This window comes from Anopheles merus, chromosome 2R (assembly GCF_017562075.2).
Source record: "Anopheles merus strain MAF chromosome 2R, AmerM5.1, whole genome shotgun sequence".
NCBI lineage: Eukaryota > Metazoa > Arthropoda > Insecta > Diptera > Culicidae > Anopheles > Anopheles merus.
The window spans coordinates 53,301,673-53,357,783 of record NC_054082.1 but is presented as its reverse complement, the minus strand read 5'-3'; the positions used below and the strand labels follow the sequence as shown (position 1 = coordinate 53,357,783).

At 44.4% G+C, this 56,111-nt stretch overlaps 2 protein-coding genes across 2 annotated transcripts; one reads left to right on the top strand and one right to left on the bottom strand.

Moving 5' to 3' along the window:
* Nucleotides 1-351: 351 nt before the first annotated feature.
* LOC121600319 lies at nucleotides 352-1,372 on the bottom strand. The gene is made up of 3 exons (XM_041928797.1): nucleotides 1,360-1,372; nucleotides 665-1,013; nucleotides 352-592 (listed from the first exon to the last, which is right to left on the bottom strand). Exons 1-3 carry the CDS (start codon nucleotides 1,370-1,372, stop codon nucleotides 352-354), a joined length of 603 nt encoding a protein of 200 aa, XP_041784731.1.
* A 22,199-nt stretch (nucleotides 1,373-23,571) lies between these two features.
* LOC121603512 (uncharacterized protein ZK757.2) lies at nucleotides 23,572-54,862 on the top strand. Its single transcript, XM_041932350.1, has 4 exons — nucleotides 23,572-25,240; nucleotides 29,486-29,596; nucleotides 34,281-34,505; nucleotides 52,200-54,862. The coding sequence occupies exons 1-4, from the start codon at nucleotides 25,180-25,182 to the stop codon at nucleotides 53,105-53,107; spliced, it is 1,305 nt and encodes a 434-aa protein (XP_041788284.1). The 5' UTR covers nucleotides 23,572-25,179; the 3' UTR covers nucleotides 53,108-54,862.
* Nucleotides 54,863-56,111: the final 1,249 nt, after the last annotated feature.

The following is a 56,111-nucleotide window of genomic DNA, read 5'->3' as shown; positions in this document are numbered from 1 at the left end:
GCTTCGCTTTGCTCAATAAGCTCAGTGCCGAGGTAAGAGAAGGAAAAGGTTTGAAAAATACAGTATCCAAATGCGACAAATGTTGTTAGCAGCAAAATAAAGTCATCGATGGGCTAAAACAAAGAGGTTCAATAAGAAAAGATTACTGAACAACATATAATTGCAACTTACCAAACACAAAACAACCATCGACAGGCATAGGGCAAATATGGTCGATACATAAAGCAAAAGCATATGTCCGCTAAGAATTTCCTCCAGTGTCCCAGCCGATCTGATACAAAAAAAAAAACACTTCACCGTAGCATCTGGAGGATTTTGCGATTTGATTTTATTGTCTACCTCAAGACAGAATCATGTAAGTGGAGATTTTTCAAACTCTACTGTCCATGTTCCTTCATTCCGTTTTCGATCTGAAAGCTCGTTGGCCAGAATTTGCAGAATTCGAAACATACAGGATGTGGCATACACAAGATTCCATATGAAGCTTTCAACGAAAACCAAAGCTAAGCTATGCCACTCCAGCAGTACATTTAGTCCTAAATTCACCGGCAACCAAACCCAAAAGTTTGTACGCAGGCCGGGGATAAAATACCTGCAAAACAAATGTATCACAATTTCATATTACAGTGTTTCACTAATTTCAGTTTTATTTGCCATTGCATACTTCGCCTCAATCGGTGTTGAAAGCGGCATGTCGTAGGAGCCCGTCACGGCATATTTAACCACTATGAACAACATTCGGAATATACCGTACCATGCACAGTTGAAATTTACTACGTAACTGTAGTATTTGGTAAGGTTATGGGTCGATTTCGTTACGTGTCTCAATATTCCTTGAATTTCGGGGCTCGGGTTGGTCATAACCGAGCTAAACGCAAGTTGCAGATCGTAGAACAGCTTCTCCCAGCGTTGATAATGTATTACGTAGAAGTACAACTTGAAGAAGGCAATAAAGTACAATATTTGCTCGTTGATCGCTTTAATCAGTCGTGTGATATTGTCCTGCGAGCTCACTATGAACAGCCAGTTTGGGATAAGCCACACCAAAAGATACAAGATAACTGCCAGTAAACCAATAACTGAAATCCTTTGCCCCGGCGATTTGTTCAAAAACGAACTATTTTCAATAGCTTTATGCTGAGGTTTATTAAGGGAAATACACCTTCCTTGCTGCTAGGCTTCATTTTGAGTTAATAAACACAAACTGTGTCACTGTAAACTAAACACAAATGAGTGTTTTTAAGACACTGATTCCCTTTTATATTGCTGATAATTAGTGCTGTTGTAGTTATTAAGACATCATCTATCATTTACCAGGTAACGCCCTGTCTCCTAGAGCATAACTAACGATGGACCTACATTTTTTCAACATTATAGTTGTGTGTCCCTATGCGTTATGCTGCATTACGAGCCTGCTTACCAGGTGTTATCCGATACGGATAGCGTATTTATGCATTACTTAAACAAGTTCATCTTGAACGTACTGCTCTCTAGGTTTCCATCATTTTACCCTACATCGTCAATTTTTTTATATTTTGTTTGTATATAGTTTGATTTCAAAAACATATTGCATTTCACGTTCCGACCCTTTCTCCCAATGCTGATTGTACGTTCCTCAATGTTTGAGTCCATACTTATCACTACAACACACAACGAAATGCAATAATTATAAGGTAAGGCTTCACATGTTAATAAACGTTTTAAACGGTAGTGCAAGTTTGTTTATTTAATAACGAACTACAAAGATGATTAGTCCTTGTTGAATGTTTATTATCTTGATAGTTGTTGGTTTGACTCATCATTCCTTAAAAGAAATAACCAGAGCAAGATTTATTATCAGTTTCCATAATAATTGCCGCACAACGAAACGTATAAGTCATTTATAACTTAACTCTTGCTAATGTTTAACAGTTAACAGAATGTTACCAGTTCAAACAAAGAGTGAATGCACAATTTTTAAATTAAAATAATTTAATTAGACTAAAATGATGAAAGACAATGGTTTCAGCTGTTTAAATACTCGTACTTAAGCGTTATTTGATGTTTAACTTTGTTAAAAGTTTAAATAAATATTAATTTTATTATTCTTAGTTTTTTTAATTGATTTTTGCCCTATGTATTCAACAATCTGCTTCCAAATAATGAATTAGACTATCACTAAGCTTTTGGGTTGATTCCCAAGGAAACAATTTTATTTTCTGAAATTGTTTGGATTTGTCCCACAATTTTCAAAGCGTTTAAATAATCTGTTTTAATAATCATGGAACGTTATCAATAAATCTTGGGATCTTGAGAAACAATCATTGAATACGTGGGATGAATTCAATCCCATTCAGGCAATGTGCATAATACCTTGAGAAACCATGGATGAATGAAACAAATTGAAAAGTTATCAACATAATTTTTTTTGGCAATAAAAGGTCTAGATTTTTTTATTAAAGAGAGATTCAAACTGACTCATTCTAATGTCCATGTTTGTAACATTGTTATAATTATACTAGCAAAGTTTTTTACTTGGCTGCCCTATTATCCTGGAAATAGATCGTAATGTGTACAATTTCCTTCATCAGAAATTATTAGCAGGACTTTGTCAAGTGAGCTTCTTCAAATACACTTGTTTAAAACCTCTGCAGTAGCGTCAAATTTAAAAAAGCTCCTTGCTAAATTAAATATATAAATATAATATAAAATAATTTCTATATCAAAAGAATCGTTGGGAATGGTCAATGGCATGAGTTTGAAGCTCATCAGTAAACCAGTAATTTTATTTAAATTTGAAAAAAAAATAATAGAGTGTATCTTAATGTTGAGTATTATGATGGCTAAACGAGCGTGTAATATGATTTATTGAAAGCATTTTTTACATTGACAAGCTGTATCTAACCATAACCTGTCGAAACTGTGATAAAACATCGTAGTGTATACTATCAGGCGCTCCGCAATATCTAACGATGATGATTATTTAGAGTATTTAATTGAACTACTAAAATTCATAGCAAAACATGCACTCGTTCACAATGATGTTGTGCTATTGTGATGTGGCACGCACTGCTTGGATTAAAAAAGTTAGTTCGCAATGTCGTCCAGAAATTGGGACATTAATGCAAATATAGTGTACGCCTGTTTCATTACCTACGAAATTTCAAAACAGTTAACTGATAGAAACTTTAGTTAATAACATATAGGGTTCACGCCTTACCTGGGTAAAGGAGTCACGTGTTACAACGAACAACTTTGCTGCAGTCAATCTTACCGGCTTCTTTGCTCGCATCAGTACGAAGCTAAGATCTTTTTGTACTTTTACATCCTCCTCATACCATTTGCTATTGAAAATTCCATCCGCTACTGCTTTGCTTTGCTCTATGAGTTCAGTGCCGAGATAGGAGAAGGAAAACATTTGAAACATACAGTAGCCAAATGCGACAAACGTTGTTAACAGCAGATAAACATCTTCGATGGCCTAACATAAATGCAGGGGTTAAAATGAACTTCTGCTAGTAACATAACACAGCAACTTACCAAGGTCAACACTACCATTCCAAGACATATAGCCAAAATTGTTGAAACATAAAGTAATAATATCTGACCGCTCAAAATTTCTTCCAGTGTCCTAGCCGATCTGTTACAAAAACACAGCACTACAGCTGATCAAAACATTCAAACAAAATTCATTTAATACCTGAGCACAGAATCATGCAGAGCTATGAATGTTTTAAGTTTGATGTTCCATTCTTTTTTATCCCGACTTCGATCTAAAAGCTCGGTGGCTTGGATTTGCAAGATTCGAAACATACAGGATGTGGCATACACAAGATTCCATGTGAAGCATTCAATGCTAATTACAGCAAGGCTATGACACTGCAGCACCACATTTTGGGCTAAATTAAAAGGCAACCAAACCCAAAAGTTTGTACGAAAACCGGGGATAAAATAGCTGCAAGACAAGCAGAATTGAATTCTAAATTAAAGTTTTAGGACAATCTTCAAATTAATACTCACTTTCCTTCGATCGGTGTTGAGAGCGGTACGTCGTACGAGCCCGTCACGGCATATTTAACCACTATGAACAACATTGGAAATAAGCCGTACGCAGCACCGTTGAAGCTTACTATAGAGCAATAGTATTTGGTGAGCTTATGGGTCGATTTCGTTACGTGTCCCAATATGGTTTGAATCTCGAGACTGGGATTGTTCACAACGGCGCTGAACGAACGTTGCAGATCGTAAAATAACTGCTCCCAACAACGAAAATGAATTGCATAGAAGCTAAATTTCAAAAACACTATAGAAAACACTATCTGTTCGTTGATCGCCTTCATCAAACGCTTGATATTGTCCTGCGAGCTTACTATAAACAACCAGCTAGGGATAAGCCACATTATTGGGAACACGGCAATCAATAGCGTACCGAATGTCGAAATTCTTTGCCCAGGTAATTCATTCCACAATCGGATAAATTGTAACAGCTTTGTGGAAATTTGAATTAGAGGAAATTTATCTTTCTGACTGTTACTATCCATTGATAATCCAAATTTACAAACTGGTTCACTGTGTACTGACCACAAAAGAGTGTTTCTGCGACTAATGAGTATTTCATTTTTATATCGCAGCCAATTAGCGAAAATATCGGTACATCATTCGTCTACCAATACTTTCTTGTAAATAATCGATCGATGTAGCTATATATTCTCATCGCCTGTAGCTATGCAAGTTGCATTCTTTTAAGGCATAATTTTAGATATGAAGCTCCCTTTACTTTCTTCCAACAATCCATAATTGGCCAAATTCTTATGACACGTGTTTTAATTGGATGATTTTGTTGTCTACTCACTGCGTGGCTTCAGGCAAAATTGCTCCAGATGTTATTGCTGTGTTCAATCGAATCTGTAACAAAGTATCACAACTGCATCACCAGGAATATATCAAGTACTACGCCAGCTATACGTCAATGCAAGACCCTGAGAACCTTCCTTCTTTTTTCTTTTCATTCCCTTAAGAATAGCCTAATTGGACGTATAACTAACCAGTCATTCTAACAGCTGATGAATATTACATTTTTTCCAATCAAATAAATACCATTAGCTGAAACCAGGGGTCAGCAAAGTATGTCGTGGTGTAAAGGGATTGAATTGGTACATGGTTGAGGTTTATTGTGAAAAATTGAATCGTTTTCAAGCATTGATAAGGAAAATATAAATTACGACTACTGAATTACCTACTGTAATGGTAATTTACGCTCTGTGTTTTAGTAATAAGTGGACTACGAAGCATAAAATATGCATATTTATACTTACTTAGTATTTTCTATCTTGGCTTTTGTATCCAAATGATAGATAATACTTGGTCTACCCTGCTTTCAATGCAATCAATTGACAGTAGCCATAAAAAAATACACGCAAAAAATATCCTCTAGATTAACATAATCAATTTCGATGATCTGATCAGTAAGGATATTCAAATAAGTTCTTTCTGTAACTAATATGCCTATGATATTGATATGGTTGATTAAGGGACGGGCCGGTCTCAACTCAACTCGAGCCTAGTCTACTCATAAGACTAAACAACATGCCTGTCATGAGTTCAGGCCCAGAATAGACAGTGCCGCCATACGTAGGGCTGACTATCTTGCTATGGTAATGAATGAGTCTCTGCAAGACAAGCCCACTAGTGATACTAGCAGGCTTTAAACAATGAAGATTGTAGTGCTTAAAAATTAAAAAAGGAGAATACAATTTTTAAGATATTGATTTTTTGCGATCCCGTGGTACAATCTTTTTAGGCCATCCACAAGGACAGAGGAGACGTTTTAGTCCCAAATTGATGTTATAATAGTCCAAGGAGGTGTCGGCATTTAAGACCGGGATAACGGATTAACAGACGAAGACGCGAGACCGTTAGCGGTTACGGACACTCCTGAGGCTGGTCAAGAACGCAAAGCGGTTGAAGCACCGGATAAGTAAGTAAAAAGTGGTATAGTGTTTAACTCTCCCGACTTAACAACAGGTCCGCCGTGGGATCAAGTCTGGCTATGGTAAGAAAGGATAGCTATTCGGCTGCGTGGCACTAAGTCTCGAAAGCATGTATAGGCTAGGATGATCACGTAGGTCGTTACATCAAGAAGAAAAATAAGCAGAAGCTCAAGCTGTTTAAGATTTTTGAATCTCTTGAGATATCTTTTGAGATTTATGAATCCCTTGAGATTCATGAATCCCTTAATCTTTTTACAAGAGATTTAAATTCATTCTCAGACAATCTAGAATCTAGATAATGTGCTAATAAACCTTTAACTGTGAGCAGCTTGACGACTAAATAAATTACAAACGGTGTAAGATAAAAAGCGGATTATTATTTCCTATGTTTACTTATGCTTGACTAATGCCCCACCAAGAAGGTGTTCGACAGCGATCTCCAGTTCGGGGCAGGGGAACATAGCGCATTCGATCGCTGGATCACCGAGATGAAGCGAGATCTGTCGAAGATCGGGTGTCTGCATGCATGGGAGGCTGCAGCCAGGGACCGAGCATCCTGGAGTATGATTTTCACCCAAGTGCAGTACCAAGTATAGCAGGAGTCTTCATCGTTTACAGTATTTTCATAATGCATAAAAATATTCTTTCCAATAATCACGGGTTTTACATCTGATGAAATAGAAGAACTACTTGCGACGATTCTTACTCAGTACCTTACTACATTTTCCAAAACAATTTTGTTCTTTACCTCCAAACGTCCCTATGATAATACCACACCTTGGTATGTAAGCCGCAAACTAAAGCATTCTAGCATCAGTAATGCCATGGTGTCACGTTAGCATTATATTTATGGCTATGAACATCGAAAATATTAACAATTAATGACATTAGAGTTGTTTGTGGCGACAAGTGAATCTACCTCCCGCCGTGTCTGCTTCATAAGGGAACCCACCCACAATGAGCGCCATATCTACTGAGAAGCAACACTACTAAATGCGCATTTTGTTTACCACCTATTGGAGAACGTCGTACGGACGGGGCAAGACTTGGCGTGCAATGGACGTCACAATGTTGTTGATCTCTGTCAGAGATATCTCAACGAGATCATAACTTACGGATTAATACCATTCAGGTCCACCAAGCGATATTTGATCTTCCTTCTCTTTTGAGTCACACCAACCAAGGCAACCAAAAATAAATACTTGCTCTAGATTGCCAGACGATCGCACCGGCGACCAGATAAACTATGCGAGTCATTTCACCCACCTTCCACCGTTTGCTTCCACAGTTATTGCGCTGCGTTGTCTCTTAAAACTCTTATCGACGACTATCGTTCGTATCTTTACCAACAAACATTATCAGCTGCACTCACAGCGGCACTCCATGCCTACAACGCCATGACGCAAGCCTTAGCAAATAGGTGCCATCGAACCACGTGTACAATGACCAAACGCAGTTTGGCGGATCATTCGGCACCCACCGTACGCCGGTTGTGAACAGCCATCGAAGGCAGCATATTAGACATGCTATTTTAGCTTATCGAAAATAGTTTCACTTGATAGCGAACCATTCTGCAAGGGTGGAAAAATGCGACTCATAAGCAGGTGACTAAATACCATGAAATACATGGTGCCGTGAGTCAGTGCGCGATTGCGAATGGAAATCTAGAACGCCGTTCAGATCGGCCACCGGCTCGACGACCTTCGCTGCCGATGCCGTGACGACCTTTCGCGTCATGAATGAGTTTTTCCTAATTGCAAACACCGTGCATGACACCCTGGAACCAATTAACCGTATGACACAGACGGTACAGTACCCGTTCGCAGTTGTGAGTCACCTGCGGGACCCGATTCCAGTCGAGCGAGATCACTCCATGATGCACCTGCTGTGCATGAGGCAAACAAAAAAAACATTCTTGCTTGATCGCATCTTATAAATATTTACCCGTAGGTTTGCGCCTGTTGTTTTGGATTTTACAGGCTTCATCACTCCTCTGTATAATCGCAGCTAATTGTTTTTGTAGACGATGGCCGTAGGTCCCGCCTGTAGGCGTTCATTGGTTCGTTGGCTAGCGGGATGATCGTCATCATGAGCATGATAACAGAATAACATCATCAGTCTGGAACTGAATTCTGGTGACTGTTGGCAGGTTTAGATGGCTAGGTTTACGGATCACACGTTTTGCGAACAAATGTTAAACACCCAAATCGAACGTGTACATACAGCTCCCCCTCAGATGCATCTGTTGGATTTCCTGTAGAATAAGTGATTCATGGAATGAGTTCTGATGAATACACGTGTGTTTGTGATGAAGGCGCTATGATTTTACTCAATGATCATTCTTTCAAAGTAATACCGTTTTTCTACATTCTTATAAAAATCATTGTTATCTTAAATTATGTATATTAAGTACCTATAGTCAAACAGTAAGGTTGTTGAACGTTTTAACGCTTCTGTCTTGGTATTATTAGTATGCTTCTACTCCGTCATAACAAAAGATCTAGATGGGGAACAATCCCATCTGGATTTATAAAAGCCATGATGCAAATAATTTCAGAATTTTTGCGACTCAACCCTTAACAGCACTTGCAGCAATGAAGGCCTTTTGAAAAGATCATCTTTGTTAATTTCAGACAAAATACCTTTAAACCTTGGGTATGCGCTCCATGACAAACAACATTCAATCGGTACCAGTTGTTTCCATGTTGGCAGAACTCTAAAGCTGATCGGCAATAAAGGCAGCAACGCAGCATAATTCGTTTTACTGCTAATGAGCAAATTCATTTTACTGCAATTTTTATTGCATAATTAATGGTGTATGGCGATCGGGTTGCTGTAAATCATAAAGCCGGGACTCAGGTAGTACAAAGTGAATCTCAAAAGAGTGAGTATGAAAACAGTGTGTCGAATGCAGGGTTTGTGTTTTGTATTTTTATATGAATCTACAGTAAGTGAATGTATGATTGGAATCCAAATAGAATTAGCTCTCTTCTACGCTGATTGAACTTACTAAATATAATGGATAGCATCTAGTCTCTATTTGAACATGTAGTTTATTGCATTAACTCAGCGCTTTATAAACGTTCTACAGATATTAGAGGTAAAATAAAATTAATGAAAATTAGTTCTACATTCTACAGTTTATACTTCACTGTTGAAGGTGAATGCTTCAAATATACGAATAATGACAGCACTGTAAAATAATGATTTATTCGCTACTCATTTACACATGCATTCAAGCTTAGACCTTTTCCTTAATGAAAGGAAGACAACTCTACGAACAGTCTTAAGGATAACCCGATCGCGTACAGCAACAATACAGGGTTTTCAATGATATTATTGACATTTTCAGCGACTTGTTGATTCGTTCGAGCATATAATTGACTCTTTCAGCGAGACATAGAATTGTTCGGAAATGAGCGTTGACATGTTCGGTTATACAGTAGAGCTATCACTTTCGTACCAGAAGGTAGACAAACGGTTTTCAAAAAATATGTTTGTTTCAACTAATTCTTGTATTAAACAGCTTGGGGAATAATTATTTGCTACGTTTAGGACATTTCATAATGAAAAATTAAACGCCGCGGCACAGGGTGTAAACAAAACAAATGATAGCACTACAGAATCGCCGAACATGTCAACGCTTGCTTCCGTACAATTCAATATCTCGCTGAAAGAGTCAATTATATGCTCGAACGAATCAACAACTCACCGAACATGTCAATGTAATCCTCGAAAACCCTGTAATCTGTTTTTGTCTCTCACCTCTTCAAAACCATGTCCTTGTTTTTTTGATCGATTTCAAGCTTATGAGCGAGCTTAAGTTAATTTTTTTTTATTTTCCTCCACACCACATGGCTACATAAGCAGAGCTCAAAGTTTTTTTGTCTGTTCTGATTCAAAATCCACTTGAGACCCGTACTCAATTAACCGAACGACCATTTCAAAAAAGGTAAAATCCCATTAAAGTGTACAACAATAGACACATCGAAGATGAGAGACTTGGAGGATGTTTGCGTACGGTAATTCCCGGACCAACGGTCAGCAAAACGAGAATTCCAAATTTTATGGTCACAGCCAACAACGACCAGCATGGCTGATTCACCATCATTTCAGATGATAGTATTGGAAGAAGATCGTAAGCGCATTTTCCATGGTCCTATCACACATGAAAAATGTGCACAACACCTTCGGCCCCGAAAGTGACACGCATGATTCACGCTTTTCGCTTCTATGATAGTATGTTTCCGCGTATTTCGCAGCAAGGATTGTTTGATCGTTGCCTACTTGATTGGTGAGATACAAAAGAGAAGCTTTCCATCCATCTGCCACTAGATAAAACCACTCTTTTGTGTCGTCCCTCCCCCCAATAACTCAACCTATGGAGGAGAGTTGCGCCAAGCGATTGGAGATAAAGATTTCCTTATTGCAACCCACTCGAGCCTCCCCGCGACGAGATGATCTTCACCAGTGGACACCGTATTTAATCGTGCATTATACCGCCGGGATCGTTGCTCTCGAAATTGCTTCCGTCGTCCCGTGGTGATACCACACTATTCGCCGGGCCCATACGCACCCCTCTTACGGAAGGTAATGTAGGGCTCGTCACAGAAAGCCGTGCAAACCGGTCCTGGCAAAGCGTCCTTGGCGCTTGGAGCCGTTTGTTCAAACGCACTCCAGCACTTCCGCGAAAAGGTCATTTGAGCCTGAGCTAGTTGGTTGGCCAGACCTGAGTCATCGTGCGGAGACTTCTTACTTATCGCCAATTCCTTCGCCGTACGCACACCCTTTTTTCGTACCATTCTCCATCATGCCACCCTCTGCTGTGTGAATGTGTGTGTATGACACGTTCATGGTCATCTGTGGACTCGATGGAACCGATCGCTTGCTATTAGGAAGCACAATTCGAATCGCAAAGCAGGCGCCTGCCTGTCGGTAGGGAAGGTGCGCAGCAAGGTGTGCACTTTTTATGCTACAAGCGTTGGATCATTTGCGTGTTGCGCACCTTCTTCCGTGCCAACTATGGGAAGTTGAGTAGTATGGCTGACAATATTAGTGTATTTGTGTGGCAATATAATGGCCTATGGTGGGAGATATATTTTCATCTCCACTTGTGTTAAATGTAAAATTCAATAACCATTTTATACCAAATTAAGCGTGATTTATTTTTTTAATATTCATTAGTTATTTGATTCAGTTTCCGGGCGGTTTCGTCGTTGAATCGCACGACAAAATAACATGCTAGTCGTGGGCTCAAGCCTCATATGGGTCGTCTCCCCATAGCAAAGGCTGACAATCCAGCTGCATGGTTCTGAAAAAATCTCTAAAATCTGTATATGCCGGCATGTCCATGTAAAATATGTATGCCAAATAGAAGAAGAATAAGCCATTTGAATCAACAATATAATAACCCAAGTAAATAAATAATATAACTCGTTAAAGTGTTAATAAAAACCTTTGATTAATCAAAATAATTTATCTCAGGGGACTTTTTACTGATAACTAGAATTAGTTTGGAGTACCTGCACGAAAAAATGGCAAAACAAGGACGTGTTTTAATTTATCCCAAGGTGCATTAAAGAGATCAGGTGGTGGAATCTAGAATCAAAGTGTATGTAGACCAGATGGTCTCATAGCCTGTTTTTATGACCAAATTTGAACGACACTTTATAAAAGGATGGGTGAAAACTTTTGCTCAAACTGGCTTTTTACTGGCTCAAACGAATACACAAAACACTTTTAAAATCTTCATTCGGAAGCAGGAGGGATAAAAATCAGCCTTCTAAATTCATACATCTTGGGATAAGCCCACCTGTATGTTATACCGTCTTAGATAGCTGCTCGAAAACTGCTATACAATACAAACAGCTGATAGGCTGAAATTTCAGCCTACGATCTTAAAAGGGAAAAGGGGTCACAGAAAGTATTTATGATCAACGATTGTTTTAATTGTGACTAAACATCGTACAAACATTTTATAAATTGCTTACAACTACCTCAGTCATTTTTTGTTTCACATAGAAGTCCGAACCGATTCCATGTAAAGAAACAATCATTTTATGATACCGTACTGAAAATAAAGTTCAAGTTAATGAAATCTTTAAATTGCAGTTGTAAACACACAATTTTCCCGTTTATATTTGTCTCACTAATACTCCCTTCCAGACACATTCGACAACTTCTTTTCAACATTCCAACACACTGAGCCATCGGTGACACGATCCAGTAGCAGTTCGTTCTGAGTCACTGCTGAAAAGATCAAAGAAATTACTGACGTGCCATGGGCGAGAGCACAGGGGATGCATTACTAATGAGCTTGGCGGAAGTTATGCGTACAGCTCATCGTTTTTAACACATAAACCTTTATCTTTACGCCTGTCTAGTTCGTTCCGTATCAGGATGTTTGATGATGCCATTTTCGACAGCCAACCGTGTACAGGTGGCCAGGGCATGTGATGGGTTTGTGATTTAAACCGGACCGTCAATCTTTGCCATTCGGTGGACCGAGTGGCCACACAATTTACTACTCTCTTTCTTTTTATAGGCTACTAACTCCTTTTCCGCGAATTGGTAACGGCTTAACAAATGCTAGGATTACTTTAAATCCTACTCACTGCCGAGATCAATAAAATTCTGTCACACAAGTACGCTCGAACGTTACCGGGCGGCGTGTTGTGGTTGCGGTACGCATTGACACCTTTCGTTTCTTAATTTGTGCTCAGCCGGACATCAGACAGTGGTAGTTCTAGCGAGCGGGCATTAGTGGTAACAGCTGTAGAATGTTTCAGCAGAGAGGGGGTGGCAAGAGGGGGGTAATTTGCTCTTCTTTTCTGGGTGATTTCTGTTTCCTTCCTTTATGTAAATGTCGTCAGAAAAGCGATTAAATGAGGAAGGGGTGCTTTGAGGTGTGTTAAAATTAGCAAACCGTACCAAACCACCACCCATCGTGTCACCACCCGTTGGGGAGTGAGTGTGAGTGTGTGATTAACGCGCGATCGTCGTCGGTGACAGGTGCGGAACTTGACACAACCCATTGTTGTCATACCGGCCGGACAGGAACATTCGTCTTGGACTACTTCACAGCAAACATCGTATGCATGCTTGCCAGGGCAGACAAGATCTTTGCAACAGTCTACACCTTAAACGCTACAGGATGACAAACAAAGCAAACGAAATAAACAAACGTCACTCTGACGCTCTGCTTTCGAACGATTGTACAACGATCGTCAAAGATCCAGTCCGTGCTGACCTGAATATCCATTAGTCCAAGCGCCACGCCGGTTAGTCATCGATGTAACCCCCGGTGCACATCGAACATTGTACCCGAGTGCAACGCATACGGTAATGCCGGGCCACGAAACTGGCGCGACCCTTCGGTGACCCGTAAAAGGTGCATCGCTCCGTGATTTACCTCCTCCACAGGTGAATTAGTCATAACAACGCACCCAAGTAACCAGGATCGCCGACTCGATCACGATCGGCGTCGAACAGGTGCGAACATTTTACCGCGTTCGGCAAATGTCCCAATTTTGGCTTCGAATGGCTGTGCTGTCAGCATGCGCAGTATGTTTACGTGTTCGCCGTTGTACTTGTCATGTTAAAACCGGGTAAACGTAGGGTAAACGGATTACTCTACTGAACGCGTTTACACCTAGAACATCGTAAGACAAATGTGACTCACTCCTACTACTGTTCTGTGGCTATGGTTAGCTTGAGCAAATAAAATATATTCTTATCTTTTATTGTTTTCTCTAACATTGCAGAGGATAGTTAACGTAAACAGTTACTTGTAATAATATGCGCAGTTCGATGACGATTCGTGTCCTATCCCAACACAGAGTTTCAACCACGTCACAGCAATCGTGATGAATGGTTATCTCCAGTCTTACAGGAACCAAACGGTCCCGTGCTGAAACAAGCTCCATCCAGTCATTAAGGGAATAGCCTGAGTAAACTAAACAATGATCTAACTATGATCTCAACTTAAATGCACCCGAACTAAGCACACTAACAAAGAATTGAGCGTTCGTGCTAATCCGCCACAAACGGGCGTGCTTTGGGCATTGATCGGCATCTTTGAAATAAGATTGAATCATGATGGAATCACTTGCAATTCTATCCAATTACAACAATTATTTCCATAACCTCATCGGGTATGCCCGGCAAGCTGCCTCAGATGGCAGCAAAATCGGATGCAAGAATACTAAAAATACAGAAGTAATTAACTTTACTGACGCCGATACACTCCATCCTTGGGTCGAGCCGCACCAGCAGCCACACGTCACAAGGGGCGGTGACTCACATGCAAACCAACAAAGAATAATCCTTGAGCGCGTTGACGATCGCTTCGCAATCGTCGCTCGTGCAGTTAAATATGTACCTTTCGAGGGTGGTTTCACGCTCGAAGACTGAAACGAAGACAACAGGACGACTGCTGGGAGCAAACGAAAATAAAGCAAATAAATTCCGCCTGACAGATAATGAGACACGGGCTATGAGTAATGAGCAGCAGGATGATCTAATACTGACCGCGTTGTTCCCTTCCCCGATTGTCCGACCCTTTTGGTAGACCCTTTTGGGAACAATTGAATGATCGTGGCCGTTGTTTACACCCTTTGGATGGCATTTGCTATTGAGTCGCTTTTGATATAGTCCACTTTTGCCCAACTGTGTCAACCCAACTGCCTGCAGCTCCTGGCAGAAGGGTTTGACTTAGCCGCGTGCACCGTCGAACGATCTGCACGCTCGTTTTCCTGTATGCTCCGTGATCGTGTGTCGCGTGTGCTGGAATCACGGTGACGGGCAAATGCTTGTAGCTCAGGACTCCACCTTTTTGGGGCTTGGCAAATATCCGCACCAATTCCGATACCTGATTAACTCTTCTGTGGAAACTGCTAATGAATGTACATAACATTTGAAACTAGTTTGATACTAATTTTTGAATTTGAATTTTGTTTGAATCCAAAAACCTAACATGTGTCTTTATTGTTGTAAAAAACAGATATAAAAAAACACATAACAATCTATTAATCATGAATTATTTAGTGTTATTAAACAATTTCCAACCAAAACTCTCGATGCGTTTTACCGAAGGGTTAAGCGGCCAACGGTTAGCGATGAAATACGTCCGACCGTGAAAGGTGTCAAGCAACAAACCGACGAAAACGTGCATGATTCACACGCTTTGTCCTTCTAGTTGCGTACATCTCCCACTCTCGGCGACTGTGGGCCGTTTGCGCAAGACGAAATTCTTTCGACTGACCGGCGAACGGCAGTAAATCCTCCGTCCGACTGTATGGCTGGGAGCGGGCAATGGACGTGTTACTCCAACGGCCATTCGGTTCGGTGCTAATCAATCATGAAGCACAGAAAACGCCAAAGGCAGCTGATGCACGATGCCGGCACCGATGCCGGATCGATCTTTCGATGCTTTTGCGTGCGTTTATTTTCAATCCCACAAACAACCAGCAACAGAAACAAAAGCATAGGTGCTTTGGGCCGAGATGTCTGAGTGGTTCGCACCGATGCTACAACGCAGCTCATGCGCATCGAACCGAAATGGAAAGCAAACGAACGGCCACCCTCTTCCCTCACAATGAGTCATGGCTCGGGATGGCGCATGGTCGGGCCCCGGTTAAATCTGTGCCGATCTGTCTACGGCTCTACGACTCTGCTCGCTTGCACTCAGTCTTCCGGCCCGGCAGATCAACAGAGGCGGAAGGTCGTTGTTTACCGCTGAAGTCGGGAGGCAGTTAAACACAAGAAGCACGAGAGCTCACAGAACCATTTCCATAAACAGACACGGAATGGCGGCACATGGTATGTTTCACCTTCAAGTGTAGCACCTCAAGGATGCTTGCAGACAGTTGTGCCCGTTGCCGGTACTCATGTCTATACTTTCACTTCATGAGGATGCAGCAACACTCGGTGTTCGGTGTTGTAGAGTCGGCATTACCGTGACTGGTTTACCATTGCGCTGAAACCAGGAAGCCAAACAGTTGGAAGCATACGATCAACATAACAAAACGGAGTATTGTGAATGCAGTATGTGTGTATGATTGCTTTTTACGCAAATATGGCGAATGATATAATTGCTTTAATTATTTTTGCACTAAATATTAAATTTATTTCTTTTAATCCCATTTTTTAAGAAATCACACTCCACTGCTATTTTAACTATATTTAAAAATAAATTTGAACAATTAAAAGACAATGAAAAATATCTAGATAAAGATAAATGTCAACTGGGTACGTGTGAAAAATCGTTAAATGAATGATTTTAAAGGCCATATTCCTTTCAACTGCTTTTAGAACAAGCGCTAGTTTGTTGCCTAGTTAGTTCAGCAACTTGGATCAAAAAAATATAAATATCAATTTCCTGAAAGGTAATGTGTTGGAAGATTTCGTGTATCTTAAGTTATCTAGGTATAACAACCCCATTCTGAAAATAAAGTTATCAAGATAAAACTTTTGCCTATTCTGTCCACAAGTAAAATGGGACTAGTAAGAAAACGCAACGTAAAATGGAGTTTAATTTTTCTATGTTTAATATTAATCATTCAATCCTGTTAACTGAAACATTATACGGCCTGATCGTACCGCATGCTTTTCGCATGCATGCGCTTGTCTTTGCTTTGCTAACCAATAATTCGTAAGGTTCATTTTTACCGTGAATCACAACGATATCAAATCAAACTACCGCAATGCAAGAGCACGCCCCTTTTTTCACTCTAAACAGAAACATTTCAAACATCAAAGCAAATCGAACGCATAAACAAATCGACATTAACGCCTTTCCACCGAAATGTCAAATGTTGCCAGACATTTTCACACCGCACGTTCGAAGGGCCATACTGAACGGCTCAGCGCTAGCACGCCCAGCCCACCCAACCGTGGCAAATCATTCTTCTCAATGAATCAGATCCACATTTGTCGGCTGTGAACTATGGGTTCGAAGGCATTTACAACACCACCCGGTAAAGTCGTATGCCACTGGCACTGCCACTGTTTTCCGTCCGCCACCATACGCATTCCGTTGCGTCTGTTCAGAACCGATGTCTCTCGTCAGCCTTTCCGGTGATTAGTAACAGCTGAGTCATAGGAGAAAGATGCACATTAGCGTTTGTTCCGTTGTGTCTGCCAGGCGGAAGTACGTCGAAGCATTCCAGAACCTAGGAATCACACGATCAAGAACATATCGCGATCGTCTCTTCTAGCATTCGTTCATCATGTTACAAACAATTGCGTCATATCTGGCGAGCGACGACTAACATAGAAAGCATTTCCCGATTTTTTAACCAACCAACGATGGCCACAAAGTGTGGGGTCATAAATTTACTACGGCACAGCAGAACAGCGTCATCGCGCTCCCACAGCCGAAACCATATGACCCCCTTTTAAGGAAACGTTTCCCGGCCACCCAAGGTCCCACCGAGTGTGGTCAAGTAAACAAAGTAAAACGGCGCAATACGTATGACTCTGACTTGCCAGCATCGGGAAGAGATACATTCCGAACATCACTAGAATCGGTCTGTTCTTTGTCACCAACAATCGTCGCTTTTAGTGAATCACGAAGCCAACACGGACCAAGTGCACCAGTGCTATGAATAATCCTTGGTTTTCTCCTTGATTTTATTAATCCCCTACCGACCCCTGATGTGTGCTTCCGGTAAAAAAGAGATCTCCGTCAGTGGTACCTTTTCGAAAAGAAAACCCTTTTACGCATCGTTTCTTTCTCCCTTCGATAGGTTCAATAAATCCTCCCGGCTGTTACTTTGCGATGCTGGCAGTCTAGAATTTATTGACAAATTTGTAAAGCACACACTTCAATCGATCACATAGATGGTTAGTTGCCAATGAGACTGCTCTTGTACCCGTTAGTCATCCGAGGTTCATCGTAGCCGGTAGCCGGGGCATCTCATATGACATCATCTGTGAAGTATTTCGAAGCCGAAATGCGTCTCGTCCAAAACTTTTATTGCTCTCCGATGGCGAGAAAAGCCGTGTGTGCGATTACGGCTGGTGGGTCGAAAGACGGTAAAGCCGGATCATCAACCCGTAAACGGTTCTTGCGCAGACTATCTAAAGTAGCTTCGGATTACCCAGATCCTCGACCAAGTATGGATACACGTGATGCTAAAACCAAATAAACCGAACTTTGATGACGACATTAGAACCCATGTCCTGTGTGTTATGTAAGTAAGAGCTACCAGTTACAATGGTAGATTCTACAAATGTTTGTAATGGAATTCATGTAATTGAAATGTTTGTAATGGACTTAATAAGTATTATTTAGCAATATAAGAAACACATACAAACACATAGTCAGTGAATAGGACGGATCGAATATGTCTATCCATTGGAAAAAATCTATCCATTTGAAATATTGAAATATTCCAGCATTTTACTAAATTAATGAATAAAACACTGAAATACTAAACATAAATCTCTACGCTCACTATTCTACCAAGATGCAAGAGCTTAAACCATTCATGTATTTTGAGATTTCGCGTAAGACCAGATTTTGCCCCACAGCAAGACCATTTTACCCCGCACAATACATTTTCACGACTTTTGACGTTGATTTTTTAAATTCATTTTAAACATACATATTTGTAATTATGTGCATTAATTCTGATTGTTTTTTCATAAATAAGACGTTGAAGTATCGATTGCCGTCAAAATAACAGTGTAAAATGGTTTAACCAATAAGGTACAGATCAAAATCCTTAACAGGTACATTTTGCTCTGCTTTCCCCCTATAAATGTAATAACAATTAAGTAAGGATAAAAAAACATAACAGTATAATTCCAAAGAATGAAAAGTTTATCAAAATTTGCTTTAATTTCATTACAATTTCATTACATTTCACTAACCGCACGAGAAAAATCGTGCAACATAGCAAAACTAAACTAAACAAAATTAGTTATTGTTTGAATACTGAATCCAAACATAGAGCTAGAGCTAGCGATATCATATCGAGCATGCTTCCTCAATTGGAGAGCTTGTAGCTCCTGGCCAAGGCAGCTTTTTACCATCCCATGCCGTCCCAACACTAAACGTTTGCTAGCAGCAAGAAAAGATTGCGGTCCAACTGACTGACTGGTGATTTTTTGTCTTCCATCTTGTGTAAAAATTTACCACTTTTTACCCATTCCTGTTCGTTTCGCTTTCTTTGTTAAGTATCATGAGTCATGCACAGACAAGGATCATGCCGCCGAAGAACGGATAGCACCTTGCGACGGTTAGGATCCCCTAATTGTCCTGAAGTGTTGAAATATACCGCACGAAAAGGTAGCGACATAGGAAAAGTAATACATGTCTTTTCCCAAAAAGGCGTATTCGGCAGGCAGCGACTATCACAGGTAAGGGATGGCGCTTTTAATTTCTAGGAAAAAGGATCATCATTCCAGGGTAGCGACGATGTGAAATGTACCTATAATCAAAAAGAGGCAAAGGTATTGTTAATGTGAAGACGCGAACAAATTTTGATTAGTAAACATCCTTGTTTTTCTCAGCCGGAATCTACACAACGATTTGCGCAAACGGTTGCACTTTAAACATCACAAAACTACCATTTCATCGTTGCGAAAGATAACGTCACGTATGAATCTTACAACGCGCCACAAACCACAAGCAATCGAAAGGCACAGGTGAAGTCATCGATTTAAAAGAACTTTCCACCGGGCATGATAAGAGAATGAAATGTTTTATTTTTATCATTCGCCTCGAACGTTTGAGGCGGCTTTTGATAACACCGCATTTCCTCCGTTCTCCGATAAGCTAGGTGGCTTATGTGCTCCTTTGCGAGAAGGTTAATTTATCTTACATTAATTGGCACACAGGTCGCTAAATGCTCCAACCCGATAGCGCAAAGCCAATCAAGGTCCGGCTATTAATAGCCGTGTTCCGTATTGAGCAAATTATGAGTTAGAAATGACATTTACCGTGTAGGAACGAAAATAAATGCAAGACGTGTATTGCGGAGTGATCATGTGCACAACCAGTTTTAATCAGTCAATCTCAAGCTACTTTATGAACACGCTGTCTGTTTCCGATGCACCCGGTTTTGTGCCTTAGAAAAATTTGGCAGGCACGTAAATAAATTAATTACGTACTATTCAAAGAACCATCAAATTGCGAAACTCCGCATGTTTCCGAACCCACAGTACTCGAGTAGTGAGTATCGCGGGAACGGACTATACTGAACGGGTTCAAACAAGCAAAGTATCTGTACGAAGCGGAACAAGTACATGCAATGTCATCGACGTTAGCTGAGCGCAGGTAAACATATCTAACTGCTTTTCCGCTACTGCGTGAGCCTCTGGACGGAAACAATGACATTGCATTGTTGATTGGACGAGTGAGAGAATTGTTCGGAACTGCTGACGTTATTGCATATGGCGATCGATATGCAATTTGTCGTCCATTGACTCCGTGCGTATAATGTGCTGGCATTGAAATGGTTAAATTATCATCAGAATTACTATCGTTAATGTTATGAACGCAACGATGCATTTGGTGTACGTTATATACGAAGTGCAATTGAAGTGAAATGATTCACTTCCTGCTTTGTTTATAATCTTTAAAATTTGTTACCACTTGTGTTTTTTTTTATAATACCGAGGCCATCGGCCAATCGGATTCAAAATAACACTGGATTTGTGTTTTTTTTTTGCTTCTTAGAACACGCATAGATTGTGTGTAGTATCATTAAATCATTAAAACACGAAACATACATTACAAGTAAATGTAAATAAATATCAATGATTGCAAGTTGTGACAAAAAATCTAGTAAATCCACTCACATGTTAAGATATTGTTACAACAACAAGTATTCGATATTGATCTGTTTCATTTCACCATCAACCATTAAGCATAAGGATACTAAAATATAAAGCAAATTATAAACTAGCCGAATAAGTAACAGACGCTCACCACGATGCTGCACGATGGTGATGAAATTGTAATACATTACTGGTCAAAACGGAAAAGGAAGGTTGCAATATTGCTGCACCGCCAACCATTTCACATTTGACGAGCCTCCGTCGTCAAATCGAGAGTGAATTCGGCTCGATTGTCAGACTTGCCTCAGCGATGAATCATACGAACCGGGCACGGCAGAATCGGGTAGCGTTACAGATAGTTGATAATGCAATGACCTGCCACGAACCGCAGCTCAGCTAAGCTATGGCCTCGCTGGATGAGAAACGATATTGCCCACCCCCGACCGTGGTAGCTGCGTGCGTGTGCAGCGAAGTGTTGAATGGACTTGAATGAAACCAGAAGCTTCAATGAAGCTAATTGCAACCTAACGTGTCGGTTTATTACGGTTTCTGCTTGCGTCAGCAGATTATAGTCGTTCAATTACATTTAGGTTGGTAGTTTTGTGCTGCTCGTGGCGAGCAGAGTTGGATTGTAGGAAACACAAAACGCTACTCACATGGCGTGAGGCCAGTAAGACATTTCAGGTGGAATGCTTGGGCCAGGTTGTTTATCACTGTTCTGCTGTGAAGATTGGCTAAATGACATAGCAATATGTATGAAGAGCTGGATTTGACCCAGGTGAGAGGGCTTATCGATATTCATCCGCGCGGGAAACACAGCACCCTGAGCGGCGGTGTCACGTGTAGCGACCATTTGTTTATCGTCCGCCCGCTTGATTCCGTGATGATTCTGTCGGTAAAATTCCACTGCTTACCGGTACTGCTGGGAATTGAAATAGACAACACGTCGCACTGATTGCAAACCAACCAAAAAGCCGTGAGTCGATGGTGGGGCTACTTCTGGAGAATCCAGACAGCCTCAACGATGCGGCGGAGGCCCGCCAGGCACGTTACAGACAAGGATAGTGGGTTAAGGAGGCGGTGAGACACTGTGGAGAAAGGAACGCAAAAATGGACAACCGGTGTACATAAAGAGGAAATGCTAGACGGTGGTCGCGAAGCGCAAAGAAGAAACCAACCAGCCCGCGTTGCAACCCCCAGCCAGTGCAAGGTAAGTGACGAAAGCAAACGGCGAATCGAGTTCGTGACATCGAAATCCAACAGACACACATTGAAGCAAGCGCTGCAGAACGCGCTGCGCCATAGCCACTCGTTGCTGGTGGAACGTTGCAGTAAAGGGTGGAATGAGCGGCGGGAAGCGCGCGGCCGAGCCTGGCAAGATGAGTCATAGCAGCGAGCGGGCTGTCAACACGTGCAAAAGCTGTTACCGCAGTACGGTTGTAGTGGTGTTGCGATAGAATGTAAACAGCACTAATGCACGCATACACTCAGACGTGTGTTTAATAGAAAGGTAAAACGGTAGGAGAGTATCTTTCAAATATTCGTACGGTTTCATTATTACTGACGATAGCGATAACGATGAAAGAAAGTAGTTTGCGAACAGCCACGTTTAAAAAAAAACCATGAAAATCACAAGAAAAACCCGATTAATAGTGTAAAACGGTAGCTTAAAATTGATTTTTGGACAGGTTTCTACTCGCCTGATGCAGTAGAAGACTCCCTGCACTAAACCTTTCTTACACCAACACATCCAAAACACTCACCTATTGTACACTTGGCTTACACGGGGAACCAAACCAACATGCTTTCTCGCTCGGTCGACGCTCGGTGGCTCGTTGGGCAGAACGAGCAAGTGTGATGATTTCATTCCCTGGGTAGCATCTCCCGCGAAGCAGCTGTCTGAACATGCTAATGTATATGTGTGTGTGTGTGTATTCATATTCCAACCCCCACTAATCAAGCAGTGTGTATCGTTATGCAAATGGAATTCTACATCGACAGGGAAGCTATGCAGCCTCGCGAAAGGTTCAAAAAGCTGGAAAAAATACTGCTGAATCGCAGACCTTTAAAGCAATTCTATTCTTAATATTGTTTACTTATTCTCTGCGGCTAAAACCAGCGGTGGACCAATATAATTATCATCAGCTTACGAAACGAACGAACCGTATGTGAGTGTGCGTACGCGTGTGTTTGTTTGTATGCGTGTGCGTGCAAGCGTATGCGTGAGACCTACACACTCGCGACACGTGCGACGCATCGCATTAGAGAGCTCGATTTGATTGATGTCGTCCTTCCCTCCGCCCTCTCGAGCGTTTCTACTCTTCTTCCAATGACGTCACACTACACCGTTGGTCGTTCCTTTCCCTTCCAATGGTTTGTGTTTGTGTGCGTCGTAGTCAGCACATGCTGGACAGTGAGCGTGCGTCCAAAATACGATTTGTACGTGGCATTATAGTATGGCATTATTTTTGCTGTTTTGTAATTGTATTCAGTTTTAGCTACACACAATTAAGAGAACAAAAAAATACAATTCATAAGTATATTTTCTCAGCACTACAGCGTCAATAAATGGTTAGTGAATGTGGTAAATAAATTATAGCAATAGGTTTATTATGCTTATTATTACAAAAGGAGGAATTAAGCTTCGATTTCTACAAAATAAAAAAAATGTTTCAATAAATTCAACTGCACCTAACATTGGACACAAACTGACATAGGTTTTGACCAGAATGCTTCCCGTCACCACTCACTGTGCCGCGTATAGCTGTGTGCGTGTGGTTCATTTTTCACCGTTGGCTGTCGTAAAAGCCAACACAATCTTTCCATTCATTCGCAAAAAACCAAGCGTCCGCGTCGATCCTAAACGCCACCGGAGATCCGTAACATTTTGTTCGTTCGGTTCGATTTCTCGTTTCGGTTTGGGTGGATGTTATAGCAAACAGGCTACCTCCGGTTTCTGCTTTCTGGTTGGCGCTCAGTTCTGTTGTCCTCGTAGCCGTATAGTTTGCCTTCCCTTTTTGGATTACCAGCAACACCAGCCACCAGCCGATAGACAGCGCGGAAACAAATATATATTTGACTTACTGTTCATCTATAAAGCGTTCGCCTAAGACGTGTGTTATCATCATCACTCGCGATTGTTCTGCGTTGTGCACCGAAAGTCATCAACACCGCGTTGAACGAGTCACACAAGCTTGAGTGAAGTGAGTAATCGAACGAATCGATTGCTGGAAGAAGAAAAAAAGCCCAAAAAGTGCGCTGATGATTCATAGCCGTCTGCTTGCAGGCTGGAACCACAGTGGTGATTCAGTTTTCATCATCCATAGGCAAGTGGTTTCGAAGTAGGCGCGCGCACTATTGTGTGTCGTGTCAGTGGAAGTGGATCATCGTAGCGAAGACGGCGAACGGAAACACGGCTGAATCACGTCAGCTGAAGCATTTTCCATAGCAGTGCTGCTTTCCGTAAGAAAAGCGTGTAAAGAGTGATTGGGTTGCCCTGTCGTAAGATTCATATCCAGTAGGGGAAGAAGAAACACAGCACAAACCCTTGGCGGTTTAGCAGTAGCCCCGTGCATGGAATACACAGTGATCCAGGGCTAGTACGAAGCAAGTTTCTTCTAGTGTCCGCACTGGGTTGTTGCGTTAACAACCTCGATCGTGAAACAAACAAGTTCGCAGAACAGCGAATACAAGTGAGGGAGGAAGAGTGAGAGGAGAGGTGGATGCGAAAAAAATACCTTACATAACGAGGCTCTCTTATAATGATGAGCGCACGCGAGTGCATACTGCAGGTGTGATTCATTTCGGTTTCAGCAAGTCGGCAATCTAGTGTAGAGAGGAGTAACACAAAACAAGAAGAAAAAGAAAAACAGCTGCCACTATTGCGTGTTCTGCTAGTAGTCGTGTGCAAATCGCATCAACGCCAGTGCCTCCCAGCTGTAAAACCGTTCGGTGGCACATCATTCTTCGTACAATTGGCGCTCGTTAAGCTGCGTAAGCTGCGCAAAGCGAAGCGATCTGGCTAAGCATCTACCAAGTCGCGAATGTCGCATCGTGGTAATAGTTCGTTGTTCTTGACATCCGCGAGTGAGTTCGGTGTTTTATCGACCAAGTGTGGATGTGTGTACGTGCCTAAAGCTCTTGTTGAATAGTGACGTGAAAGTTCCCTCCCCTCCCTTCCCCCCGTATCCCTCAAGATCACCTGTTAGGGCCACCCCCTAGTAGTGCCTTGTCCACCCACCGGTGACCATCAAGTGTAAAGATAAATACAATCACCGCAACTGACAGGCGCCCCGGACCCAGCTGCCCGAGTGACGCCGACGACGACGAACCGCTAGCAGCGGGCGCAGCCTCATCCGTCACGCCGGGCAGTACCGGGCGCAGCAGCAGCAGCACCAGCAACCCCTTCAAAACGTCCAGCAAAATGAGAATGAAACATAAATCGCCCTGCCTGATGCTACGGTTTATGCCGACAGACAAACACGGTAAGATACATACTACATCACAGACGCGCTTTTCTTCGACCGGACGCTTTTCCTCGGCGCTATCGTAGCACACAGTAGGAACACAGTACGCGGAAGTTTCTAATGATTGTGGGTTTCGTTAGCAAATGTCAACATTGATTGATGATTAGCGGGCCATTAATTCATCACACTCGTGAAACCTGCTAACGATGTGTTTGCATTTCACGTTGAAAACAATGGTGAGTGGTGGATCACAGCGGAAGACGCGTATGCCATTGGCTGAGGATTAAAGACTATTTATTCTAATTTGCTTCATGATGAGTAAGATAATCCACAAAGATTATCAAAATTGCCACCGAGAAGCAGCTACGCACTCTTTTAAGCCACCATCTTTACAATGTAATCTAATACACAGTGCTGCAGCGCTCAATTCTTGGAACAAATCATAACGATTCATGCCGGATCGGCGAAGTATTTCATCGACAGCTCCGAGAAATGAAGCACCAAGAAACGTAGCGGCGGCAATGTCGTCCCGCTTTGCTCGCTGGGCACTCTGGGTTGCGAGCTTTCTGGTGCGCAAATGGCTGAATGTGCGTTTACCGCGAATTCTCCATCCCTCGCGGGCACTTCCCGGTCTTAGGCCCGCTTTCATTGAGGAAACCGAGCACAAGGTTCAACGCGTTCAACGGCTACATAAGTTGTAACAGTCGAAGATGCTGACTGATGTGCTGAATGCATTTCTCCGAATAGAGATTCCTTGCAGAAGAGTTTAAATGGTATTTAATTTAGAATCCAAATATATTTACATTTTGCTTAAAATGCTACCAATTGTAGTTTCAAAGCAAAATTCGCTAAACTCTGCATTCTTGTTCTGCAATCGAAAGCGAAAAAAGTCTAATACTTCGCTCGCAAGGTGTGCAGGCAAGCACGAGTGTCACCAACCTTCACGTTTGTCGGTTTTTTAATACATGGCATGTCGGGCACAAATAAGTTTGACATTCCACCGACAACCCGCAATGAATCATCACTGCGACGATGACGACGACGACGGCAATGGTCTCGATCGTGAAGATGAAATGGATGGATAAAGAATGCCGCAGAAGGTTCCACGGCGAGTGTTTTGATGGCGACGGTTGAAACGGGCAGATGGGGCAGGATGAGGTCGGTGCGACACATAACCAACCACCAAAACATAACAACAACAAAAACAATCCTACACGAACAGGGCCGTGAGACGCGAAAGGTTGCGAGGTAATGGTAGCAACTATTTGCGGTTAGTAGTACCACCACATTTACCCTTCTCTCGCAGATTGAAACCACCCAGCGAGCATAGGATAGCACTAGAAATAGTTTCTTTTCCTGTATTTTGACACAATTAAAAGGTATCGTAACGATACGGGTTAGGCTGGAATGGAAAATAATTTATGGAGGTCTACGTGTAGTTTTCGCCACAATGCTTCAACACTCCCAATTTGGTAAATGAACATTAGCCACAAAATTGTATAAATTAAACAATATTTAAAGAGATTAAAATAGAAATACAATACTAACTTTTAAACAGATGATCCAAAATCTCTTATACAAAACAAACGTTAATATTCTTGAAGTACAGTTTGTGGCCACTGCTAATGATACATTTGTCTGCCAGTGAACTCACACCAGTTTGTCAGTTCGTTGTCCGCTGACTAGAGCTTCATTTCCGCAGGTTCCTACGAACCGAGAGCAGGCCATTCTAAAGAGCGGGACACACCAATCACCATTAGCAAGGAAATCGTGACGGGCACGAGGAGACTAGCGGGAATCACTGGGTGGTAAATAAAGGGAGCTCTCCCGCGGTGGGGTCGAGCCACAAGAGCACCTAAGAGCAGAAGCATTTTTGATGTCTAGAAATAGCAGCGAATAGCGTTGCGCTATTCAAGATACAACCTCTTCCCCCCTGCTGGCCAATTTCGATTTCGAAGATGAGTCATCACCCGTTGGCCGTACGCCAGGGGTAGTGTGGCTCGAATGTCGCAGAAAGAGCACCCGCCACGAGCGGGCGGGTTTGTGTGTGGTGGGAATGAAACCGGGAAAGAGTTTCGTGCACGAGTTCGCGTGCACTTTACTACCGCACGATCTTGATCCTAACCGCAAAATGGGAAGAAAAAGAACGAACAGTGAAGATGCTATGTGTGTTTCTGTGCGTGTGTGTATGTGTATGAAGCAGGATGAAAATAATCCGCATCCGCATATCCACCGCCCGCTCTGTCCACGGATTCACATTACTGGGGACGGTCCCAGGGAATAGAAGAGAAAGCTACGAGACGACGGGTTGCTGCGTGTGATGGGTCTTTCGGATCCCAGTCGAGCCGTGCCGTCTGTGGTGAACAGATCGAGCGCTGGCTGTCTGAGGAAACGATCTCCGCGCTGCCTGCTGCGGCACGATCGTGAATTGATCGAAAGGAATGATGCAGGCGGTGGGACCTTCTTGCGGGACTATTTTTAAACTCTAATCCATCTTTTCCGCGCTATCCCCAAAGCAAGGACGCCAACACACACACACACACACACGCACACACACTGACATGGGAAGAGGGAAGAGTGTAGTTCAGATTGGATGGACGGGTCGATGCGGGTGTATTTCTAGGGGACGTTACACTAATTGATGCGGTAACCGGCCCACTAACAAGTTTTTCCGAATCGGAAAGGTTAGTAGCCGCGCACTGTTGCCTCAAACGCAGAGACAAGCGGGAATGAATCAGAAAGCTGATCCGTTTTACTGTTTCGCACATAAATCACGCTGATTTACGCTCGATTTGCTAATGATCAAACGAAGTGTAGCAATAAAGAGGATTTATTTTCAGCTGTCTGCGCTCGCGCACTGTACGTCAGCCTTTGGCCCCGCAGCACGACCATTCGGACTGTTGGAATCATCTCGCTCGAACTGTGAGCGCCGTGTGTCGACGAGCTTCTATTCGGGCAACACACTTTGACCTCCAGTGCGGCCACCTTCCCGCCATCTCTTCAACTTTCCACCGTTTCGGTACGGTCTGTTTATGCTACAAACCTTCCGCCCACCTTTCCTCTCAAGTGGTGAAATTGCCTCACGATCAACGCATTTCAACACGGGCTTAGTACAGCATGACTCATGGTTTTGGTCGTTGCCGTTTTTGGAGGGAGAATCCGCGTGAGATTTGTGGCCCTCTGTGTATTTATTGAACACTGAAAGATAAAGCGAGTACACTAAGCATTCATGCTACTTTGTAGCAGCTCTTTCTGTTCGTCCAGTTCGCTGTAAAAACTATTCCGATTTGTGATTTGTGTGAGTAACAGCGGGTAGGAACACTTTCAATCTAAAGGAATCCAGAAGAAAAAACAAATAAAAAAAACAGTTAGACCACAGGCCTGTTGTAAGCGATCAGTTACCGAAGAAGGGCGAAAAAAGAGCAGACAAACTGCCCCAACGAACCAAACTAACGCCTTGCTGCAGTCACGACTTTTCTGGCTGGAAAGTGCGCCAGCTCACTGACAAACTACCACCATCAGCCCACAGGGGGCGCATTCCTTTACAAGCAGCGACTGTGGCCCTCGGTGTGCCTGTGCGAGAGAACCAGTTTGGTACGGGCTCGGAGAAGATCGGAGGTTTGCCTACACGCGCAAACTGGGCCGAGCGGGAATGCTCTCAGCTCTCGCGCCTCAATTCCATCTTCCTGGCGGCATTTGAACGACCTTTAAAGGTTTCACGCCTGAGCGGGCCGCCGATCGATCGACGATCGTGCTCGGGGAGAGGTAGATGCCATGCTGGTGTGGGTTTCGCCTTCCCGCAATTGTTTTATGTTGTGTGTGCAATGCAAAACTAGTCCAGGTATACACCTGGCATGGCAGTGTGCTGGCTAGTGTGTGATTCTCCGTGACGGTGGTTGCGAAGAATCCGAACAGAAGCAAATAATTGCTGCTAAACGCCGCAGCATACCACAGCCGATCGCTACAGAGCCGTGAAGCATAAATGGTCATGCTCCAGCGATCACGCTGATCACTCTCCCGGCTTCAGCTTAGATAGACAGATAGACAAACAATCGGAAAAAGACTCGCGAGAAGAACATATATTCACCACCGACCATGACGGAGAGGCAGAAAACTAAAAAATCGCCCACTTGATGGTGTACGCTCTACTGTGTGTTGCAAATAAACTTTCGCTTTCCGGTTTGTTTTGCTTCCGTTTGTTTTCGTCTCTTTTAATTTGTTCTATTTTTTTCTATTCTGTCTCTTTTCATCGACGATCGGCAGCCATCCACGGTCAGCACAAACGGCACAAAGATAGTTGCGATGATTCATCCATTGCCTCCAGCACCCGAGTACCTCTGGCGCGCAGCTGCTCTAGTCCTGCGGTAGCGTATGGTAAGTTTTGAGTTCTGCTACGATTGAATGAATGCTCCGAATGCCGACAACGGGAATAGGCAAGCGGGGCTTTTGGGGAAACGTGAGATGCGATCGACATCTGGTGTTCGGCTGCCAGATAGTGTCTGGAGGAAAACCATTTCCATTCACACAAAAGTCCCATTCCCTTCAACAATGGAAGAGAGAGAATGGTTGGGAAAGGGAGAGGTGGGGGAAGGGGAGGAGAGCGGAAGGGTCTTGAGTGCATCCCCGATCGCGATCGCAAAATAAAGCCAGCGATGACGCGCCGAGAATATACACAACAAACCAACAAATGTAACGTATACAAGCGGCGCAACACAAAACCATTAGTTGACTGCAACCATTTGACACTTGTAATCTGCCAAACGCGTAGCGATTGTTGTGTGCTTGTTTGGTGTGTTATGACGTCAAGTGCCGGATCATGGGAGCCATCATCCGCACAGCCACCCGGTGTCATGTCAAAACAAACCCGAGCAATGTGTGTACTATTTTATTTTATTTTGTGGTTCTTTTCCCATTTTTGTGCCATCACCGTCGTTGCCGTTTCAATGAAGGTGGTGTGGCGGCGGCCCAGGCGGATAACGGGGTCTGCAGATAATGGTCTAGCGAGATGGCCTTTCGGCCTCGTAAGTTCGCCCCTTTTGGGTTGATTTGTTTTTCTTAGCCCGATGACGTGTGTGCACGTCGCAGATTTGCATGGTTTCGTAATCTTTTCGCCACCGCATCTTGCGAACGCGGCATGAGGAGAGTCCTCAGCTCTCTGGCTCGTTGATGTTCGGACGATGTGACGAAGAGGATGCTGATTTCCCGAGCTCGAGGTAAACAGCCGGTACCTCTCTCGCAAAGCAACGATAGTGGCAACGGTCGTTCGACAGGCGCTAAACAGTTGCGTAACGTGCAGCAATTGTTGTGACTCCGGGAGCGAGATACTTAAATTACACCAATCATGCGGTCCTCGCTCGACCGACCCGACCCCGAGAGTGCCGGCCTATTAGGACGGTTCTGTTGATAAGGCTGTGCGTTTCTTAAGCTTTAGACGATTATCCAATTGATGGATTGCGTGTTCCGGCCAAATCCGTCCCCAATGATCCCGTTGGTTGACCGGGTGGTGTGGTCCCATCATCGCGTGTACGCACAAACCAGATGGACAATATGATGTCACTGTGTTGGCTGTCATTTATATATTTATTTATTTTTATGTATAGAAACCTCAATCAGACCGTTGTCACCCGGTGGGGTATAATATCTTGCAGACGCGCGCTTTCAACAATGTTTTAGAAAAGCGTGCCGAGACGGGGCCGATCTGACTCATCGCCACGAGAAAGATTGGCGGACAAGTTATACTTTTTGTGCAAAGTTATTTACTTCAACCGTGCTGCCTTTGTCTGTTGTTTGCCGTTCTGTTTATATTTGTTTCGGTTCTTTTTTAGCCACAAAATAGAAGTAGAAGCAGTTATAGTAGAAGAGGGGCTCGATGTGGAGTCCTACCGACCTACCCGAAATGGCAATCGATATTTTAAAGGGTTTTTTCTCTTGGTCGCTCCCACCTGCTTCCGGACTAGTGCGTCGGTGGGTTCCAGTGGTCGTCTTCGCCGTTTTTTTTTTGAAAAAACGAAAAAAAAACTCTCAAAACAAACGTACAATATAAATGTCACATTTTACGCTGGAGCGTCAGTCTAAGGCAGCCATGACATCATCATCCCGGCTCCGATGACAACACACGTGGATGGGATGGGATGTACCACGACGCAGTACGAACTTAATATACTCCACTGCTAAGGCGGACGAGAAAACAGATTTGTTTTTTGCTCAATTAATGCGTCACTGTTGGGGAAAATGTTACTTGGTGAGGTGTTTCACGCCTGATCCTGGCGAATATATTTCTGCAACGTGCGAGACCCGAGACGTAACGCAGCAACAGCCATCTCGGTCGGTGGTCCGGGTAAGGATGTACAAAATTAGAGCGCTTGGCTAAAAATACACCCCCGCCAAGAGGGTAATTAGCGAGCGTGGCAACAACCGTACGAGAGATCCAACGTGTGTCCTACCAGACAGACCGTAACGGAGAATGTTTGTGCCGCCCGATTGATCATCGATCCGGGCGGTACCACTCAATATGTGTTTCAGGTGAGCATCATCTGCCACCATGGCAAAGGTTTTCATGTTGCCCGAACCGGCTGGAAATGCGTTTCTTCCTGGTTGCGTTCCATGGAATGATTTCACCTGTTTCTTGTGCGCGCGCGCTTGTGTGTGTGTGCGGTGTGTATATTCACACATATTAAATACACACAAATGCAAGCGCACGCAAAGGTTGAGGGAAAAAAACAAACGAGAAAGTCGTTGGGGAACGGTGAAGAAAAAAAAAACACAAGTCCAGAGAGCGGGTCAAGCAAAGAAACCCGAATAGAAGTGTTGTGTTGCGCGTTCGGCTTATGCTGCGAGCATGACGACAAGATACAGGCATCCAGAAAATCAACCGCTGCCGCCGCTACCGCCGTATCCGGTTTCAAGGCCGGTCGGACAACTTTTCGCGTCACTTTCCTTCCCTGCCGTGCGCTGCTGCGCCACCCTTGCTCAGGTAAACTCCACCTGCAACCGCGCAAAGGTGTCTCCCAACGTTGCCAACGGGTTCGCTCCGCGTACCGGTGTATGTATGTCCGCCCGTTTGTGTGTGATTGCGTCCTCCCATAGCGATCGGCCCTTTGGTGCGGTTTGCCAAGGAAATGTGAGCACGCATTTGTGTATGTGTGTATGGGTGGTTGCATTAAAGTGTGTGTGTATGTGTGCGTTACGAGGGTTGCAGACGCTAAGAGCAAAGCGCTAACCCATCAGATCTCAGTATAACAAACTCTCTGATCCTGGCTGGCAAGTTGTTTTTGGCGTTGAACTGCCAACTGCCTCGCTTTGTGTAGAAGAAAAATTGCACTCCGGAATGTGATGCCTTTTAGCGTTGCTGGAAACTAACACATATTGCACATCTGTACAGTGTGCCTACGGTCGCAGGCCACGGTCTGTTTGGTGGTCTTAGCCCAACCAGAAGGCGTTATGTGTGGGACTGGCAGCTGGAGTGAAATATTTCTGCGAGTTTTTTATGCTTCGAGCCCACATCACACTTCTTGCGATCGAGTTCTATGGCATGTGTTTATAGCCGTGGTACGCTCAGGAGGTAAGAACAAAAGATTGTTCATTTTTATGAAAACTTTCGGCTTTATGTGCGCCTCTTTAACATGTCAAGAAGAGAGCTAAATCGTTAGGATGAAACGACTATGTCATCTGATTGGATTAGTTTTAAAGGTCTTTAATATCTCCATGCCTTCAATGTAGTAAAAGATATAGTAACAGCGAGAAAACTACTCAATGTTCGATTCATCTATTAATATCACCTCCAAAAAACCACCTATAAAACCATGTCTGGATATTCAATTGATCAAATATCGGTGTTGCTCTCAATCGAGTGCCTCAACTCGAGGGAGTGGGTGAAAACTAACGACTTGTGCACCATAAATGCAGACCTAATAAAACCAACCAGTAGGCAGCAGAAGTGACCAATCAACCGATATGTGTATCGACAGTTGGTATGTGTGGTAGAGCTCGGGAACGTAGTATGGCAGCATATCATTGAACTTTAATTGAACCGCAGACTACGCACTTCCCGCGATAGCACGTTCTGGCCACGCCATTCTCTCGCCTGCCGTTCGTCACGATCGGTCGAAAGTGTTTGCGAAGGTACTGCTTGGATAAATATATTCCAACAGTTGCCCACACACACACACACACACACACACACACACACACACACACACACACACACACACACACCACACACACACACACACACACACACCACACACACCACACACACACACACACACACACACACACACACATCGTGCATAACTGTTCCTAGGCGGCTAAAAATGGTTCAACCCGAGTGGTGCCTCCTATACGTCAGCTATATTTATGGTCCGAGGCTCGTCCAGTGCGGAAGTTTCCAGTTTATGAATGGGGAGACAATTTTCGTTATACACACACTGGTTTAGGTCCAGGGCGATAACGAAGCCGCTGCCGCCGCCGCGCGAGTTCATTCAATCACGCGCAACAACATTAGCGTCTCTCGATTCAACTTCATGCCGTCAGTTTTCAGTTCGGGAAGGACAAATTCATTCGCATCGGTTCATATGGAACGAAATCGTTCGGGAACGGAGTTTTGTTCTTGTTTGTTTGGTGTTTTTTTGCCTGAATCTGCCTCTCTCACCAAATAAATCGCTTCATTAGAAAAGCATATATTCTCTGTTAGGTTTCGATCGATTTGGATTGTTGCGCTTCAAACTTCTTTTCTCGTTTGCAAATCAACCACAAATCGAACCAAACGGGTCGAATGGTGAATCCAAAGTGTGAGTCACGTTTTTCGTGCCTTCTTTTGCTTTTGCCTTGTTGTGGATTCGTGGAGAGTCGATCTTCGTTTGCTATTGCGCAAAATTGTGACATTCTCTTGGGGTGGAGAATAATGATGCATTTAAGTCGTAAAATGGCATAACCTCACTGCAGCAGCCATGTCGGATTGTCTATGGTGCTTTGTCTATGGTCCATCGAACGATAAATCATTATCTTGAGGTTAAATCGCATGCCCTTCATTTCTGTATCTCACTTTCCCTCTTCACAGACATCGAATCGCACCCAGCATCACACGTTTTCCCCCATCTGCTGCTCGGCAACGGTCGGGACGCGATCGATCCGTCAACTGTCGGTGCAAACTGCGTACTTAACGTCACCTGCCAGCAGCCGAGTGGTCAGCTGAAGCCTGGCCTCAAGTACAAACAGATCCCGGCCAGCGACACGCCGCATCAAAACATCAAGCAGTACTTCCAGGAAGCCTTCGACTTTATCGGTAAGTTTTTTAAGCGTTTTTATGTTGATGTTGAAAAGTACATGTACACCGCATCTGTCTGCATCTGTTTGGATAGATATAGATTTAGTGGGCGGTGGTGCATGGCAGACAACATTTTGCTTTGTCAAAAGCACCGTGCTGAGAAAAGTTGCAACAGGTGTTGCCCGCACGGTGTGTATGGCCAAATCCTCAAGGCCGGATAGAAACTACCGCCTATCGCTGAGGTTGCTGTTAATTGGCGAAGTTGAATGAAATGTTAACGATGTTGCTTTTCCCGCATTTTCTGATCTCATCGTACTCATCCGTACGATCACACCTACTCCCCTACTCCCTACGATAGATTCGAGGCGCGTTTCTCGATCCGCTGATGATTCAACGCTGAGACGTAGGAAATCACTATACCCAAAACAGCAAGCAGAACACTCACACACGAACAACAACAACAACAAAAACATCATCAACAACCAATACTAGCGCAAAGAAATTTAAATTCATGCGCGTGTCCCAAGATGGAGCCTACCGAGGGAGGAGAAGGAGATGACAAAGAAACGCCAAGAAACAAACGCTACAAACAATAATAACAAAAACGCAACCTATCCCGCCAGGTTGACGCATTCTTTATCGTCTTCACAAATGGCGAATTTGCGTGAAAAAACATAAAGCAAAACGTTGTTTGACGATTTGGGAGTTTATTTTCATAACCGTCCCAGCCCAGCCGAACAGGGGAAATCCTTACCAAAACACACTTCCAACACACACGGTGCAACCAGGCCCATCTTTCATCTGTAGAGGAGAGGGGGATGTACATGTTGTTACTTCTTTGCCACCGTCCTTCCTTATTTGTTTTATTCTTTGCCTCACGGAGTATAAGGATGATCGCATCGTCCACGATACGTAAGATTTTAATTTTAAACACATCGGAATGTGCCGGTAGTATTGGAAGAGCCGGTAGGGGGGAAGTGTGCCATGTATCCATTTCCAATGCGGCATGCGGGTGATTGTCAACTCTGTCGCCTGTCGCGGGCCACCTGAACCAGATGAAGGGAAACGGCTCTTGCGCTGCTTCCACCAGACAAACAACTGCATTTCGGATGGCTGGAAATCCGCCTTATTTATTAGTGCATTCCACCATCTGCCATCTGTCGTAGTCTATAACGAAAGGTGTGTGTTTTTAAACGAATAAAAAGTAATAGTACCATCAAATGTAAAACACCGCAAAGTAACTTCGTATCGTCCGTTACCGTTGCCGTCTTCGTGGTCATCGATGATTGTAAGTGAAAGAGAGAAGAGAGGAGGGGTGACTAAAGAGGGTGGCTTGGGGGAGGGGTATGGTTGCCAACTGTTGTGTGTGCGTTGCTCGTTGCTCATGCGAGAAGTGGTTGTGTGGTTCAAATATAGCAATGACATCAACCACCACCATCATCATCACCGTCGCTTTAGTGTAAATGGTTTGGTTGTTTGATTTTTTTCGTCCCTCTCTCAATCTCTCTCTCTCTCTCTCTATCTCTCTCTCTCTCTCTCTCTCTCTCTCTCTCTCTCTCATTCTCTCTTAACTCACTCCCTGCTCTCTTCTCACCTTTGCCTGTTGCCCAGTGGTGTGCCGGTAGTGTTTGTTGCGAATTCATAAATTCGCTTTGTGGTGTCATTTACTTCGGCTACAACGCTATAAACGCGTTTGGTGCCGTGGCCAGCTGTTGGACGGTAGCCAACCAACGGACTGGTTTCTTTTCGGCAAGATCTATACCAACTCCTGCCTTGAACTCTTCCGGTGTAGAGCTGCGGGAAGCAGGAAGTGTAGCTATGTTCTGGACGACCTTGCGTTGTGGCGACGGCCACCCGGAACGTGTGCGGAACTTGTTCGGGGACAATCTAGGAAGGATCTAATTTTACCGTGTAGTGTACACGTGGTCACACCTCCGTCGGTGCTCTCTTTCGCGGAGCACGCCTGACGAAACCTTGGTTGCCTCGTTGGATCAGGATTTCCTTAAATGTTTACCGTTAGGTATAGACCGTAATATTAATTACTACATCTTGAGGTCATTGAATTATTGCTCAGAATTGCAATGCTCCTCTAAACCCGAGCAGTCTTAATGGTCCAGCACGCGTGTATTAATAGCAGATGCAGGCAGTGGTCTTGTAAAATGGACCGCCGAATAGCTCCAACTTCCGGGAGCCATGCCGTCTGGGGGTCTCGATATGTGCTCTAGCGATGTGTTGTGATATGCTGCCAGTCGAAAGTGTGGAGTATACATGCGGTCCTTACCACGCTCCCAAAAGTCCGCCTCCTTTGTTCATTCCTAACCGCGCAATTCATGATGATTAGTATGGGAAACCGAAAAGCAGTGCTCTGCACAGCTGTCACCGGAAAGAGGGAGCATACGGTTGTGTGGTTGTACGTTGTTAACGCTTATCTGTTGCTAGTGGTGCGGTGAGTGTGCAGCAGTCCGTCTTTCTGTGGTGTGTGGCCAGCTTTATCAGTTTCTTGTGGTCTGGCTTTGAAGGCTTTGTTTGTTGGGTTCAAGTACGTAGGACACTAAAATATGTACTAAGTCCCATTCGGCGATGGGGGGGGGGGGGGATAAATTGTTCGTGATGATCATCTCCAACGTAACAAGAGTGGCCTTTGTGATAGTATTCCACCTTCTTCTCGCGCCTCGAAAGGAATGGGACACTTTTAACAATGCGTCAATATAAGTCGTTGCCTTCTCCAAATAGAGACATCTGCGTAAATCCTTTTCAAGCGCATATAGGATTACACGAATGAGGCCAAATACTCGGCCCAGTGGTACGGATTGGCACGGAAAGCTATGATGGATTAAGTCGATATGCACCCGTGACGACTCACCGAGAGAGCTTCCAACAAATAAGGCAAATGTCAGCACACCATTTCCTTTCCTTAGCACTGCTTTAAGTGGCTAGATCGCTGCTTAGTAGCGCAATCCTGCTCTAGTGCACCTGCTTCGAAACCCCTTGTTTAGAACCTGCTACCCATTGTATATAACCTATACTGTTGTATGAGTGCCTTCGGGCGTGTACAACACCGCGCAACACTAAGCTCTCTACTATACCAGCACTACCAAATCGCGGTAAGTAATGCTGTACATTCGCTCTCACTTGTTCGTCAAAGGTTGTTGGGTAAATATGGCATTCTCGCCAGCTGTGAATGCGGGGGAGGGAGGGAGGGAGGGAGGGTTGGGGGTGAAGCTGAGAGAAAATAGAGGAAGGTTAGAAGGTAGCTGGGAGCACAAAGGGTGACTGGGTGCTCTGTTGCTTCGTAAACTGATAGCGAAGCAACGGTGTGTAGTGTGCGTTTGCATGGCGGTATGTTTGCGATGAGTCACGAGCTGTATTTAAACACAATTAAATGGCACGATATGAAACGCTGGTGGTGCTGCTGCTGGTTCACTTTACTCACGCTCTACTACCACACACATGGCCAAACCGTTGCCACATGACCATGGCCAACGAATGGGGGGAGGGGAGGCTGTTGGTGCGCAAAGGCGCTCGGTTAACGGGGGGAAGTTGTGCGCTCGTAATCGCGACCGTGTCGTAGTGGCGCGCAAGACCTGCGATCCGAACCGAGCCGAGCGCGCGAATGACGCAAAGTAAACTAAAGCAACACACACACAGACAGACAGACACAGACACAGCGGGCTCAAGTTGCTCGAGCGAAAAATGCCACGCGAGCGAGATTTGGCGTCCTTCGATGGCCACGGGACGACTGTTCATCGACACTTCGGGACTTAATGGCGAACCCAACTACAACAAAATATCAGAGAACATCAACCTGTGACCATAGCAGTAAGACGGTCATCGTTGCAGTAGTGTAGGCTATAATGCTAGTTAATGCGTTATCATGTTAGAAAAAGCAAGCATATAACCATGTTTGACAGTGACAGTGGTAGGTTGCTACTATTTTCCCTCTATCTGTGAGGGGGGGGCAATTTGTAAAGGAATTTGCAACCACCAGCATAATGTCGCAGCTCAAAAATCAATAACAGAGGTCACATCAAAAGGGTAGAAGTCGCGTGCGAGTGTAGCGCAAAATTGGGGCAAATATTTCGGGACCTCATTGCGGGTTACAGAACGCACTGAATTGAATGTAGCATAAACCACACGCCCGCCCAACAAGTTGGAGTGCGAGGGTCACATTTCACCTTCAACAATGAAGCCCCACAAATGGGAATGAATCTGAGCTCGATTTTCCGAATTTCTGTGCTGCCAAATTCACTGCAGGGGCAAGGCTTTCCCTTCGAAGAGGAAGGAAGGAAACTTTGGTTAGCTGCCGTAATGATACTGCGAATGACTCATAGGTCGGCTGCCGGTGTGTTGTGGGCTGCGAATTATAGGGTTGCGTGTTCTGTGCCGTCGCTATTAAAAATTCTCATGGTCTGGATTTGGTACTGGCCCTCTCGGAAGCACCAAAGTCAGAGTATTTTCCGTCAGTCCAGCAAGCTAAGCTACCCGAGCAGCTAGCAGCAATCCATCCAGAAGAGGGCAAACGAAGTTGAACCCGAAATAGAATAGACCCGACTTCCGTGACTGGGCTCAATTAAACGGTAGCGCGTTGCTTAGAAGCAGAACAGAAAAAGGGGGGAAAGGAAGGATCCTTCCTTTACACTCTCTAAAGAGAGAGAGAAAGACAGAGTGTGTGTGTGTGCATGAAGCGTGCACAAATGGTGGCTAACTATGTAACATGCGGCTTTACCTACATTCCACGGCTTCCGATTTACATGATGGGCAGCGCGATGTCGATATAACAGTAATCCTCACTCTTCCCACTGGCTGCCACGTGTAGTCAGTTTTTCTTCCAAGCGCCTGCAGCAGAATATTTCCGATAAGCTACGACCAAGAGGACACGTGTTCTAATTTGGTCGTCGGGCATTGCGTTCGACGAGATGACACGTTACGTAGGCATCTGAGCTTCGAAAAAGGGGGAAAATGGCCCCGATAGGGAACGACATGATAATAAACCAACCAGTCAACAAGGGGACTAGAGAACGGCGCAATTGATTATGCCATATGATATCAATAGATAGCCGTGAATAACTTATCGCTGTTTCCTTATCCTTCTAAATTTGAACGGTGCATTCCCCCCATCTATTGCGTATGAAGATGGGTTCAGCAGGCCACAGGGATAATTCCCATATAATTTGTATGCAACTCGTTTCAGTTCATGTATATTAGAAGTAAAAAAGGGTAAAAATAGAAATGCACTTGAAAGTGTAGCTGTAACTTTTGATAAGGTAAAGAGATCAATAAAAGACTCCACAAAACCCACTACAACCCAGCACCTGCATGCCTCTCATTCTCTGCCTCTGCCTTCTGTTTCCGTCCTGTCGCATTACGGGGGCAAGCCCGTTCGTCTTTCGCCGTTCCCTTTGTATTCACGAATATTTGGAGCACATTTCACCACAACGCGCTGCCGGTCTGAATCGACTGGCACACTATTTTTATGCGGGCTGGTAGAGAGTATCCCGGTCACACCTACGGACCAAATGTACACTATCGCGTACACACACACACCCCTCAAGAAAAGGCCTCCTTCTCTATCGTGATGTCGCACTCCGCGTCCCCCTACCGGGTGGTGCTGGCGATGATTCATCACTCACCGTCATGTTGTTTGTTGGGCCTGTTTTCAATTGCCATCGATTGTACTTGAAGCCATCGTCAATGGCGGGCCCGGTTTTTGGGGTGCTGTTGCGGGGATAAGGTTAAATGCACCCCTCAACTGGTTGACGGTGTCGCCAGTTATCGAACGGGTGCGATGTGTAATAAGGCAGGCTGGTGCGCATGTGGGTTATAATTGGGTGCTAATAATAATAGTCGATCGCAACACTGTACTCGATTAGCACACGGCTGCCATATCACACGGTCACGTGGGAGGAAGTCGTCCTTTATTTTGGTGGTGGTAGTTTGGTGGTGGTGATGGTATCATCATCCTTGGCTGCCTCTTATCGGCATCGCCCGTTTGCGATCGATCAACATCCTAGGGGTGTAGACACATGGGCAACGTGACGCTATATGGAAATGTCGATCAACCATCGTACCGAGCAGAGTCAGTACATCATTTTTTCATGCAAAGTCCCCTCCGTAGAACCAAAATAAATCATTGCGCGAGCCAAGAACAAGAGGGTCTGGGAGCACCACCAGCAACGACACAGCGCACCGGCGGAAAAGTAGCAGCTGAACAAACGTCGTTTGCACGATAACGATTGCACCTAGAGTGTTCCCAAACATCGCGCATACAATGCGGTTCGGGGATGAGTCAGTGGCCACGGAACGGTTGGCCGGTCGAACGATTATGTAAATAAACCGCAGCACTACACACACACACACACACACACACACACACACGCACTGGCATGTATGTAGAACGACAACATGAAGCACGAGCATCGAGGGTGCACAACACACACTGTACGACATTTTAATGCTACAGGTCGCGCACTGTAGAGGTGAAAATCTCCCCCCAAAACACGGAAAGAGAGAGAGAGGCAGGGATCGTGTGTGTCGACCCGAGGGAGCTAGAGGGATATGGATAGTAAAAGATCTGACGGAAATTGGCGATGGAATTAATTCCCAGAGTCCTCGTCGGTTTCCCCTTTTTTTTCGTGCGGCCGGATGTCTGAGTGTTGTTTTGGGATGTTTTAAATCGATGTATGTTTTCGGCACCACTTACCACTGGCTACCCTCGTATTTGAGTAGCTTTTATCGGGGAAACACCACTCTCCTCTCGATGGTGATTCCCTGTTCACGAGCACAGTTCCTCCTGGTTCCTGATAAACGGTTTGATGCGCATTGAAGGAGTATTGCCCCTAACGAGCGCACCGTAAAGCACAACCAACGTGTCACAGGCGCTTGTCGTTGGTGCCTATCTAAATATTTATCTAAAATTTATCTAAATTTGCTGTCTTACCCGGGATTTCGGAGCCCCTATTTAAGGGGAATGTTCTGCCCAAACGATACAAACGGGGGATTAAATATGCTAAATGTACCATTTTCCATGATCCTTGGCATGTGAAGGGGAGAGCAGCGAAACGGGTTTCAGCTGGGAATTCGGTTGATAAAATTGGAAGGATTTACCCATCCTTCTTGGAAAACTTCTAGCTGAGCTGTGGCACATAATGAATGTTTCTTCTACTTCCATTAAATATGTGTAGCTTCCATAAGTGCTTATTTTGTTATGTACTACTTTTGTTTTAACACAGCGGAAGTCTAGGAGACTGTTGCAAGCTTTTCTCGCCCAAGCGCCACTCATAAACTATTTAACGTACCAGTTAATTATGGACACGCAATCACCTGCAGTGTCTCGGGTGGCGATGTAGTATAGTGGGGTCTAGGAGCTTAAGCCCAAGCAAAACACATGACTACAAAGACAAGACTAGGAAGACTTATTGCGTATGATAAAAGGGTGCTTACATTGTACGCTCGAGTGTGCTTTGGATAGTTTGGTTGCTCTGAAATCATTTATTTATTTTAAACTCGGTTGGAGTAACAGTTCATGATAGCTTTAAAAATAAAGCCCGGATTACAGTTCTAGTGAAAATGAACGTGAAATGTTGGGGTTCTACTATATTTTATGAAATATTAATCAAAATATGGCTTATTGTACACCAAAAGAAAGGATATTAAATTCCCCATCTATTTTGACTGCAAAAGATATTGGATGAATAAATTAAGTGCATTTCCTTGTGATTCTCCGTTTTTTTACGGTGAAACAATAATGACCAGCGGTAAATAACAGGAAAATGCATTTAATTCATCATTTCAATACGCTTTACAATCTAAATAGTTTGGGAATTGAATATGCTTCCTTTTGGTATACGATAAGCCATATTCTGATTATTATTTCATGAAATATAGTAGAAAACCACAAAATGATGTCCCGTTCACTTTCACGCAAGGTTTAAAGCGACCTTAAGCTGTTATTGTTTAAATTTGGTATTAAAACAGGTCATCAATAACCAAATCTTGTATACACAGGAACCTTCATCCCACAAATCAAATGCTCAACGTTTGGTATATTGAACTTGGTAAGCACCGTCATGTCGACTAAACGATAAGAGTCTGTTGGCATATCTGTCACCACGGCAGGAGTACACACCCAAGGACAGGAGCCATACACTACTCACGAGCGTGTGCCCCAAGTCCTTGCAACAGAATTGGTCTAGCACTGGCATCGGGAGCAACGAAAGCGGAGCACCGTTGTTTTTTCACCCCCCTCCCAAACGGACAACCCTTCTATGCTGGTTGCAATCGATCCGATAGCTTGTGGTCGTGCGGATGACTCACTTGGCTCCTCGCAGCTCACAGCCATACGCCTGAAGTGTTATTCAATAGCCCGCGCATTCCCTGCACTACCAACTCACCCAGTGGTGTGCTGGCTGATCGATAAGACGTTCACGGTGTTATTCGTTGGGTGTGACAGAAATAACAACTCAAATCAATAGTTAGACGGAAGACAAGCGGTAGTCGCAGCTAAAGGGAAAGCATAACAGGAAGGTAGCGGTTGATACTATTGTTTTCCTTTTTTTTGCTCTCCCTTTAGCCGCTGAAGGTGGCTCTTATGCAGTGAGCGGTGCTATTATGTAGTTTCTTTAATATGGTTTAGTCTATTTATCACGAATCGTGCTAAAGGTGATAATATGACGCGAAGCAAGAACAATAAATAAAAGTAGCTTCTGTGATGTGTGTGTGAAAAATGGAGCCCGACTAGGCAAAGGCTTGAGAGCATATACCAGTACGTAACAACTTAGATAGTGTCATAACAGCAAACCGTGTTGTTCCTCGCTGTACGGGATGGTTGTTACGTTGATAAGAACCACCAACCGGGCCGTCGCATATAAGAAGTTTACACAATGTTTACTACACTTGAGCCCCGGGCAGACGATGCGATGCTTAGACATGTTATTTCCGACTTGAATAGATTTATTGTGGCCCTATCCATCTCGGAGTAAAACGGACAGCAATGACAACAAGCTTCTCATTCTATGAGCTCGGCAACTGTTTCATAATTGCTGGGTAACTCTTTTTTACACTTTCTTATACCATGAATGTGTTTCCTATGATATCTTCTTAGTAAATGAGTCCACATTTTAACTTATCTTTTTGTAGGTTGAAATTGTCTGTACGCATTATGAAAGGTTTTTAAATAAACACTTCGTTTTTTCCTAAAAACTGCCAACCATCATTGATGAATCCTTTACGATTGTTCATCGTTTTACGCCGTGCACCTTAGTGGGAAGATAACGTTACAATTACAACCGTAGCCCTAGGCTGTTGATGTTGGAAGCGATGATAGTAAAGTAGGGAACAAGAGTGTAAGAAACCCATCCTGATCGGGGAAGGCAACCTGCTCGCCGCAGTTTGTTTGACAACGAGTCATCGCATCAGAGCGCGGAATGGCGCAGTACCCGTTTCGTTCGCTTCCCGTCAACGTCATCATCACTCAACTTAACTTCGAGTGGTGTTTAAACACGCGGCAGCCGTACTGAGTTGGTTATCGCGAAAGGATCTTCTCGCACGGAGCCAAATGCACACATGTCCTCGAAGGGCGTGCGGTTTGTTCCCAGTGCCAAGTGATCGCTTGCCCAGTAGCGTCATTGGAGCAAATTGATGAATTGTGAATGTGTGTGTTTGTGTGTGTGTTAGGGAGCGTCAGCGCCCAATGTGGCGCCTTTTGCGGGCGTGTTTATCATCATTGTTTACTGATCACACTCCACGCCGTCCAAGAGACACTAAAAACAGGCAGTATGCGCTCTTCCTGTTAGTGTTTTTCTATCTGGTACGCCGTCCTACGGGTCGGGATTCGCACAAATCGGGAGGACCTATCACCACCCCAACTCCGCAATCGCCTTGTCCCTTATAAATTACTAATCCGAAGCAAATGGAGCAGCAACCATTATCGACGATCGCCAACGTCGCTGTGAGGTTGATGCACACGTGTCCCATTAACGCCCTGGGCGCTCTCGAAAGGGCAAGATATGTTCATCCGCCGTAACTACCCCGGAAGCACAACATCATTTAGGTGCTAAACGGAGACCATCGAGGGTGGTGGGGTTGTTGCAAAGTAACAGAAATAAGGAAACGAAATAACATAAAAAATGCATCGTTAAACCGAGCTTAATTTACCCTGGTTTAAATTAAAACCCAATACAATACAAGCGGTCCTTACAGACCGGAAGAGGAGGTAGCCCTGTTTGCCAAATGTTGCTAACCACCGTCACTGGTCTCAAAAGCCGGAAAACACTGATAGAGCTAAAGAAAGGGGATGCTGCTACGCAAGAACTGCTAGACCAGATGAAGTCGGTCGCGGTGACTCATTTCGTGACTCCCGACAGTATTATGCTGCGCTACTGGGGTATTTTTTTAATGGACGAGGGAGGATTGAACTTCCATCTGCTGCTAATCGGGCCGTCGTGGCCGGTGACGACGATGACTGCCGTGCGGAAATGGACTTGTTTTCATGCGATTTGTTTGATGCGGTTTTGATGCGATGGTTGATGTTTTTGGGTTCGGGTTGAATGAGCGTCAGAGCGAACAAAACACTCTAAGGGATATGCGCAGGAGGGTTGAGGAATGAAAAAAACATACACAAAAATAAGAAAACAAATAGGGAAACCTGGTTGTACGGACGCACGCGGCGTGCCAATCATTCTCGGACACAAAAAGTGAATTTGTTAATTACATGCTGAGGTTGAAAAGGGGGAAAGTTTTTGTTTCACAACTTGAGGGATTTCGTGATTGAATTGTACTGATGCTGTGATCTTATTTATGTCAGAAGTCCTGCATGTTATTTACTATATATGTTTTGAGCAAAAGTATTCAATAACAGATCCTTAAGGACGACTAGCATTCGTGTGCTTAGCAAACGTTTCCATTGCACAATCCGATTATGACCAATTTCTAGGGATTTGCAAGATTTTCGTCTTTCGAAGCTACGCTACCTTCGAGTGGCAGCATCTGGCATTTCGTTGTGCCTTCCGGGAAGCTAACGAGACGAATCGCTTACCACTTGAAGGTACTATGTAACTGCTCGAAAACGACCAACTTGCGTTGTGGCCCATTAACTGCAGATGCTGGGCTGGGCATCTTGTTTGCTCGCTTTTGTGGGAGAAACGGACCAATCCAAAGAGTGTGTAACCTTCTTAGCGAGCGAGAAGGGAATAAACCATTGGGAAATGGAACCGGAAAGCCATAAACACCCCTCGGGAACCGTCTGTTACCAATATTTTCAATTACAGTTTGCTTTCCGATAATACGATCTGCCCCTGCTGTGCCGTCAATGTTGGTTTGAAGGTTCTGCAATGTGTATGCACGACCTGCTGCTGCGTCCTCTGCTCCTGTTCTTGCTAGCCGACATTACCGTCGTGAATTTTACGAGTTTCTTAACGCAAAGAAACAAGGGAAAATACGTGTCTGGCAATTTCGGCAGCAGGGCTATGCTACGCTCAGGGAAATCTCAGGTCGGAAAAGCGATGAGTAGTCTTGCACACATATGTTAACCGCACACAGTGTTCATTACTCTTAGGTCCTTTGGAAGAACGTCGAGAAAAACGTACTTCGCTATTGTTAATAACACCTTTCGTTGAGCCTAGTTGAGCGATTGTAACAGTTGAGTCAAAAAGGAAACCCCCTCTTGAACTCAATTGTCACCCCGCCTCGCACCGACGGCATACCCCTTTTTCCCGTCTGTCACGATTTTGACCAACTAATGCTGTCGAAGAACACACAAAAGCCACCTCTGCTGCAGTGTGGTACTTTTGGTGTGTGACTCATCTTGCGCAGACTTCTTGGGCAAAGCAATAGCAATCTCCTCGAATGACCTTTGCCTAATGGCGTGACGTCATGGCAAAGGCCACCGCTCTCTTGCGGCCAAACGAACGTTTCAGCAACAGCCATTGCAGCACCGCACAGACACACACGCACAGACAACCGGTTTGGTGGACACAGATCCAACCACCACACCGTCATAGCTAGGTGTTGCCCCACCAGAGCGACCCCTTTGTGCGGGCTGCACTGCTGGGAGTAGGAACCAAGTGAGGACGTGTTTGGTTTTGCCAATGTATTGGTTTGGCAAAAGATTTCACTAATACGCGCACTCTTTTGATGGTTGGTTCCCAGCAACGCTTCGCGATTGGGCTTCCGAGGCTCTGAAAGTTGACCGGGCCGCTTCCACATTCCAGCGACTCTGCCGTTTGGCAGCGACCGCTTGACAGTAACATGTGAAAACTTTACACAGCATAGAAGCAAAGCAATGATGTACCATCAGTTTGTTTTTTTTGGAAAATCGTTGAAATGTTTGTACATTGAAGAAATTAATAAAAGCCAGCAAAAGCGTACATTGTTTTCCCCATTTTCCAGCATATTTGTTCTTCTCCCTTATTTCGTTATTCACACCGATTAAATTAGTCCAATAAAAATCCTACCGACCGTTTTGGTAGGGCGCTTCGGGAGAGGTGTTAAATTGCCTGCAATCGAATGGATAGTGGCAAAGCAGCACCAAATCGTCCTTATTGAATTAGACCGTTGGGTGCCAAAACACAAACGCGACCAAGAGTAATAGCTTCATGTCATCCCTCCCCGACCAAACTGTGACCCTTCACTGTCAGAAGATTAATGATCTGCGCCCATATCAGGGACAGGCATGAAGGAACACTTCTATTCTCTTTCGCACTCTGTGCTGTGTGGGAAACAAATGGATGCAACTATCATCGGCACCATCAACAGATAGATCACTTTTCGGATGCTTCCAAAGCGTCGTTGTGATAAGAAACCTCCTCTGCTGTTGGTTGATTTCTGGGTGGGATGGATAGGGTAGTAGCAACAATCAACCTTTTAACACTCTTCTCGCCTTTTTGCGCAATGAGTCGCTTTATAGTTTGAGAACATTTGCACAATCCCCGCGATGGAGAATGGTGTAAATATGGTGTATGCCGAGCCACTTTCACATCTGCTGCTAATAGAGAAAAATGATTGTCCTAGCCAGTTAGGGGGAATCCACACAGTCCGCATGTTGTCAATTGCAGCCCAAACGTAAGGACGACGTACACACGTTGCATGTCATGTAAATATTCGAGGAATGCATTTTATTACAATTTCCTGCAATTTACCCCGCTTCCCCTGGAATGGATGTAACGCACAGTAGGTTCTTTTTTTTTGCTTCGCAATAATGATGATTCCTTTGGTTGGTATTAGGGGAAAACCCTTCTGTTGAATTCCATTCCTCTGAACGTTTGGAAATGAATAAACTAACAATGCTAGTCCAAAGTCGAGCAACGACCAGGGAAGGATGGAATGGGGGAGAAAGAAGCCTTGAATCCCTAACTCATGAATTGTAACAGCACTGGTGCAATGGTGTGGAATAAATGGAAAATTTCAAACCCGCCATGAATGAATCATACACCGCCGACCCGTGATCTGTCAATAAACATGCTTTGCAGCCGGAGGGGATGGAAGATAGAGATAGTGGTAGAACCCATCGCGCAAATAGCAGCAGCATCCAGCAACGAATCCAACACACATCATCATCCAGCACAAAGTGATGCACTCTGTTTATTCTACACATCCCAAAAGAGAGGATGGGTGGGAGGAACGCCAAACGATTCTAATTAACATCCGCGAATCAGGCGCGTGTAAAGACATGTGCATGCACGCGGGGAGTCGTCGTTCATTCAAAAAGGCAGCCCGTGCAGCGACATCCGTTCAGGCGTTCAGGCAAGGGTTTGTGTGTTGACACGATGTATGCAGATCGTGAATCAAAAGGTTTCAATTTTTGAATGGGGTAAAACCACCAACACTGCGTTACTTACTGTGTATCAGCAGGTTTTTTGTATTTTGTTTCGTTTGGTGTTCATTTGGTGAATGGTCATGGCAATGTAAACACAATATTGAGCTCAACAATCGACACTCCGATCCAATGCTTATTTGTTGTGTTTGCTTGGTGATGCGCTTTTCATTCCTGAAGCGGCGGGCGCATAACACATCCCATCAACACACATGAGTCATTTCGAGCTGCCCCAAAGATGCAAAAGGTAAATGATCGCCGTCCCTCCCGCAACGCCTTCGAAGATCATCTTCACAAGGTCTTAGGCTGCGCATAAACACGCCCTCGGAGAACAAACCTTTCTCGGGAAGCTGGTGGCGGAGTTGTGAACATCTCATGTCGGTACTGTGAGAAGAAGGACACTTCACTCCAATGACCACTCAAACATCATCCAACGTGATGAAGGCGGGACATGGGGGAGAGTGTGTTGTTTCTGATGTCATCCATCGCATCTCTGCCTTTGGAAAGAAATTCGATCCGCACCGCACTTCGTTCGTCTTTCGTTGGAATCCGATGATGTCAGAATCGGAATCGAAGGCGCATTACACAAGATCGATGGCAAAGATCATCTCTGCCAGATGATTAATTGATTACTAATTCGTTGCTTTCTGTCCACCTTACGTACGGCGTCATGCGACAGTAACGATGATGTCTGTATTTCTGGAGCATTTTGTAAACTGCGGACCACCAGCAGACCACCACAATTCCAGCAGCCATCAACAGCCATTGTCATCTACAGCTACATCATCAAGCTGTCAGCAGCAGCAGCAGCAGCAGGCAGTCCTGGCACAAGCCCAAAGGATGAATCATCATCGAGTGCGCAGTTGCTCAGTGAAACAGGGTAAAGAAACGCAGGACACGCCATAGAACAGCAATAAGGGGATGCTGTCGCCAGATGACTCACGCACGCATCCTGCCCGAGCTTTTGGTGCGTTATATTTTTTGTGTTCATCCTGTCTCGAGTTATCAAAACATTACCCAAGGATAATAGATTGAGAAAAAAACATACACACTCTTAAACAGACATGCACACACCACCTACTCTAGTGCCTTTGTGAGTGCAATGCAATCCCTATTTGTGTAACGGGGGTATCACGCCATTCGTCGGCAGATTAAAAAGCATTGATTTCCTCCATTCCCTCTCGTTGGATGTCCTTCCCGGAAGTGGAGGTTTTGTTCAGAGGACAGAAAAGGATCAAATGTCACCGGGTGTTTCATCGGGTAGCATGTTCTGATTCCTGCTTTTCAATTCCATCCATCTTTGAACGATCAAACAACGGTTAATGTTGTACGCTAGTTATTCTACACCAACACGCTGAGCCCTTCATCTGGGTCTTTTCAATTTCGATGTGCCATTTAAGACATTTACAGCGCAAGTTTGTGTCGCCACACTGCCCTTGCTTCGTGCTCTGAATGAGTCGGCGAAAACGAACCGTGAACGAAAGGGATAATATAAATCCTTTGTTATTGCAGCTTGGCCCGGCCTGGCGCGCTACCGTGACGTGATTAAAAAAGTGCTCTAATTTGGATAATGGCCCTTTCGGCCAGCGCGCCAGGAATTTGTCGAGTTGTTACTGCGAGGTTTTCAACAGTTTCACGGATGTTTACCCCGTTTCCCTTTTCCATTTACTGCCGCTGTACGTCATCCGGAAGTGATTGATTAATGGAACGGAGGGTGGCAGCAGTGGCCACTGTTTGGGCAACTCGGGCAAACTCTTGTGCATCGAGCAGCAGCAGCAAAATTTGCAATGGCGATAAACAAGCTGTTGTACCTCTGTTGTACTCTACACACTAGTATTAATGGATATTTGAAACGAAAAAATCGAATCGAATCGTAATTTTCACCAACGAGTATCGTCTACATCGGCGTGGGTTGGTGAAGATTTAAAACCAGCCGCCCCTCGTACCCTATCCCGGGGTGTGGCGGTTGATCGCGCGGTCCGGCGAGGAGGCACATTTTACGATGCACGCGTGGCGGCGGCGGCAAGCAACAACGCACTCATCCGGGAGGCTATGACTCACCGTCCCACCGTCCCGAAATAAAACCGCTACCACCGAAAATGGATTCACGAATTCGATCGACCGGAGCGCAACCGGGGGAAGGTTGCCGTTTGATTCGGCCGTCCGCGTAGGGCAGCCGGAGGAAGCAGCTTTGCCCACATTCATAACACACCCGTAGCGGACCGACCACCCGGACCCGAGCGGGCGCATGGTGAAGTGTTAAAAGTGGCCATATTGACATCAGTTTTTTGTCGCCGTTTGTTGTTGTTGCTTCTTTATTTTGTGTAGATCGCAGAAAAGATGTGCTACGGCGCTTGGTTCGCGTGGTACATGTTAGTTCTTTTCACTCGCTTCTCACTTTCCGGTGTTTGGTTCTTTCCGGTCCACACGGCCGGGACATTGTGTTGTTTGAGTCATCGATCGCGAATGAACGGTGGTGCACCAAAACGGTTCATTCTTTGTAACCAGTCAAGTGTGCCTGGTAGTGCGCGCCCAGCAATAAAAGCCGAATGGAACATACACACCCCTAAAATACAATACGGGGCCAATCAACGATTGAGCACTGCTGCAGTTGAGGTCCCGTGGAAGATTCTGCTCGGTGTTTTAAGGGCTTTTTTATTTATTCTTGACCCATTTGAATAAAACTTTGACACCAAAACTTGTCACTTTTCTGACACCCAAAACGGAATCACCAACAACAAAGTCATGGGCAGGGGGGGAGTACACGTCCGTTATTGTGACGGTTTCAATTTTTTTTTAAACAGAATGGACACCACATTGTCGAGTTGATGAGCGCCTTTTGCTTTTTTTTATTCGAACCAGTTCCATTCAAGAGAGTGGCCGTGACAAGCAGTGCTTCCGTTTGTTTAGACGCTACGTGCCGGTTTGGGAAGTTTGGTTTAAACATTCTGGCCACGGGACGACGAAAATAATGAAGATTTTTACCAACGAAAACAAACAACCAAAAACTAAACTGCTTACCCACCCTTCCTGAGGCCAATGTCACTTCCTGAGGCCTGGGCTCTTGGAGCCGTTAGCATCACGTCTAACCTTCTATCATCAGCTGCTATATTAGCGTTGGCTTGCCTCTTGTCCCGCGCACTATCCGCCTTCCTCCTTCACTCTTTTTGGCGTGCGGTCGTGCGTGAAATAGCGACTTTGCTTCCCCGAGAACAAGCGGAAGGAAAGAATCGTACCCGTAGCACGGTAACGCACCCTAAAAAAACCCACTGACACACGCTGCCTGTGCCAGCAGCATGCGGAGCATGACTGCATGAGTCATACTTTCACCCAAACGAAACACAATGCAGCCGTTGATCGTCGATTCCCACAGGAAGGGAAATAAAACGGTCCCGACTGCTGCTGCTGCAGCTCCTGAAGGGTGTAATAGCGTTTTAGGATTGCATCTATTACATCCGGGGTGCTGAAGTGCACCATTTTGATCTGTATTTTAGCATCCTGGAATACCGAAAAAACACTCCTGTGGCCTCACGGGACTTGGTTAGTGACAGTGGCGATGATGAAAGTGAATGAAGGGATAATTTCTTCCCCTTTTTTTAATGGAGTATGAACAAAAGGCTTTGCCATAGTGAGTTTTGTAATAACGCGAAGATTATAGGATATATGTGCAATCTGAAGGTCTGTCCCTATAGTCCTCGCTACCGATACATGTTAGTTGACTGTAGGCGTTAGTAGTCCGTGCAATTATTTCCGTTAGCCTAAACTCACAAACAAGTGACTTTCATTTGTATGTTTAATAAAATCGGATTCCCATTCAACTTAATGATAGCAAATATGTAGTTTAAATGTCAGAACCATTCGCTAACCATTCCCCTTATGTTTCTTTTTCTCTCTTTCCTTTACAGAGGAAGCCCGGAAAAAGGGTTCGACCGTGCTGCTGCACTGTCAGGCTGGCATTAGCCGCAGCGCTACGATCGCGATCGCCTACGTCATGCGCTACAAGGGTCTGTCGCTGATCGAGGCATACCAGCTCGTGAAGCTTGCCCGCCCAATCATCTCTCCCAACCTCAACTTCATGGGCCAGCTGCTCGAGCTGGAGCAAAATCTAATAGCGGATGGCAAACTGGAACCGCCGCCACCGTCCCCGACGATGGCTGCCCCACCGACCAGCCAGCCGCCGTTCTTCCTTATCGATAACTGCGGCAAGTTCAACCCGCTCAACGAAGAGGAGATGGTGGCCACCCGCCGCCAGCTACGGTGTGCGGCGGCCGCCGCAGCAACCACGCAGGACGGGCTCACGGCCGAAGAGCCGGACACCCCAATGGAGGGAGATGCGGACGATGATTGCAAGAACAACAACAACCGTGACAGTGGATGCAGTGTGGCCAGTTCGTCCTCATCTGCCTCGTCCAGCTCCTCATCGTCGCTGTCGACCGCCAGCTATCGGTGCGGATTCAACGGAGGTCGATTTGTGCCACCACGGTTAACGCTGAAACTACCGACGTCACCGACGTCACCTCCTTCGTCCCCGTCGCCGCTATCCGCGTCCTCCTCGTCTTCCGCGTCGTCGTCATCCTGCTGCTCCACGTCCTCGCTGTCGTCCACGCCATCGCCCACACTTGCCATATCGCCGACCATGGGCGTACCGTTGACGATGGGGGCTAGAAAGTTAGCGACCTTTAGCGTACCGCACCGACCATCGAGCCTGGCGACAGGGCTGACACCGACGGCGACGGTACCGGGATGCGGGACGCCAAACCCATCAACCACCTGCCATTCGCTGGATGATCATCGCAACGCAAACGGTTCCTGATGGGCTCGGAAACGGCGTAAAGCGTCCAAGCGCGGGAGATAGTGAGAATGGTAAATGTGCACAACCGGCCGGTTTTGGGGAGCCGCAGCAGCAGTCAGTGTATCATTTGCTTCTCGTCCTTCTCGACATCCTGTAAATACAGTGTACACAGCAGTGCTGCACACAGAGGAAGGTTTAGTTTTGTACGGCTGCTATAACATAATGCTTTAAATACGGTGAACTATGTGGGGAGCCACAAAGTCAAGCGTGTGATAAAACTGGGAGAAGATAACCACACCCCCCACTCTCCCAATCCTACCCCGTTCCCTACGTTCTCACGTTAAACAGCGATGAGTTGAAAAAGAGATCACGGCTTGGGCAGCCTCAATCTAATCTGCTTTAATTTCCTTATTTTTATGTACATAGCTTCCCAGATCGATCTCGTCCGGTCGTGTCTAATTCTATTTTCTATGTAAGCAAAATCCTCCCTCCGTACTTTATAATTAGTGGATGGAAAGCCCTACATTGCTCTAGAGTTGATTGCGCCATTGCCTTAAATCAGTACAACAGAGTTTTATCATTTCGGATGTTTCGATTTATTTTTTTACTTCTTAAACTTCTTTTGAAAAATATCCTTCCCGTATTCCACTCTAATTTCATATCTGTAAATGACCAATCATATCCTGTTTCAAAGTCTTTGCGTTTTGGGCCAGCTTTTACCTAATAGCCCAAGTGCAGCTCACGGTTAAAAGGCAAATAAGGACAAAAAAACAAGCCATATCATAAAATGTATGCGGCGAAACGTCAGCTCGCTTAAGTGTGCGCATACCTGTTAAACGATTCCTGTTATACTGGAGATATAAAGTTGTGGATCCACAGTTTGGGGAGCGTTACTTTAAATTGGACGAATATGGTATGAGTGCGTGCGTGTCATAGATAAAAGAAAGAGAAGTATATATGAATATGAGAAGGAAAGAGAGAGAGAGAGAGAGAGAGAGAGAGAGAGAGAGCAACTCCCCCGTGTCAGATGCATTTAACTACGAAAGAAGCAGTACAATAATGTTGCACACAGTGATCATACACTCGGCTAACAACACAAAGCATCATCCGCGCGAATGGCCCAGCACAACAGGAAATGCATTAGATGGCGATGATAACTATATGACGGAATCGACAATAGATAGCTTGTATGTGTAGGGTAGGGAATTGAAATGTGCAGAAAACAGCAACACAACAAACAACAATATGCACGCACGCATGCATGCACGCACGAATGTAGTTAAATTAAACTTGTAATATAAATGCGCGTACCTTAAATTAGATTTAAATGGATTTGAAAACACTAACGAGAGTTTAAATATCTGAAAAGAAAGCAAACAAAGATGGGGCAGGCTGGACAGGAGGATGGATCGAACCAATATAGAACTAAAAGCGAGGATAGTACAGTTAAGATGTTTGATGTGTGTGTGTATGTGTGTGATCCTTGTCAAAATCTGCAACAATACCTGCAGAATGCAGATGCACCATGATTGTGTGTGGGGTGCAGTTTTTTTCAGTCTCTGTTGTTTACTACTATTCTTGTAAGATAGATGTAAAAAATCCCACCAGACCATATAATCGACCTGATCGTCGTAAACATGGTGAAAGCACAGGTGGGGTGTGGTGGTGGTGATGATGGATGCTGCTGACGGGCGGGTTCATAGTAATAGGATGTTTTTGGCATGCATGATACTATTGGTTGATGGTTGATGGCCATCACCATCGTAGCATGATGTGCAGTTTTTATGTTGATGTCGCTGATTTTCCTATCTTTCTAACATTTGAAGCAAACGACAGAAACAAAATATAACTTCAAGAACGATAAGATAAACGCTAGAGAGAAGTGACCCTTGCGAAACGATTGTGAGCAACAATAATCAGGCGTAGCAAAGAGCAGGAACATAAAATAGAAGGTAACCCCGTGTGGGTAAGTGTGTGTGTGTGTGTGTGTGTGTGTGTGTGTGTGTGTGTGTGTGTGTGTGTGTGTGTGTGTGTGTGTGTGTGTGTGTGTGTGTGTGTGTGTGTGTGTGTGTGTGTGTGTGTGTGTGTGTGTGTGTGTGTGTGTGTGTGTGTGTGTGTGTGTGTGGGTTGATACGGCGTACGTGCGCCTCGTGCTGCTATCACAAGAAGAGAAAAACAAACCTTCTTTTTTGCCACAGACATACCACACAGGTGTCAGATACACAAGCAATATAAGAACGGTTTGTTTTTTGCCATCTTTTGCGCACACTAGCCTCCTTCTTAGGTCGGAAAGTAATTAGTCTATAAAAAAGTTCCAACACAAACACACATACAAAAACCACAAAAACAACAAAACCAAATGCTAGTCTTATTCTTTAAGTTCAGTAAGAAACCCAAGGGCAGAGAACTACAAACCACAGCTTATTGCTGGGAGTTGCTAGTATGTAACGACTGTAATTACTCCTACTACTACTATTGCTACTGCTACTACTATTATGATGATTACTACTACTACTATTATGATTATTTTTAATATTATTATTGATCTAATTATTATCCTTTGTATTGTAAGTGAGAGTTGAAACGAGAAGTGAAAAAACAAACACCTACACGATAATAGTGAAAATAAATGAAAATACAAAAGAATTTTGTCATTTGAAGAAAAAAGAAAACAATGTCCCCCTTTTGGTTGTTAGTTTGTTTTATTATTTGCATTCAAACGGCAGAATAATTGTGAGAAAAGCACGTTCGACACGTTTGGAGTTTGAAACGTTTCAAACAATAAACTTGACGGTGGTTCGAGTTATTTGAGTGTGCTGCACGACCATTTAAAATTTGACTAAAAAATGCTTTCTATCAAACCTCCTATCTAGTGTGATTCGTTTCATCGACAGAGGTGAAAATTAATCTTTTCACCGTGCAAGGTGGAACCAGGAACTTAATGCTTCGTTCGACACGTTGATAAGATTCACAGTATGGTGTCGTTCATGATCGAAATTTGAAGTCCAATGGGAAATGCTTACGC

Coding starts and splice junctions, on each gene's coding strand:
- LOC121600319 (XM_041928797.1), bottom strand. Junction 593..664: donor TCAACACCGATTGAGGCGAA/GTATGCAATGGC, acceptor TTTGTTTTGCAG/GTATTTTATCCCCGGCCTGC.
- LOC121603512 (XM_041932350.1), top strand. CDS start 25,180: ATGAGAATGAAACATAAATCGCCCTGCCTGATGCTACGGTTTATGCCG. Junction 29,597..34,280: donor TAGTCCTGCGGTAGCGTATG/GTAAGTTTTGAG, acceptor CCCTCTTCACAG/ACATCGAATCGCACCCAGCA. Junction 34,506..52,199: donor GGAAGCCTTCGACTTTATCG/GTAAGTTTTTTA, acceptor TTTCCTTTACAG/AGGAAGCCCGGAAAAAGGGT.